Consider the following 63,235-nt stretch of genomic DNA (forward strand, 5'->3'; position numbering starts at 1 on the left):
CACAACGCTGTTTTCTTTATCAGGACCACCAGCCTATATCCTTGTTTGTTAATCCTCCAGAGAAGGTTACCCCCACACAGTTTGCATTTCTCCTCAGCGTGATCTTTTTAACATGTTAAGTTTATTTTGCCAGTTGCTTGATGCATTTTGTTTTAACCTCTTCAGGGCGAGCAAAACAACTATTCCTTTGTGTGTGGCCGCGGTAATTCAACTCGCTGAGGTAAAGCAATCCGGAAGTTTTGTTTTTAATATAATTAAATATGTTTTCGTGGCGTGCCTAATATTATGATTTATTTTGTATTTTAGGAGCGCGCGCACAGCCGCTGTTTCTTATATATGCTTTCTTTCTAGTATCTATTTTATAACTTCTCTTTCTACTGCTTAGATTCACTTGTATTTATTACAAGTGCTTTGTTTAGAACTACGCTCTGTGCTCATACCACGGGTATTGTAGATTGTGGCTTCTACCGTATTGTAGTATTACCAACAACGTCACATTGTTTTGTATGTGTATAACAAAAGCTAAGTCAATTCTCCCTGAACCTCTCCCAGCGGTGTAACATATTTCAGAGGGGTGAGTTTTGTCTTCTTTGTAGTGATTTATAGTTTGTGTTTCACGTTTATTTGAGAATTAATATTGGATTTGTGTGCACTGTTTATGTATATTTTACTATACAGATTTATTTTCTGTTAATGCATGTTTGATTTTCTTGATACATTAATAACTGTAATTGCCTGTCTTTTAGTTCACCCCTCCATTGTGAGTACATGCTGGGAGAGGTTCAGTGGTTTAGTCAAATCTAAGATGGTTCTGATTGCTGCTCTACTGTATTTTCTTGTTTTAAGATTTCTAGTATTATAATTACCATCTATCATATTAACAGAACCTTTAACATTCAGACGGTAGCCATCTTGTGGCGGTTTCCAGTATTGCATCTATTCATTCTCTTTTATACGTATATACACTGAGTGTACAAAACATTAGGACCACCTTCCTAATATTGAGTTGCACTCCCTTTTGCCCTCAGAACAGCCTCAATTCATCAGGGCATGGACTCTACAAGGTGTTGAAAGCGTTCCACAGGGATGCTGGCCTATGTTGACTCCAATGCTTCCCACAGTCGTGTCAAGTTGGCTGGTAGTGGATCTCTACTCTGAATAGCTCGTTCCATCTCATCCCACAGATGCTCAGTTGGATTGAGATCTGGTGACTGGGCAGGCCACTGCAGTAAGCTGAATTCACTGTCATGTTCGTGGAACCATTCCTGGTAATCCTAGCCTTGTGGCATGGGGTATTATCCTGCTGAAAAAATCCATTGGTTTTCTCCATACCCTAGTCCTCCCATCAGCGTGAAACAGCAGGAACTGGGATTCAACAGACCACGCAATGTTTTTCCAATCCTTCAGTGTTCCTTAGCTCACTGCAACCGCAGTTTCTGCTGTTTTGCTGAGTCTGGCATAGCAGGCCTCACCAGCTCTCTCTCTTCAGGGGGTACAATTCTATTGTACAAGACGTCGAGGAATGCAATTAGGTGTGATGTATTGTATGGTCCAACAGTGGCGATGGGGGAAAGAACACCTTCTCTTGAGATGGCTGCACACATGGTAATATTCCCACCTCTTTGGCCTGGCACATTGACTGTGGCTCTGTGACCGATGATGTTCCTCCCATGTCTCCTCACTTTGGACAAATTGAATCCACGTATATGAAGACATGTGGCAACACATTTGACTCAAGCTCCATTATTCTCTGAGACAAACACAAAATGAACATGGGTAGCCATTCCAACTGTCTGCAATGAAATACAGTGCCTTACAAAAGTATTCAGACCCCTGACCAATTCTCCTATATTACTGAATTACAAATCGTACATTGAAATTTTGTTCTGTTTGATATTTTATTTTAAAACACTGAAACTCAAAATCAATTATTATAAGGTGACATTGGTTTTATGTTGGGAAATATTTTTAAGAAAAATAAAAAACTGAAATATCTTGCTTGCATAAGTATTCAACCCCCACACATTAATATTTGGTAGAGCCACCTTTCGCTGCAATAACAGCTTTAAATATTTTGGGGTAAGTATGTACCAGCTTTGCACACAGTGTCGGAGTGATTTTGGCCCATTCTTCTTGGCAGGTTTGCTCCAGGTTGTTCAGGTTGGTTGGATGACGCTTGTGGACAGCAATTTTCAAATAGTGCCACAGATTCTCAATGGGATTGAGATCAGGACTTTGACAGGGCCACTGTAGGACATTCACCTTTTTGTTCTTGAGCCACTCCAATGTTGCTTTGGTCTTGTGCTTGGGATCATTGTCCTGCTGAAAGGTGAATTTCCTCCCAAGCTTCAGTTTTTTAGCGGACTAAAGCAGGTTCTCTTGCAGTATTTCCCTGTATTTTGCTCCATCCATTCTTCCTTCAATTTTAACAAGATGCCCAGTCCCTGCTGATGAGAAGCATCCCCACAGCATGATGCTGCCACCACCATACTTCAATGTAGGGATGGTGTGTCTTGAGGCATGGGCAGTGTTAGGTTTGCGCCATACATAGCGCTTTGAGTTTTGGCCAAAAAGCTCTATCTTGGTCTCATCTGACCACAAAACCTTTTCCCACATCGCAGCTGGGTCACTTTTATGCTTTCTGGCAAACTCCAGACATGCTTTCAGATGGTACTTTTTGAGTAACGGCTTCTTTCTTGCCACCCTCCCATACAGGCCAGTGTTATGCAGAGCTCTTGATATGGTTGACTGGTGCACCATTACTCCACTCCCAGCCACTGAACTCTGTAGCTCCTTCAAAGTGATTGTTGGCCTCTCTGTGGCTCCTCTCACAAGTCTCCTTCTTGTTTGAGTTTTGAGGGACGGCCTTTTCTTGGCAGTGCCTGGGTGGTGTGATGCAGCTTCCACTTCCTGATTATTGATCCAACTGTGCTCACTGGGATATCCAAACACTTGGATACTATTTTGTACCCTTTCCCTAATCTATGCATTTGTATTACTTTATCTCTAACTTCTGTAGAATGTTCTTTGGTCTTCATTTTCCTTCAGATTCACAGCCTGACCGATGATCCTTCAACAGTGGGGTTTTTATCCAGAAAATGTGATAGCAACTTTAATGGTTCACAGGTGGAGGCCAATGGTAAGGTAATTGTGTCCTCGTTAGGGAAATTTCTTTCATCGGTGTAAACTGGGAGCTTCCATAGCACAGGGGTTGAATACTTATGCAAGCAAGATATTTCAGTTTTTTTTTTATTTTTCTTAAAAATATTTCCCAACATAAAACCAATGTCACCTTACAATAATTAAAATAAAATATAAAACAGAATGAAATTTCAATGTACCATTTGTAATTCAGTAATATAAGAGAATTGGTCAGGGGTCTGAATACTTTTGCAAGGCACTGTATTGTAAGGAAATACATTACTGTAATGAACCCTTACCTGTACATACTGGAACCTAATCTCCTTCACTCTTTCACTATTCCTTTCAAAAGGTACCCTGTATAGCTGTTTCATGTTGTTTCAAGACCCGGTCAATAGCTGCCAGACTGACACTATGTACATTCTGAGCAATGTTATGGTCTTGTATAATTGTAGTCTGGCTCTTACTCAAACGTATTGAGTTGTTTGCAACCACCATATATACAATGGCAGCCTCCTGTTCAGTGTTGAAGACTCTTCCTCTGCCACCAGAGCGGGGCTGTCTTTCAATTCTATAAATGTATATTATGACATTTTGATGATCAAGGAGGATGACGGAAAAACTCCTTACATGTATATTGTATAGTACTGTAATACAGTGAAGTAATATATGGTCATGTATCTATTCTCATTTTTGAATATTCTAATTATTGATGCCACAGTTGACCTGCTTACTGTAGATTGGGTTGCACCTTCTGCCTAGCCTCTCGCATTGAAAGGCCATGATTTATCACATGGTCAACGATAGTGGCACGTACTGTATGTCAATGGAAACATCTGTTCTGAGTCTTCCCTATGGGCTCCTGGTTGTGGTTCCCCTCTTTCTCTCCTTTGTCTTTGCCTTCTGACTTGCTACATTTCTCGCCAACACCAACTCACTGGTAACCTCTTTTATATGTGATTATGGACTGATTGTTGATTAAACAATTGAGCAATGAGGATGTGCACATGTGCAGTAGAGATTCATACTTTTGGGAGTAAGTGCTATCTGCTGTGAACAAATGATCTAATTTTGTTTGACAAGAATTACCCAATTGATTTTTGTGTCATATATAGAGAGTTGTGTTTACTGTTTTGCAAAAATGTGCTTGGCATTTGCATTTTGTGTGAAAAGCAACCATAAATTACTTACTGTTTTGCAGAAATGTATGCTGTTCTGCTAGTTTAGGTTATGGTGTTGGTCATATGCACCACAGTTTCATTCACATTGACTTAGCAATCGAGAAAAACTGTAAAAAACATCTCGAATTGGGCTGCACCTGCTGCCCAGCCTCCCTCATGCTCAACCCATGGTTGATGACATGATCTACCAGTGTTGTACGGATCTCATCAGAAATATTTGGTCATCTTGGTCTGACTCTTGCCCTTCCCCTTCATCTTCAACCCCGCTCCATGTGGGTCCATTGTCCTCCAACAATGAAGAGTTAACTTTTATTCATGGTAAAGCAAACATGACAAGTGACACTTCACCGATTAATATCTTTAACTGCAAGATTCACTTGTGACCTGGAAGTAGAAATACTGTGCATTTGAACTTTTGTTATTATTATTTATTATTATTTAAAATTAAAATAATTTACATGTCGCTAGCATGCTTTATTTATAAATACATCCATTACAAAAAATGCCATTTGTACCTGTACACATTTACATGTCGTGTTAAAATAAAATCTTAAAAAACAAAAATGAATGAATGTTTAAATAAGTAAATATGCAAATACATTAAAAAATAGCAACGTACAAACATAAAAAAATTCGGGTGTCTGTGCGGGCTGTGTCTGTCTTTAGGGTTGGGAGTGAATGAGCGGTGTGTGTGTGTGGGGGTGTGAGTGTCTGTGGGGGGTGTGTGTGTCTGTGGTGTGTGTGTGGGGGGGTGTATGTGTGTCTGTGGAGGGTGTCTGGGGTGTGTGTGTCTGTGGTGTGTGTGTGTCTGTGGTGTGTGTTTGTGTGTGTGTGGTGCCTGTGGGGTGTATGTGTCTGTGGGGTGTGTGTGTGTCTGTGGGGGGGTGTCTGGGGTGTGTGTGTCTGTGGGGTGTGTGTGGGAGTGTGTATGTGTGTCTGTGGGGTGTGTGTTTGTCTGTGGGGTGTGTGTTTGTGTCCGTGGGGTGTGTTTGTGTCTGTGGGGTGTGTGTGTGTGTGTTTGGGGTGTGTGTGTCTGTGGGGGGGTGGCGTGTCTGTGGGGGGGGGGTGTTTGTGGGGTCTGTGTGTCTGTGGGGGGGTGATGTGTCTGTGGGGGGTGTGGGGGTGTTTGTGGGGTGTGTGTGTACCATTCCACTTGAAACAGAAAATTCAAAGCTTTCTAACGTCGAATGTAAAAAAACATGAAATACCTCTTATGCACAAAAAGATATAAGTCGTCAAACTAAGGCAAAATTCGTCATCCTTCCTTCCGTCTTTGTAAACATTTGTAAAAACATAAACATCAACCTGACGTTTTAGGGTGTATAGCCACTTCTCAAATTGAAAAGCTAAATAACTGGACACCTACCAACCATGGCATTTCACATGTTCGTCAACATCGAAATATACCAGCGGATGCAAGTCCTTTACATCTGTGGCGTTTATATTAAGCGATTTATTTATTATTATTATTATTATTATTATTATTTATTTCTTAGCAGACGCCCTTATCCAGGGCGACTTACAATTGTTACAAGATATTACATTATACATTATTTGACATTATACAGAGATCACATTATTTTTACATACAATTACCCTTTTATACAGTTGGGCTTTTTTTTTACTAGAGCAATTTTAGGTAAAGTACCTTGCTCAAGGGTACAACAGCAGTGTCCCCCACTGGGGATTGAACCCACGACCCTCCGGTCAAGAGTCCAGAGCCGTAATGTGTTTATTTTTTAATCCTACATCCCTGTGTAGTTGCCCCTGAAACTGCTATTTCTGTAAGCTCCCAAATCCTGAAATGTTGTGGTTTCTGGTTTGAATATGAAAATAAATGACATCCGGTTATGTGTGGAAGACAACCTCGGAATCTGCAACCATAGAATGGAATTGTAAACAACAATGGCCATTTCCTTGTCTCAATGTCGGATGAATTAATAAAAAGAGAGAAAAAAAAAGTCATGTTACAATTTAAATAATGTACAGTTCGCTAGCTTGCTTTAGTTATAAATGTATCCATTACAAAAAATGCTGTTTGTACATGTCGTGTTAAAACAAAAAATGAAGTGAATGTTTAAATAAATAAATGTGCAAATACTTTAAATAGGAAAGTACACACACACGCTCGTCGATTTCTAAAGTTGCAATGAAACATACAACACCAACAAGCTACTTCGTTTGTGGTCATATAACTCCACAAGCTCTCGCCCTGATTCATTGTGGAAACTACGCAAGCTAAAGCAGCATTTGAATTTGGATGGGGGACTGTCCCTTGATTTTTCCATTTAACATTAATTTTGTTGAAGCTGGTCTAAATACACAAATTAATACACGTTTAAATAAATGTGCAAATACATTAATAAAAACATAAAAAATCGCGCCTCATTATCATATAAAAAAGAATGTTTTGTGTAGAAAAAACAGTATGTCTGTTTATTAGTTACAATGACACACACTAAACCACGGGATTCCCTCGCTCGCCGTCATTTAGCGTCACAAGCCCTCGTCCTGTTTCGTCGTGGAAACTGACCATGTTGATTAGTGTCTGTCCCTGGATGGGAGACCAACCGTCGCCTTGATGTTTTCATTTTAAACTGTTCTCGCTGAAGCTGTTTTAAATACACAAATTGTGCTCCTGCCAAGCCGTCATTTTTCGCACTGCAGATCCACAGCAATGCTACCAGACCTATAGTGTCGGAGGACAACACAGATCTGGCGGCTCCACTGCAGAACCACAGCCGCCCTATCGGCCACAGGGGTCGCTGATGCGCAGTGAGCCGTGGATTCCCCTACCGACCTAAGCCCTCCCTACCCAGGCAGCGCTCGGCCAATTGTGTGCCGCCCCCAGGAACTCCCGGTCACGGTCGGCTGTGACATAGCCTGGATTCGAATCTGCGATCTCCAGGCTATAGGGCACATCCTGCACTCCACGCGAAGCGCCTTTACTTGATGCGCCACTCGGGAAATCCATGCTGTAATATGCTACAGCTGTACAGTATTTACATAATTTAACGATAATAATACAATGTTAATAGCAGTTACAAAAGTGTCACTTACGGTTTTATGAAAGGTTAAAGTGCATTATATTTTGCATTACATTTAAACACCGTCAGTTAGTTAACCCTGTCTTCTTGTGGATTGATGTTCTGTGAAGACTTGATCATTCAAACAAACATTTCTTTCAGTGCCCATGGAATTAGTAACAACTGACAAATACATCTGAGCCTTTCTTGTTTAATTGGGAAATAATTATTCTGTTTTAATCTTCATTCAAAGACATGACATGTTCTCTTTTGCACATGGTAAGTGTCCATTTCTGATTTACAGTAAGCATCAAACCCTGGAATAGAATATAATGGGAGGGTCGAATATCATTTCTGCCATTAGATGTTGTTGAATAAAATGTGGTTTCTGATACAGTGATCTTGGTTGCAGACAGTTTTCAAAAACTTGTGATCGGTGTGGTTTTATTAATTCTGCAACTTTATTATTTGTTTAATTAATGGTCTCTAACTTTATGTCTTTGAAACCACTGTAACTGATAGAATTAAGACAATGGGGTGATTGTTAATGATTGCACAATCGGTTGCTGAATGACAAGGCTATATCAGCATTTGTGGCCGGAGGACTGAAATACAGGTTAAAAAAACAAGTTGTGTAAAACGCAAGGCCCACACAATATATAATACGAAAATATATGAGAAAGCATTATAACGTGCACAGGTAAGGCTGGAGACTGTAGGTGACGTAACACACAAGAGAAAAGCTGGGGAAACAACAAATAAGTCGCTGTGCTGTGGTGTTGGAGGTTGCAGGTTTGATCCCTGTGGGTATCTACGGGAAACGTAATGCTGTTATTGTCAAATTGAAGTTGTTTTTAACAATTAATTAATTAATAATACGACCAAGGGAAAATCTGTGGCCGAACTTGAAGAAATTATTTGATAAGCTGTGCGTATTCACACTGTAGTTTATGTTTGGCACTTTTTCACAATCCAGGTGATTTGTTTGCTTTGTTTCAGGCAATAACCCAAACCATGCCCATTTGTATCCCAACACTTAAAAAGGTATTCAAGTACTTGTTTGCTTCACATCAAACAGTGGCCATTTGAATCACCTGAAGCAGTGAATCACTGAATCACGTGAATAATCCACATATAGGAAATCATAATAAATGTATTAACATTTCGATAAAAAAAATGTATAGATTTATATAGAAACAAGTCCTCTGCATCTGAGTCGGAAGTGACATCACTTGGTACTAATCGCTGCTGGGAGTTTAACAACAGTTTGGTGAATTAACATAACTGATAATAATAATAGAAAGGTTGCTACTGCGGCATGCAAGGCTGTGGTTGACCTGTGCGAGCTGAAATCTTATTGGGACGAATGTTTAGTTATCTTTAACCGACTAATTAGGAGCTAACTTGTCGTTACATTATAATGTAGAATGCAGCTTGCCTGCAACTCTAAATATTCCATCCATCCATTATCATTAACCACTTAATCCTTTACAGGGTCACGATGAGCCAGAGCCTAACCCAGCATACACAGGGGGCAAGGCGAGACTACACCCTGGACGGGACGCCAGGTCCATCACAGGGCACGACAAACACTCACTCACACACACTCACTCGGCAATTTAGAGTGACCAATCAACCTGAACAGCATGTCTTTGGACTGTGGGAGGAAACCAGAGTACCTGGAGAAAACCCACAATGTGAATACATTGGGGAGAACATGCAAACTCCACACAGACAGACCCCCTAGGCCAGATTCAAACCTATTACCCTGGTGCTGTGAGGCAGCAGCGCTAACCACTACACCACCGTGCCACCCTAACTCTAAATATTTATACATATTAATATATTAATGGATACACTTTCAAACACAGTTTGCCCACTTTTCACAACTTTGTAATGTATTTGTTTGAAGAATAGAGGACAAATAACATCCACAATAAAAATAAAAACAAAATGCTGTCACATATCGAATTCTCGTGTTCGTCACCATCAGTCGGCTACTCTGGATAAGTTGGCAAGTGTGATAGGCCTATTGTTTATCAATATTTTTTATTAGCGCTACATATATTTACTAAAAATACACAACTCCATACCCATTTTTAAAAGATTTGCCGTCTCTTAATCTACAGTTACACACATTCACGCACACACACTCACACACACACACAGAGGGCAATTTAGAGTGACCAATCAACCTGAACAGCATGTCTTTGGACTGTGGGAGGAAACCGGAGTACCCGGAGTAAACCCACAATACGAACACAGGGAGAACATGCAAACTCCACACAGACAGATCCCTAGGCCGGATTCGAACCTAGGATCCTGGCGCTGTGAGGCTGGCGTCCCATCCATGGTGCAGTCTTGCCTTGCACCCTGTGCCTGCCGGTTTAGGCTCCGGCTCGCCTCCACCCTCTAAAGGAATAAGCGGGTTATGATAATGGATAGATGGGTGAAGCCATGAGCTTGGAAACAGTGTGAGAGACATACACCAATTGTCTATGAACACTAGCACTCAGACATCCCTCTCTGTGCTTCTTCATCACAATGCACACTGAGACTCACACAGACACACACACACACAGCGCTGTTGTAATAATAATTGTAATTGATTCCAGATTTACTTTCAAATCATTACTCTTGCATATTACTTTACATATTACTCTCTTCCATGGCTGTTCTGTCTGTTTATTACCATACGCATTCTCTAATCTCCTTACCTAACATTATTCATTATTTGATGAAGTAAAAAAAGAAGTGATATCTATATCAAAAACATTGACAATGTAAAAAAAGTAAGTTAGAAAAATGCAACAGCCATTTAAAGGGGTGATATCAAACACAAAAGCCCAAGTTAGGAGAAGCAATTAGGGCAATCTTGGAGCATCAAGCAAATTGGCACAATTGGAAAGGTGCTGGGGCCCAAGATTCACACAATTGTTGCTTTAAACTTGGCTCCTTATTTTGATCACTTTGCCTCAGTGTGTGTGTCCCAGTGTGTGTGTGTGTGTGTGTCCCAGTGTGTGTGTGTGTCTCAGTGTGTGTTTGTGTGCCTCTGTGTGTCCGTGTCTCAGTGTGTGTGTCTTTCTCAGTGTGTGTCTCAGTGTGTGTCTTTCTCAGTGTGTGTGTGTGTGTCAGTGTGTGTGTGTGTCTTTCTCAGTCTGTGTCTCAGTGTGCCTGCGCCTCAGTGTGTGTGTGTCAGTGTATGTGTGTCTCAGTGTGTGTGTGTCTCAGTGTATGTGTGTCTCAGTGTGTGTGCGTCTCAGTGTGTGTGTGTGTCTCAGTGTGTGTCTGCCTCTGTGTGTGTGTCTCTCTGTGTGTCTCTGAGTGTGTGTCTCTGTGTGTGTGTCTCTGTGTGTGTGCGTGTCTCAGTGTGTGTGAGTCTGAGTGTGTGTTTCTCAGGGTGTGTGTGCGCCTCAGTGACACACACACACACACACACACACACACACACACACACACACACACACACACACACACTGGAACACACACACTGAGGCAAAGTGATCAAAATAAGGAGCCAAGTTTAAAGCAACAATTGTGTGAATCTTGGGCCCCAGCACCTTTCCAATTGTGTGTATTTGCTTGATGCTCCAAGATTGCCTTAATTGCTTCTCCTAACTTGTGCTTTTGTGTTTGATATCAGCCCTTTAAACGGCTGTTGCGTTTTTCTAACTTGTTTTTTTACATTGTCAATGTTTTTGATATAGATATTAATTTACAGACAAGAGCCCTTCATCTGTTTAGTGTCAAAATTAGTCAATAGCCTGATAACTTTGGATGTGTCCTGACAAAAAACTACAGGATTTTAACACAAGGTCTGTGAGAGTATTTGCAACATAAATCTGCAAAAACAAAGTAATGCCCCTGATGTTGGAACAAAACTAATTTTCTAGGCACATATTTCAGTTCAGCATATGGCCTAATGGTTTCATATCAGAATAAATGCAAATGGAGGTGTAATTCCATAACAATGAGACAAACAGATTAAAAATCCATTATTTATTATTTATTTAAAAGGAGAAACAAACAGTAAAACAATATGAAAAATGAGATTTTGGCCAAGTGCACTTCATCATGTTTTATACAAACTCAAACCTTTATCTACATTGTTACTGATAACAGTTAATTAACAGATACAAAGTTATAAGTACAAAGTAAATACAGTTTTTTACACTGAAAGTTAGAAGGTTCTATATAAATAAATGCAATCAATATGAAGATAGCGAATGTTTAAGGAATATGATCAGTAGAAATGTGGTGATATTGTGCCTACATTCTTTCTGTTCAGATATGTCGATCCAAAGATTAATATTGCCAATAATTTATAGCAATACTGGCACACCAAATAATAGGTATGGATGCAATTGATATAAGAATGAAAGACAGACAATATCTTTAAAATTACGCTCTAACAGATAGAACATCTGCTAACATTCTGCAACTTTTCCTCACAACTTCTTGCATATCTTTCCATCAATGCTTTCTGTTCTCTTTCACGTTTCACTTCTTCTTTATACTCTTGTATTTTCTTCTCCTGTTCAATTCTTTCCTTCATCATCTGGAACAATTCACCAGAAAAGAAGTTCCCTTGACATTCCTTCACCATCTTGTCTATTTTCTCCAGTAGTTGTTTGGTCTGATCCTGATCCTTTATTTTTTTTCCACTGATCACAGAATATCTGCCTTCACATGACGTAATCAGCTGCTTGATGTCCTCACTGCATTTTTTAATAAAATCTTCAATTGTTTCATCTTCGTCCAGGTTATCCCCATGAGTGAAAAGTACCATCATGTACTTCGAAGCTCTCTCACCAAAAACCTCCTTGATTATCTGGACTGTTTCCTTCTCTTCCTTAGTGAATCGACCGAGCCTAATCGCCAGGAGGAAAGCATGGGGTCCAGGGTATGTCATCTCAACACATTTCACAATCTCTTTAGCAGTTTCTGTATTGGACAGACTTGTGTCAAACAAGCCTGGAGTGTCGACCACAGTAACCTTTCTCCCGAAGGTCTGAGCTGTTACCTCTTTACACTCCTTTGTTATTGAGGTGTCTGATAATTCAGATGTAAAACGTTTTTTACCCAGAATGACATTTCCTGCAGCACTCTTCCCAACTCCAGTCTTCCCAACCAACACAATCCGCAACTCGCTGGAATAGACTTCAGACACTGCATATAAAAAAAAAGAAAATGTATTCAACAAAAATCAATATTCCGCAGCAGAACGACAGATGAAGGCGCCTGGACCAAATCAAAACTTTGACCCACCCACTAATTGCAAATTATACCCCCAGTAGAAGGAATAAACTTCTGACAAACAACAAAGTTTTAATTTTGTCCAGGCCTATTTTCCACAATATCCCTCATCTCCAGTCCATATGTAATATATAAATCCATCCATCCATTATCATAACTGCTTAATCCTTTAGAGAGCCAGAGCCTAACCTGGCAGGCACAGGGCGCAAAGTGGGACTACATCCTGGACAGGATACCAGTCCATCGCAGGGCACCACACTCACACAGAGGGAAATTTAGAGTGAGCAACCCATGTCTTTGGATGTGAGAGGAAACTGGAGTACCCAGAGACAATCCACACGAACGTGGGGAGAACATGCAAACTCCACACAGACCCTTGAGGTCAGATTCGAACCCTGCAGCTGTGAGCCAGCAGCACTAACCGTGCCGCCCCAATATATAAATGCATGTGTAAATTGAAATATGAGTGAAATATTTAAACATGTTAAGTGTTCAAATAATTTAGAGGGGTACCTTTCTTATCAGAATTTGTAAAAAAAACAAATTATATATATATATATATATATATATATATATATATATATATATATATATATATATATATATATATTTAAGAAGATAGATCTTTACTTACTGGTTTGGGGTTCGTTATTCTCTGGCTCTTTACTTTCTTTTGGTTCAGTTTGCTAAAACAATAAGATAAAAATAAACAATCAACACTGCATAGAACCCCCACCCTCATATATTTATCCAAACAATGTTTTAATAATCAAAAATCGATGCATAAACATTTGAATAAATACTTTTAGCTGACAGAGGAGTCAAATATTGTAGGTAGTTTTTTATGCAGCTGTCCCATCCAGCAGAGGTAGGATATGAATATGAACACATGCATAGGCTATATCATTATTTAATGTGTTTATTTAAAATATAGCATTTAGATGTTTTGTAGGAGTTTATCTTTAGCAGTAAGTTTAAACACCAAAAATTATTTAGTATATTTTACATAAGTATATGCTATAAATAAAATAAGTAAAATAATTTATAAACAGGAGATTAAATAATTATATATTCATGTGTAAGATTTAAGTATGAATGCCATATTTAAACATGTTAAGTGTTCAAATTGTTAATATTTATGTCCCATCATGTTCAGTGTTAGTTAAGTAAAGATAATAAACTATTTTAGTCTTTAAATTATTTTTTGTTAAATGCAGACAAGAATATATTTTATTACCTGTGGTTATTTCTCAAATAATAATAATAATAATAATAATAATAATAATAATAATTGTAACCCAATAATAAAAAGTTGTTGATACTCACATTGCTGTAGCTGCACTCTCCCCAATTTTTCAGATATCTGTGAAGAAGTAGAGAGGCAGTTACAGCTGTCCAGTATTTATGTACATATCACAAGCCACACCCACAGAGGAAAACAAAGATAATACTTAACAGAAGCAGGAACTAGTATGCTGTTGCATAACTATAATATATTCTATTTACCTGCATTTTTAGTTTTTTAGGTAATTGGATCACATGTTAGTATCATTGCCCCTTGTGCACAAAACTGCCAATTTCTACATTTTTTTAATAAGGGACGTTTGCAAGTTTAACGAACATCTGCAATGCACAAAACAGTTCTTCCAACTCTTACACTGTTGAAGGAAAGAAATACCACAGTTTTTTTTTTTTTTTTTTTACCGTAAGACCTGGATGACTAAGTTTTTACTGAAACTAATGAAAACGACATTTCTATTTGCACTGTTTGTTATTCATTCTAATACTTGTATTCTACTTAAAATTCATATTATAGCAAGATATCAAAGCAATTTATTTGCATAGATTTCATAAAGTGCAGGTTTTTGAGGGTTCCTGAGGGTTCTATTGGTGATTATTTTTATTTATTTTTTTCTCAGTAAAGGTTTGGTTGAGAAACTCTGGTAATAAAATATTGCAAAGGGTTCATATTAGAAGCCTTCAGATCCAGTCATTTTGTAAAACTAGTTTATTTTGTTTTGACTACCGCAGTTATCGAAATATATTTAATGGTTTATATTCGACAAAACTGAAGTCTGCAATAGAAAGGTAAACGCCATAGTTATATTTTTGAATGTAGTAGGCTATCAAGAGGAAATCAATGGTGAGCATATTTTTTGGTTTGAATATTTATTTCGTATATTTTAGTAGGCTATATGCTATATATTAAATAAATAAAAAGGAGGTATTAAGACCAATGCAACTGTTTTTTTTTCTTCTGTTCAGATCTTTGCTTCAGATATTTTACATTTTGCAATTTGAGCAAAATATTTTAGGTAAACACTGAAATAACTTTTTATTTCTGTCTTTTAAATTGTTCAAATCGAGAAACGGTTATTTCTTACCCTCAGTGAATTTGAAGATTGTAAAGTACATATTGGAACGCTGATCAGCAGTTTCTTATTAAAGAAATACAATATTATTTTTCAAGGCATGTGTTTTATTATTAATTTGAAAAGTAACCATATTCAACAAGTAGGCTACTTATGTAAGAAACTGTAAGCTATGCTAAAATGTTTTCTGGGCAAATGTAAATGTAAAGATTATTCAGCTCCCTCGTGTGGTCACTACATGCATAACACGAGTGGCAGGGAATAGCCTAGTGGGCGGGACTTGTCCAGTCTACAAAAAGCAAAGGAGGAATTGGAAAGCTTCATTTCAGCGCAGACTTACTGAAGACAGCACCCATGGATGAGATGAGTGAAACAAGTGAGTACATTTTAATATTTCACATTAACAGAATTTTTTCACTGGATTTTCAAGTCTTGCTAAACCATATTAATTTAGATTTATGTTAGTGGCAGATGCTTGTATTAGATGTTGGCTTCATTGTGTCAGTAATTATGCATTTAAAATCAAATAGATGAGACCGTGTCAAAGTGTCGGTATTCTACTGCATGGGGAATTCCGAATCTGAGGGGAAACCATTTAAAGCCAAAACAGCAACATCACAGTAGCCAACTAAAGAACGGGCAAGACATCTTTTTTTTTTTAAACTACTCAATAGTGGAACGTTGAAAATGGTCAAGCAGAAAACAAATCTGCACTGAAAAAACAAATTGGAAAGTATACTGTAAACTCTAAGCAACAAAGGCTTTAGTTAAGAACATAAGAACATAAGAACATAAGAAAGTTTAGAAACGAGAGGAGGCCATTCAGCCCATCTTGCTCGTTTGGTTGTTAGTAGCTTATTGATCCCAGAATCTCATCAAGCAGCTTCTTGAATGTGTTTGTTTTTTTTTTTTTTGTTTTTTTTTACAGTGCCATACAGAATTAAGTCATTTAATTTAAAATATCATACAAACACAGCATACACGTTTCCAGTTAAATAAACTAGTAGTTACTGGATTTCTGTTGTAATTTTTTAACACTTCTAAGTATATAATACGAGTCGCGGCTCGTTTGTACAGCGGTATTTGCGCTGGGCTGCGGTGCTGGAGGTTGTAGGTTTGATCCTTGTGGGTTCGCTATGGGAAACGTAACACTATATTTGTTAAATGTAATTTGTTTTTAACAATGAAGTAAGTTTTAATATTTCACAAACCTTTCTCTTTTTCAATAATTAATAATACGACCAAATGAAAAATCAGTGGCCGAACTTGAAGAAATGAGTTTATAAGCTGTGCGTATCCCTGTGCTGCCGACTTTTAAAGTTACAATGAGACACACTAAAGCAACAAGCTACTTTGCTTTTATTAGTCATATAGCTACACAAGCCCTCACCCAGCTTCATCGTGGAAACTAAGCATGTTTAAGCAGGGTTCGGACTGGGATGGGTATCTTGGGTTCAAACCCAGGTGGGGACACACTGCTACCGTACCCTTGTGCAAGATACTTACTTTACCAAGATTACTTCAGTATAAACCAAACTGTATAAATGGGTAATTGTATGTAAAAATAATGTGATGTAATAGTAACAATTGTAAGTCGCCCTGGGTAAGGGCGTCTGTTAAGAAATGATTCATATGTAGGGCCGTGCGAGCTAGCTTTTAAAGCTGCTTCTCAGTCCTGCACCTGCTTAAAGCCTCCTCACCTAGTATTGAGCAATCATTAACAATCATTCCCTTGGGTTACTTTAATTATCTCAATTGGGCATTCTACTACAAAGTACGCGAAATGGCAGGTTGGTTAACAGAGCGCTTGATATGTAGCGTCCACATGTATTTAATCATGCATCGCTATAGTTAAATGTTTTGTTAATTATGTCAGATATGTAAATGCATTACTGAAATGTTAACTTTAAACACATTAAACACATACTAGTTAAAAAACAACAATATATTACTCCTTTCCAGCACGAATCCCTGAACACACACACACACACACACACACACACACATATATATATAGTATTTTTTTTATATTTAATATTTATATATATATATATATATATATAATATATATATATATATAAGTTTGAGAAAAAGGAAAACTGCTGAGTACCAAAATGATCAATAAGAAAAAAAGAAAAAAAAGAGAAGGATATTTCAGGTACTTAAAAAGGTAGAATAATTGATTACAAATCAATTATCAGGACGTTTCGGACTACAAGTCCTTCATCGGCTGAATACAAAAAAAAACAGTGCTTCAAATACTGAAATCGGAAAATCCATGCTGTAACATGCTACAGCTGTGCAGTATTCATGTAATGTAACGAATAATACAACGTTAATCACAGTTACGAGAGTGTCACTTACGGTTTTATGAAAGGTTCAAGTGCATTGTATTTCCGCATTACATTTAAACACCGTCAGTTAGTTAACCCTGTCTTCTTATGGACTGACGTTCTGTGAAGACTTGATCATTTAAACAAACATTTCTTTCAGCGCCCATGGAATTAGTAACAACTGACAAATATATCTGAGCCTTTCTTGTTTAATTCGAAAATAATTTTTCTGTTTTAATCTTCATTCAAAGACATGACACGTTCTCTTTTGCACATGGTAAGTGTCCATTTCTGATTTACAGTAAGCATCAAACCCTGGAATAGAATATAACAGGAGGGTCGAATATCATTTCTGCCATTAGAAAAATATGTGGCCGAACTTGAAGAAATTATTTGATAAGCTGTGCATATCCACACTGTAGTTTATGTTTGGCACTTTTTCACAATCCAGTTGATATGTTTGCTTCTTTTAAGGCAATAATCCAAACCATGCCCATTTGTATCCCAACACCTGAAAAAGGTATTCAAGTACTTGTTTGCCTCACATCAAAAAGTAGCCATTTGAATCACCTGAAGCATTGAATTACTAAATCACGTGAATACTCAACATATAGGGGGAATCATAATAAATCCATCCATCCATCATCATTAACCACTTAATCCTTTACAGCGTCGTGGTGAGCCGGCAAGGTGGGACGCCAGTCCATCGCAGGGCACCACACACAAAGAGGGCAATTTAGAGTGACCAATCAACCCGAACAGCATGTCTTTGGATGAAAATGCGAACACGGGGAGAACATAACAAACTCCACACAGACAGACAGACAGACAGACAGACACCCTAAGCCAGATTCGAACCTAGGACCCTGGCACTGTGAGGCAGCGCTAACCACTACGCCACCGTGCCACTTATCATAATAAATTGATTATTTTATTAACAAACATGTATACATTCATATAGAAACAAGTCCTGTGAGTCGGAAGTGACATAACTTGGTACTAATCGCTGCAGGGAGTTTAACAGTTTGGTGAATCAACAGAACTGATAATAGAAAGGTTGATGCTGTGGCATGCAAGGCTGTGGTTGACCTGTGCAAGCTGAAAGCTTATTGGGACAAATGTTTAATTTTCTTTAATCGACTAGTAGGAGCTAACTTGTTGTTACATTAAAATGTAGAACGCAGCTATCCTGCAACTCTAAATATTTATACATTTTAATATATTAATGGATACACTTTCAAGTACAGCCCAATTTTCACAACTTTGCAACATTTGTTTGAAGTATAAAAGGACAAATAACATACACAATAAAAAAAATATATATCTGTTGTCGCATATCTCATTCTTGTGCATGTCACCATCAGCCGGCTGCTCTGGATAAGTTGGCAAGTGTGATATTGTTTATTAATATTTATTAGCACAACATATATTTATTAAATACAAAACTCCATACCCATTTTTAAAAGATGTGCCTTCTCTGAATCTACAATTATGTCACGGGACACTCGGGGGTTTAAATTCAAGCAGTAGCCAACTACGCCACCTAGTGACTAAATATATGGGGCACTAGGACCCTAGCAATACTAAAAGCAACACAGGTTTGTAAATATGACCAGTTGGAACTCAGAACAGACCGACCATGACAAGAAAGGCAAACAGTCGTACAATTTCACAATAAACAATGTTTATTTATCCTTATAAAATCATTAAAATATGATAATACAATTTCTATAGTACCAAGGGTTACCAAGAGTAATAAAAAAAAAACAAGGCACACACTACTTTACTAGTGCACAAAGTATCAAAAGAAAATAATAAAAGCACCCACTACTTTGCTAGGGTGCAAAAGTATACAAAAGAAATAAATTTCAGGCCACCGAGTCACAATAGCCACCACTGGATCCTCATCAACCACTCCAGGAACAGGTGCAGCTAGTGTCCCCCCCACACAGTGGTGCCAAGCTCCTCCCTGGATGTGGCAGGCACCCCCCCTAGAGACAGAAAAAAGCAACAGCACTGAGTGACTCCCAATTATGCAGTATACAGAACACCCCAACAGAAATTAAAATATACTTCTTTATAGTTAACTCTACCAATCCATATATTTAAGAGCACAACCTATAGCCACAGGTAATTTAAAATGCAGCACCTGAAAATACCACTCACTCTATCATGGATATTTATATCAATAGAACAGGTGCAAAAACCATAAATTACAAGTTGCAGACAAATACCAAATATTGGGTTTATCTCCTTTTAAAAACACAGGTATCACTCTAGCAGAGAAAATATAAAGGTGTACTAGGGTCCCTAAACAGCAAGTGGGTCAAAAACCCTATTAGGCAATGTACTAATCATTAAAAGTGATCCGGCTACTTCCCTTTTAAAACTGCACTCTTTTGGTCCTGAGTCCACTCTCCAGTACAGCCTGCTTGTTCTACTAATGCATTTAGTATTGATGGTTCCTCCTGGATCCCGATCTCTGTTCTCCACGTCTCTGCTCCCTCGGTGGCTCCTGTAGCTCTCTTATGGCGCACTCCCTGTGGCTCCTGCAGTTCTCCTCTGCCATCTCTCTGGCTCTCTGGCTCTCCTCTGTGGCACACTCCCTGTCTCTTGCAGTTCTCCTCTGCCGTCTCTCTGGCTCTCCTCTGTGACACACTCCCTGTCTCTTGCAGTTCTCCTCTGCCGTCTCTCTGGCTCTCTGGCTCTCCTCTGTGGCACACTCCCTGTCTCTTGTAGTTCTCTTCTGCCATCTCTCTGGCTCTCTGGCTCTCCTCTGTGGCACACTTCCTGTCTCTTGCAGTTCTCCTCTGCCGTCTCTCTGGCTCTCTGGCTCTCCTCTGTGGCACACTCCCTGTCTCTTGCAGTTCTCCTCTGCCATCTCTCTGGCTCTCCTCTGTGGCACACTTCCTGTCTCTTGCAGTTCTCCTCTGCCGTCTCTCTGGCTCTCTGGCTCTCCTCTGTGGCACAGTCCCTGTCTCTTGCAGTTCTCCTCTGCCATCTCTCTGGCTCTCCTCTGTGGCACACTTCCTGTCTCTTGCAGTTCTCCTCTGCCGTCTCTCTGGCTCTCTGGCTCTCCTCTGTGGCACACTCCCTGTCTCTTGCAGTTCTCCTCTGCCATCTCTCTGGCTCTCCTCTGTGGCACACTCCCTGTCTCTTGCAGTTCTCCTCTGCCATCTCTCTGGCTCTCCTCTGTGGCACACTCCCTGTCTCTTGCAGTTCTCCTCTGCCATCTCTCTGGCTCTCCTCTGTGGCACACTCCCTGTCTCTTGCAGTTCTCCTCTGCCGTCTCTCTGGCTCTCCTCTGTGGCACACTCCCTGTCTCTTGCAGTTCTCCTCTGCCATCTCTCTGGCTCTCTGGCACACTCCCTGTCTCTTGCAGTTCTCCTCTGCCATCTCTCTGGCTCTCTGGCACACTCCCTGTCTCTTGCAGTTCTCCTCTGCCATCTCTCTGGTTCTCTGGCTCTCCTCTGTGGCACACTCCCTGTCTCTTGCAGTTTTCCTCTGCCATCTCTCTGGCTCTCTGGCTCTCCTCTGTGGCACACTCCCTGTCTCTTGCAGTTCTCCTCTGCCATCTCTCTGGCTCTCCTCTGTGGCACACTCCCTGTCTCTTGCAGTTCTCCTCTGCCGTCTCTCTGGCTCTCCTCTGTGGCACACTCCCTGTCTCTTGCAGTTCTCCTCTGCCATCTCTCTGGCTCTCTGGCTCCCCTCTGTGGCACACTCCCTGTCTCTTGCAGTTCTCCTCTGCCATCTCTCTGGCTCTCTGGCTCTCCTCTGTGGCACACTCCCTGTCTCTGTGGTTGAAGTCAACCAAAACAAAGATGGCGCGTCCAAAAGCAGAAAACTTTTTTGGCAGGTGGTTTAAGAAATTGATCCTGATTCAATCTCGTCAGCCTCAAACATCGATTTGGATGAGGCACAGATATTATACGCTGCAATTAATCATGAAGTAAAAAAAAATCACAGCGCCATGGTTCTAGGTTCGATTCCGGCTTCGGGGTCTGTCTGTGTGGAGATGGCATGTTCTCCCCGTGTTTGCGTGGGTTTTCTCTGGGTACTCCGGTTTCCTCCCACAGTCCAAAGACGTGCTGTTTAGGTTGATTGGTCACTCTAAATTGCCCTCTGAGTGTGTGTGTGTGTGTGTGCGTGTGTGTGTGGTGCTCTGTGATGGACTGGCATCTCGTCCAGTGTGTAGTCCTGCCTTGCACCCTGTGTCTGCTGGGTTGGGCTCCGGCTCACCTTGACCCTGTAAAGGAATAAGCAGGTTATGATAATGGATGGATGGATGGAATTACCTAAAGCAATAACAATACAATAAAATAATCAGTGATAGAACCTGTACATTTTGTTTTTCCGTTGCTCTAAACTAGTGCTGTCAGAAAATATTGAAGTTATTTAAATAAACATTGCAATGGGTGGCTCAGTATGGGTGTGCTTTTGCATTTAAAGGCAATGGAGGTGATTATCTCTATATTTGTAGTAGGCCTATTTACGATAGCTGTTAAAAGTGTTTCTTTGCCATCATCAGCCCGGGTGGCTGTGGGCAGTTGACAAACTGCCCTGGCAGATGCCAAAATAAAATGCTATGCTAGTTTGGCATCTGCCCACTGCAGCTGAGCACTTGCCAACCGTCCAGGCATTTCGGCATCGGTCCATAACACATACAAAACATAAATCGTATTAGGGTTACATTACTGTATCATGCTGTATCATGCTCATAGACTACTTTCCAGATTAAAAAAAAAAACTGGACTAAACATCAAAGAAAAACTAAGACTTGTTTTTTACAACAGTAAAACAGTAGGAAGTATTATTCTTTTGGGTCTAAGGACAGGAGCAAATGTAAGATTTTAATCAGCTGTCCTGTTCTGACCAGCGTTTGAATTTAACCAAAATGTACCTTTTATAGTAAGCTCATTCTATGAGTTGTATTTTTAGATCTAATAATTAATTTATCTCTATGTAAATGTTCCAACATATTTAATTTCAAATTGTGTCTCAATCCTAAGAATAAATTCACAGACCAGTCTGGTTACACGTCTCCTGGTTTCCATTACAATGTAAATGTCTCCTTTACACTTCTACTGGTTCCCATTACTATGTAGTGGGAATTGGACAATTTTCCATTAGATGGAATGGTGTAATAGTCTCCTTTACACTTTTACTGGTTCCCATTAGGATGTAATGGTGTAATGGTCTCCTTTACACTTTTACTGGTTCCCATTAGGATGTAATGGTGTAATGGTCTCCTTTATACTTTTACTGGTTCCCATTAGGATGTAATGGTGTAATGGTTCCCAACAGGTGTGATGTTCTCCTTTATATTTCTACTAGTTCCCATTAGGATGCAGAAGTGGGGCATGTGCAAACACCAGTGAACAGTTTTACTTCAACACTTTGGGCGTGTAAATGTTTGCACTGGACATGTACAAGTTGGGCAGCAATGTGGAGTAGTGGTTAGGGCACTGGACTCTTGACCGGAGGGTCGTGGGTTCAATCCCAGGTGGGGGGGGACACTGCTGCTGTACCCTTGAGCAAAGTACTTTACCTAGATTGCTCCAGTAAAACCCCCAACTGTATAAATGGGTAAATGTATGTAAAAAAAATTGTGATATAATTGTATGTTGCCCTGGATAAGGGCTTCTGCTAAGAAATTAATTAATATTAATAAGAAGAAGAATTCATTAATAAAGGAGACCTTTACACATGTGGGAAACCATTACATCATTACATCCTAATGGAAAATTGCCCAATTCCCACTACATAGTAGAAACCACTACGTAAAGGTCTGATGTTTTTTTTCCAGCAGGGAAGATATGAAAAATGTGTTGTTTGCAAAACAATAGGCTATTATAAACCCCCTTGTGCCTGCAATGAAAACACAAGGATGAACTGGATGAACTGGATGAACTGGATGAGCACAACACCTATGGCAAGAAGGGACAAAGAGGGCAACGCTATGAATAGAAAGAAGGGGAGGGGAGGGGAGGTGGGGGGAAAGGGGAGGGGGAAAGGGAAAGAAGGGGGAGAAGGGAAGGAAGGGGGGAGAAGGGGAGGGGAGGTGGGGGAAGGGAAAGAAGGGGGAGAAGAGGCTGGATGGCAGAGATGTAGGACATGATAGAGGAGGGTGTGAGATTGAGATTGTTTCTGAGGTGCGATGTGAAGGCGAGGGGGTAGTGCTCGTTGAAGGCATGGAGGGAGAGGTGATGCTGAATGCAGAAGAGGGTGAGAGCAGACCAGGTAGGGAGTAGGAGGCCCTGGTGGATGACGCCAGAGCCACTTGTGTGAAGTACAGGGCGTACAGAGAAGGGTGAGTTGGATTAGGATTTGCAGGGCGAGGTAGCTGGAGGGAGGGACCGGAAGAGGAGAGGGATCTGCAGTTGGGATGATCCTTTATGGAGGATGCCAGGACGAGGAGATGAGAGATGAAGCACCTCTGATGATAATTCGTATGGCGTAGCGGTAGAGGATCCTGAGTGACTTGACTGAACAGAAAAGGAGAAATGGTGTAGAGCTAGGTGGCGGGAGCTAGGCGTGTACCTATTAAGAGCAGACTAGACTGACAGACCGTGATAGATTGGTGAGAGTGAGACTTGCGAGAGGGTCACCAGATGCGGGCTGATTAGCATTGAGCTCGGCTGTAAGCGGACATTGTAATATATATATATATATATATATATATATATATATATATATATATATATATATATAATTTTTTTTATTTTATTTCTTTTTGCATAGTATTTTTTTATTTTTAAGTAATCTGCAAAGGTAGTAAGATGGGGTCTGCTCAGAGAATAAGGAAGGGAGGCACAAAGACGTGTTGACGCTGGGCACTGGTTACCACGTAACCGCGTTTGAGCACGTGACGTCACAGAAACACAAGCCCGGTAGACGGGAGACAGACTTCGGGAGTGTGCGTGGCTTCGCAGTGAAGAATGGTGTTTCAGGAGCGAAGGAGGCAAGGCGAGCTAAAGTAAGGGAATGGTGCAAAACGTTAAAGACTGAAAGATGTGGGAAGTAGGCTGATGGAAAGAACCTGGCAAGAGCTTCGTGGCTGCTCGTGAGAGCAGCAGACTGCGCGGCTGGTGCCTGCGCAAGGGCTGGAGAAAGGTGCGGCGGGGTTTCAAGCTTGAATTCAGTCGGAGAGAAAGACAATGGAAGATTAAACCCAAATTCTGATGAGATTGCAGGAAGCAGAAATGAAAACTTTCAGTCGAATCGGTTAGAACTGAACGTCCTTGACGAAGAGTTTTTTTTTTTTGTTTTTTTTTTAAGTCTGCTCATGGAAGTATAGCGATACGCAGAATATTTCTTAATTGTTTACAAACTAAAAACCAGTAATTTATGCAGACATAGTTACTTTATTTATTCAGCTTCAGTCGAGGTTAAGCTGTTTATTGATTCTTGTGGATTCTGTTCATTGACACTAGCATTGTTTCCAAACTGATGATTTAACAACTGTTAATTTAAGTTGATCAAAATTCACTCATACAATCCTGTTAGTAGACTCTAAATTAATGTTATATTTTATTGAATATATATCATAATCTTTTTAAAGACGTAAAAGATTTACTATAGAACGCTAGATTTTGAATATATTTATTATAGACCATGATGGTACTGCCATATAGAATTAAACTTTCTTTATATTTTAAATGAATTCTTCATGAATTAAGATGTAATCTGGTGGTCTTTGCGCTTTCATTTTTTAAATTTCAGGAACAGTCACCTAAATACTATTATTCTCAAATAAATAAAATTATAAATAAGCTAAGAATAAACATTGAATGAAATGTCATTTAGAATATAACTTAAATGGTAAGGACAGCAAAAGTCCTGATTTTCTGAAATCACTGATATACCGTATTTTTTAAAGAAACCTCTTTTCATAATTTTTTTTGACAGCCCGAGGCAGCTCCTCTGAGTTGAGGATTGTGTTGGTGGGGAAGTTCGGAGTTGGGAAAAGTGCCTCAGGAAACACGATCCTGGGCCAGAAGGTGTTTAAATCAGAAAACAGTGACTCCCCGGTTACAAAGGAGTGTGAGAGGGGAGACGATGGGAGGGGTGTTGTTGTGGTCGACACTCCAGCCTTCAGCACAGAGGCTTTGAAGTGCATTGCTAAGTGTGACCCGGGACCCCACGCTATTCTCCTGGTGATTGAGGTGGGTCGATTCACAGAAGAAGACAAGAGAACAGTGGAGACAATCCTGGAGAGGTTTGGAGAGGAAGCTGGGAGATACATGATAGTCCTTTTCACCAACAGGGATAAACTGGAAGATGACAATATTAAGAAGTTTGTTCAGGGAGCTGGCAAAGACCTCCAGCAGCTTGTACAGAAGTGTGGGAACAGGTATCACTCCTTCAACAACAGGGACAAGAAGGATCGTACCCAGGTCACTGAGCTACTGCACAAAATAGGCATGATGGTAAACGAGAACACTGGAAGATACTACACCACAGAGATGATCAGAGAAGCTGGGGGAAAAAAGAAGAAAACTGAACAGAAAAATCTGTCCGAGGCAGGCAGTGAGACAATGCATTCAGGTAAGTGTAAACTGTCTGTTCTTCCTCCCCTTCCTCCTGATTACTGCTGAGACATATTGCTGTGGTTTAGTCCAACACAAGCACACTCGAACACGGTTTAGAGACTGCTGATTGATTGAATTCAGAACTGGTCCAGGTCAATCAACGTTTCAACAATTCTTTTTTTAATTTATACTATTCAATTTACTGTCAGTATTTGACCAATGGATACTTATTTAAAAAGATGGATATCTAAGTCACCAAAATACCAAAAAGATTAAGTTAAATACAGCCATATGCTAGTATTTAAGCAAATGTACGTACATACAAAGATATTTAATGACGATACAGAAAGACCAATGCAAGTCTTTATCAGTACTTTAGAATTTATACAATCCTTTTCCCTGTTCATAGTTCCCTACTTTAACGCCGATGAAACATAAATCATATCGGCAGCCCTTATACAGAACACACAGCACTGAGAGAAGTTACATTACTTCCCCTCTACACAATGGCTTCATACTATACCACTTGTGCAACACACAGTATAATAAAACTAAATTATAATAATGTTTATTTTTAATACAGCACCTTTCACAAAACAAATTGCAGCATATTCCTGAAAATGTTTTCAAGCAGATAACATTCAGCATTGTTGTTTTTAAACCGTTTATCTTTTCTCTTGTTTATTTCCAGGTTTCACCCAGCAGCAAGACTACCGCTCCAGCGCTAGACCAACCCTAGGTGAGTGCTCTTGTGTTTACTGCTTTCTCTAATAACAGGGTTTACATTTACATTGTATTCTCACATTCCATCACCCTAGGGTCTATCCTGAACAGCTTGCCCCTGCTTCTCTGGAGCATAAATGGAGCTGACAGCTACAAAAAAATTCCACTGATGAAATGGTTTTCTGAAGGCGTGGTGCAAGACATGTCTTAAGAAAACCATTTCATCTCATATTTTGGGGTGTGGTATCATTCTCCGATGCGATTTGGATGACTGTGCAATGGGGGTGTGTAAAGACAAATGAGTTAACATCTTCTGAAAGCAGCTGTGCTTAGTGCTGTGAACATTACCAATTCAACACAATATAAAAAGTAAAGCAGTCCTAAGTTGCAACTGCATGCATTTGGACTGACACAGAAACAGGGAATCAAATACAGATAAATGAACGGGTCTCTTGTGGTCATTCCAGTAAAAGCCCTCATCTGACTGCAGGATCTGCCCTATAGCCCAAAGATCACTGGTTTGAACCTGAGTTATTCCACTGCCGGCTGTACTGGGAGTTGCACAATTGGCTGAGCGATTTAGTCGGTTGGTTAATCCTCGTCTCACCGCCGGGACCGAGAGCAGCCGTCAGGGTTATTTATTTGTTTCACAAAAAATAACAAAAGAAACCGCCTGAATACCAGCGACGGTAAACAAAGCTTAAAATAAACAATACAGTACACAATGCAACACAACGTCCGGATACAACTGTGTCCCGGGTCAGTTGCGTCTCGTATCCGTGGGTATCCTCCCGTCAGCTCCCTCACAAGGATGTAAACAAAGGGCAAGGCAGCGGCTGGCTTCAAAGGGTTCCGGGGTAGACAGCAAGTTACTCCACTCCGCTGTCCGCTGCTGGTACACAAAACGGTAAACACGGTATTCCCAACAAGTCAGCAAAATGAATCACACAGCACCTCTCATACAAGCCAAACCAGGGAGAGCGAATACTGAACACAGCGCTGTTTAAATGCTGCAATCAGCCAGCGCCCCCTCCTCTACCAATCGGTGAGGGCTGCACAGCTGATGGCAGTTGCCCGACTCGCCGGCTCCGCACTTCCTCATTCCGCCTCATGACGGATATTCCGCCATTCCCGAAACCACCCGGCTAATCCGTGCACGGCCGCGGCTCCACAGCGCTGTCAGTGGTAGGGAGGGCGAACTCCCACAGAGATCCCCTCTTACGCCTGTCACAGTAGTCTTTTATTTTTTGTTATTAAGTTACTAAAGACACATTTTTTTATTAGAAAATATATAGTGTTTAGCGGACACGTACAAAATCCGTTTGCAAACTGAGAAAATACTTTTATGTATGTGAAGTTGGATTCCCATGCCCCCTTCTATTATATGATAAAAGCAGCAGTTAATGAAAAAGCCTAACTTATTGCTTCCCTTACAGAGCGAGGCAGATCAGATCACGGCGCCCCCCAGGCACAAACCAGGGATCACCAAGGTATGTTTACTTTTTTCATTTATTTGTTAATTCATTTGTATCCCTCATCAATTCTATACCACAATGGAATAGATGACAGGCTTCATCTATAAAGGACCCAATCTGTTCAAACCTCTAATGCAAGGGCAAACATGTATTTATTTTGTGTTGGATTTGCATGCCCCCTTCTATTCGTGTAATATTATTATATGATAAAAGCTGTAGTTAATGACCACGCTGAAGTTGGTTACTTATTCCCAGTTCCTTATTCACAATGTGAAGGGTGCATCATTTCTTTTAATGTTTTGACCGTTATAAGCGTTGTTACATGGTAATATAGGTGCCATTGGAAAGACAATCGCTTTGTCTTTCATATGGTGTTGGATATTTAATGAGTAAAGCACACCTCACCATGGGGGGGAGCATGTTTTCATCGCTCAATTTCCCCCACTAGAACGCTTTGCTCACTAAATATATTGGTATATCCTGGTAGATAATCACTTGCTCTATGTTTTAGAGGTGAAATGTTTAAGGAGCAAGGCGTATCACAGGTACAGTTATTTTTATTTTTATTAATTTTATTTTAAATGTTAACCCCACCCCCAGGAAGGGGACAAGGAAGGAACACATCTATACAATTAAAACAAATGAAAGAAACACAAAAAGAAAACAATAATAATACAGTCAATAACAATAAAAATAGAGAAAATGTACACAAAACACAACAAATAAAAATTAAAAGGTGAAAAGCTAATACAAAACTAAAAGTAAAATAGCTGTGCCACCTGTTCCACAAAGTAGTCCCATGCTGCCATCGTGCCAGCAGAGGCTGAGTGCAGCCGAGCCATGGATCGTTCTAAAATAATAATCTTGTAAAAGTAATCTAACCAGACAGAAGAGAAAGAAATAGACTGCTCCACCCATCCCTTCAGAATAGTTTTCTTGGCTGCCGTCATCCCTGCCAGGAAAAGTCACCTGGAGTGTGATGTCAACACCATCCGGGAATCATCAGCCAGAAGGAGTACCTCAGGAGATAGGGGCACAGCCACACCCAGTAGATAGTACCACCTCAGGAGATAGGGGCACAGCCACACCCAGTAGATAGTACCACCTCAGGAGACAGGGGCACAGCCACACCCAGTAGAGAACACATAGTTCTCTACTGGGTGTAGGAGGCTGTGTGGTCCAGTGGTTAAAGAAAATGGCTTATAACCAGGAGATCCCCGGTTCAAATCCCACCTCAGCCACTGACCTGTTGTGTGATCCTGAGCAAGTCACTTAACCTCCTTGTGCTCCGTCTTTCTGGTGAGACGTGTTTGTAAGTGACTCTGCAGCTGATGCATAGTTGACACACCCTAGTCTCTATAAGTCGCCTTGGATAAAGGCGTCTGCTAAATAAACTAATAACAAACTGCCAAAAGGTAACAATTTTTGGGCAATCCCAGAACATATGTAAGGAAGTGCCCGTCACTCCTGAGATACAATGTTTAGCTTATTATACATGCATGATACAAGTTCTGAACTAGGAGAGCTACAGAAAATATCTTCCAAAGGATGAGGACGCAAAGGAGCATCTCAGGGAAGCCAATCAGCATGGAGGGATGAGCAAAGGAACTAATACAATATGGGGATCTAATGGGCAAAAAAAAGAAAAAACGTGATGAAGTAAATAAACGTACAAATAATTAAAAAAAACAACTATTACTAATAAAGTGCAGCCTTGCATCACCACTGGCAATGCTTTGATGATGTTGGACAGACCAGTCAGGGTTATACTGCTATTGCACATCATGGTGGCCGGTGGTACAGCCTGAATTGAAACCAAATGCCCCCCGGCCTCCATTTCCCATTTCCCATTTTCTCTAGAATAACAACACTGATGATAGTTTGTTGTCCTCACAAATCTAGCAGAACCACCAGAGCATCCTCCATGTGTTTAAGCAGTACAGCTTGATTTAAACACCTTCCAGTTCTGCATCACGGCTGTTTCAGCCTTCAAGCTCAAGTATTTATTTTTTTCTCACTGGGGATGGGGATTTGGCACTGCAGGTTTTATTCTAAATAGTTCTGTGTGTGTTTTAGGGGCTTGCACGTTTCTTTATTGTCTTTTTTTAGCAGAGTTAGAAAACAATACCTTAACACTAGAAGTGCTGAAATTTTGAACTACATACAAGCGCCGCATTTTGACCGGTAGCGTTTTAAACAGCTGTGATACGATAATGAAAGAAAAGATTGTATAAAACTCCAAAGTTGTATTTATGATCAAATCAAACATTTAAATAGCAGAAACAGCGTATTTAAATGGGAACGGGAACATCACATTGTTTTTTTGTGTATACAGACGTGCTCAAATTTGTTGGTACCCTTACAGCTCATTGAAATAATGCTTCATTCCTCCTGAAAAGTGATGAAATTAAAAGCTATTTTATCATGTATACTTGCATGCCTTTGGTATGTCATAGAATAAAGCAAAGAAGCTGTGAAAAGAGATGAATTATTGCTTATTCTACAAAGATATTCTAAAATGGCCTGGACACATTTGTTGGTACCCCTTAGAAAAGATAATAAAGAATTGGATTATAGTGATATTTCAAACTAATTAGTTTCTTTAATTATCATCACACATGTCTCCAATCTTGTAATCAGTCATTCAGCCTATTTAAATAGAGAAAAGTAGTCACTGTGCTGTTTGGTATCATTTTGTGCACCACACTGAACATGGACCAGAGAAAGCAAAGGAGAGAGTTGTCTGAGGAGATCAGAAAGAAAATAATAGACAAGCATGGTAAAGGTAAAGGCTACAAGACCATCTCCAAGCAGCTTGATGTTCCTGTGACAACAGTTGCAAATATTATTAAGAAGTTTAAGGTCCATGGAACTGTAGCCAACCTCCCTGGGCGCGGCCGCAAGAGGAAAATCGACCCCAGATTGAACAGAAGGATAGTGCGAATGGTAGAAAAAGAACCAAGGATAACTGCCAAAGAGATACAAGCTGAACTCCAAGGTGAAGGTATGTCAGTTTCTGATCGCACCATCCGTCGCTTTTTGAGCGAAAGTGGGCTCCATGGAAGAAGACCCAGGAGGACTCCACTTGACAGAAAAACATAAAAAAGCCAGACTGGAATTTGCTAAAATGCATATTGACAAGCCACAATCCTTCTGGGAGAATGTCCTTTGGACAGATGAGTCAAAACTGGAGCTTTTTGGCAAGTCACATCAGCTCTATGTTCACAGACGAAAAAATGAAGCTTTCAAAGAAAAGAACACCATACCTACAGTGAAACATGGAGGAGGCTCGGTTATGTTTTGGGGCTGTTTTGCTGTGCCTGGCACAGGGTGCCTTGAATCTGTGCAGGGCACAATGAAATCTCAAGACTATCAAGGCATTCTGGAGCGAAACGTACTGCCCAGTGTCAGAAAGCTCTGTCTCAGTCGCAGGTCATGGGTCCTCCAACAGGATAATGACCCAAAACACGCAGCTAAAAGCACCCAAGAATGGATAAGAACAAAACATTGGACTATTCTGAAGTGGCCTTCTATGAGTCCTGATCTGAATCCTATCGAACATCTATGGAAAGAGCTGAAACTTGCAGTCTGGAGAAGGCACCCATCAAACCTGAGACAGCTGGAGCAGTTTGCTCAGGAAGAGTGGGACAAACTACCTGTTAACAGGTGCAGAAGTCTCATTGAGAGCTACAGAAAACGTTTGATTGCAGTGATTGCCTCTAAAGGTTGTGCAACAAAATATTAGGTTAGCGGTCCCATCATTTTTGTCCATGCCATTTTCATTTGTTTTATTATTTACAATATAATGTTGAATAAAAAATCAAAAGCAAAGTCTGATTTCTATTAAATATGGAATAAACAATGGTGGATGCCAATTACTTTTGTCAGTTTCAAGTTATTTCAGAGAAAATTGTGCATTCTTCGTTTTTTGTGGGGGGGTACCAACAAATTTGAGCACGTCTGTATTTACATATAATGCACAAACGCAATACTTCTTTGTTTCAGATAACAGATAACATTCAGCATTGTTGTTTTTAAACTGTTTATCTTTTCTCTTGTTTATTTCCAGGTTTCACCCAGCAGCAAGACTACCGCTCCAGCGCTAGACCAACCCTAGGTGAGTGCTCTTGTGTTTACTGCTTTCTCTAATAACAGGTTTTACATTTACATTGTATTCTCACATTCCATCACCCTAGGGTCTATCCTGAACAGCTTGCCCCTGCTTCTCTGGAGCATAAATGGAGCTGACAGCTACAAAAAAATTCCACTGATGAAATGGTTTTCTGAAGGCATGGTGCAAGACATGTCTTAAGAAAACCATTTCATCTCATATTTTGGGGTGTGGTATCATTCTCCGATGCGATTTGGATGACTGTGCAATGGGGGTGTGTAAAGACAAATGAGTTAACATCTTCTGAAAGCAGCTGTGCTTAGTGCTGTGAACATTACCAATTCAACACAATATAAAAAGTAAAGCAGTCCTAAGTTGCAACTGCATGCATTTGGACTGACACAGAAACAGGGAATCAAATACAGATAAATGAACGGGTCTCTTGTGGTCATTCCAGTAAAAGCCCTCATCTGACTGCAGGAGCTGCCCTATAGCCCAAAGATCACTGGTTTGAACCTGAGTTATTCCACTGCCGGCTGTACTGGGAGTTGCACAATTGGCTGAGCGATTTAGGTCGGTTGGTTAATCCTGGTCTCACCGCCGGGACCGAGAGCAGCCGTCAGGGTTATTTATTTGTTTCACAAAAAATAACAAAAGAAACCGCCTGAATACCAGCGACGGTAAACAAAGCTTAAAATAAACAATACAGTACACAATGCAACACAACGTCCGGATACAACTGCGTCCCGGGTCAGTTGCGTCTCGTATCCGCGGGTATCCTCCCGTCAGCTCCCTCACAAGGATGTAAACAAAGGGCAAGGCAGCGGCTGGCTTCAAAGGGTTCCGGGGTAGACAGCAAGTTACTCCACTCCGCTGTCCGCTGCTGGTACACAAAACGGTAAACACGGTATTCCCAACAAGTCAGCAAAATGAATCACACAGCACCTCTCATACAAGCCAAACCAGGGAGAGCGAATACTGAACACAGCGCTGTTTAAATGCTGCAATCAGCCAGCGCCCCCTCCTCTACCAATCGGTGAGGGCTGCACAGCTGATGGCAGTTGCCCGACTCGCCGGCCCCGCACTTCCGCATTCCGCCTCATGACGGATATTCCGCCATTCCCGAAACCACCCGGCTAATCTGTGCACGGCCGCGGCTCCACAGCGCTGTCAGTGGTAGGGAGGGCGAACTCCCACAGAGATCCCCTCTTACGCCTGTCACAGTAGTCTTTTATTTTTTGTTATTAAAGTTACTAAAGACACATTTTTTTATTAGAAAATATATAGTGTATAGCGGACACGTACAAAATCCGTTTGCAAACTGAGAAAATACTTTTATGTATGTGAAGTTGGATTCCCATGCCCCCTTCTATTATATGATAAAAGCAGCAGTTAATGAAAAAGCCTAACTTGTTGCTTCCCTTACAGAGCGAGGCAGATCAGATCACGGCGCCCCCCAGGCACAAACCAGGGATCACCAAGGTATGTTTACTTTTTTCATTTATTTGTTAATTCATTTGTATCCCTCATCAATTCTATACCACAATGGAATAGATGACAGGCTTCATCTATAAAGGACCCAATCTGTTCAAACCTCTAATGCAAGGGCAAACGTGTATTTATTTTGTGTTGGATTTGCATGCCCCCTTCTATTTGTGTAATATTATTATATGATAAAAGCTGTAGTTAATGACCACGCTGAAGTTGGTTACTTATTCCCAGTTCCTTATTCACAATGTGAAGGGTGCATCATTTTTTTTTAATGTTTTGACCGTTATAAGCGTTGTTACATGGTAATATAGGTGCCATTGGAAAGACAATCGCTTTGTCTTTCATATGGTGTTGGATATTTAATGAGTAAAGCACACCTCACCATGGGGGGGGGGAGCATGTTTTCATCGCTCAATTTCACCCACTAGAACGCTTTGCTCACTAAATATATTGGTATATCCTGGTAGATGATCACTTGCTCTATGTTTTAGAGGTGAAATGTTTAAGGAGCAAGGCGTATCACAGTTATTTTTATTTTTATTAATTTTATTTTAAATGTTAACCCCACCCCCAGGAAGGGGACAAGGAAGGAACACATCTATACAATTAAAACAAATGAAACAAACACAAAAAGAAAACAATAATAATACAGTCAATAACAATAAAAAGAGAAAATGTACACAAAACACAACAAATAAAAATTAAAAGGTGAAAAGCTAATACAAAACTAAAAGTAAAATAGCTGTGTCACCTGTTCCACAAAGTAGTCCCATGCTGCCATCGTGCCAGCAGAGGCTGAGTGCAGCCGAGCCATGGATCGTTCTAAAATAATAATCTTGTAAAAGTAATCTAACCAGACAGAAGAGAAAGAAATAGACTGCTCCACCCATCCCTTCAGAATAGTTTTCTTGGCTGCCGTCATCCCTGCCAGGAAAAGTTTACTGGAGTGTGATGTCAACACCATCCGGGAATCATCAGCCAGAAGGAGTACCTCAGGAGATAGGGGCACAGCCACACCCAGTAGATAGTACCACCTCAGGAGATAGGGACACAGCCACACCCAGTAGATAGTACCACCTCAGGAGACAGGGGCACAGCCACACCCAGTAGAGAACACATAGTTCTCTACTGGGTGTAGGAGGCTGTGTGGTCCAGTGGTTAAAGAAAATGGCTTATAACCAGGAGATCCCCGGTTCAAATCCCACCTCAGCCACTGACCTGTTGTGTGATCCTGAGCAAGTCACTTAACCTCCTTGTGCTCCGTCTTTCTGGTGAGACGTGTTTGTAAGTGACTCTGCAGCTGATGCATAGTTGACACACCCTAGTCTCTATAAGTCGCCTTGGATAAAGGCGTCTGCTAAATAAACTAATAACAAACTGCCAAAAGGTAACAATTTTTGGGCAATCCCAGAACATATGTAAGGAAGTGCCCGTCACTCCTGAGATACAATGTTTAGCTTATTATACATGCATGATACAAGTTCTGAACTAGGAGAGCTACAGAAAATATCTTCCAAAGGATGAGGACGCAAAGGAGCATCTCAGGGAAGCCAATCAGCACGGAGGGATGAGCAAAGGAACTAATACAATATGGGGATCTAATGGGCAAAAAAAAGAAAAAACGTGATGAAGTAAATAAACGTACAAATAATTAAAAAAAACAACTATATAAAGTGCAGCCTTACATCACCACTGGCAATGCTTTGATGATGTTGGACAGACCAGTCAAGGTTATACTGCTATTGCACATCGTGGTGGCCAGTGGTACAGCCTGAATTGAAACCAAATGCCCCCCGGCCTCCATTTCCCATTTCCCATTTCCTCTAGAATAACAACACTGATGATAGTTTGTTGTCCTCACAAATCTAGCAGAACCGCCAGAGCATCCTCCATGTGTTTAAGATTAAGCAGTACAGCTTGATTTAAACACCTTCCAGTTCTGCATCACGGCTGTTTCAGCCTTCAAGCTCAAGTATTTATTTTTTTTCTCACTGGGGATGGGGATTTGGCACTGCAGGTTTTATTCTAAATAGTTCTGTGTGTGTTTTAGGGGCTTGCACGTTTCTTTATTGTCTTTTTTTAGCAGAGTTAGAAAACAATACCTTAACACTAGAAGTGCTGAAATTTTGAACTACATACAAGCGCCGCATTTTGACCGGTAGCGTTTTAAACAGCTGTGATACGATAATGAAAGAAAAGATTGTATAAAACTCCAAAGTTGTATTTATGATCAAATCAAACATTTAAATAGCAGAAACAGCGTATTTAAATGGGAACGGGAACATCACATTGTTTTTTTGTGTATACAGACATGCTCAAATTTGTTGGTACCCTTACAGCTCATTGAAATAATGCTTCATTCCTCCTGAAAAGTGATGAAATTAAAAGCTATTTTATCATGTATACTTGCATGCCTTTGGTATGTCATAGAATAAAGCAAAGAAGCTGTGAAAAGAGACGAATTATTGCTTATTCTACAAAGATATTCTAAAATGGCCTGGACACATTTGTTGGTACCCCTTAGAAAAGATAAAGAATTGGATTATAGTGATATTTCAAACTAATTAGTTTCTTTAATTAGTATCACACATGTCTCCAATCTTGTAATCAGTCATTCAGCCTATTTAAATGGAGAAAAGTAGTCACTGTGCTGTTTGGTATCATTTTGTGCACCACACTGAACATGGACCAGAGAAAGCAAAGGAGAGAGTTGTCTGAGGAGATCAGAAAGAAAATAATAGACAAGCATGGTAAAGGTAAAGGCTACAAGACCATCTCCAAGCAGCTTGATGTTCCTGTGACAACAGTTGCAAATATTATTAAGAAGTTTAAGGTCCATGGAACTGTAGCCAACCTCCCTGGGCGCGGCCGCAAGAGGAAAATCGACCCCAGATTGAACAGAAGGATAGTGCGAATGGTAGAAAAAGAACCAAGGATAACTGCCAAAGAGATACAAGCTGAACTCCAAGGTGAAGGTATGTCAGTTTCTGATCGCACCATCCGTCGCTTTTTGAGCGAAAGTGGGCTCCATGGAAGAAGACCCAGGAGGACTCCACTTGACAGAAAAACATAAAAAAGCCAGACTGGAATTTGCTAAAATGCATATTGACAAGCCACAATCCTTCTGGGAGAATGTCCTTTGGACAGATGAGTCAAAACTGGAGCTTTTTGGCAAGTCACATCAGCTCTATGTTCACAGACGAAAAAATGAAGCTTTCAAAGAAAAGAACACCATACCTACAGTGAAACATGGAGGAGGCTCGGTTATGTTTTGGGGCTGTTTTGCTGTGCCTGGCACAGGGTGCCTTGAATCTGTGCAGGGCACAATGAAATCTCAAGACTATCAAGGCATTCTGGAGCGAAACGTACTGCCCAGTGTCAGAAAGCTCTGTCTCAGTCGCAGGTCATGGGTCCTCCAACAGGCTAATGACCCAAAACACACAGCTAAAAGCACCCAAGAATGGATAAGAACAAAACATTGGACTATTCTGAAGTGGCCTTCTACGAGTCCTGATCTGAATCCTATCGAACATCTATGGAAAGAGCTGAAACTTGCAGTCTGGAGAAGGCACCCATCAAACCTGAGACAGCTGGAGCAGTTTGCTCAGGAAGAGTGGGACAAACTACCTGTTAACAGGTGCAGAAGTCTCATTGAGAGCTACAGAAAACGTTTGATTGCAGTGATTGCCTCTAAAGGTTGTGCAACAAAATATTAGGTTAGCGGTCCCATCATTTTTGTCCATGCCATTTTCATTTGTTTTATTATTTACAATATAATGTTGAATAAAAAATCAAAAGCAAAGTCTGATTTCTATTAAATATGGAATAAACAATGGTGGATGCCAATTACTTTTGTCAGTTTCAAGTTATTTCAGAGAAAATTGTGCATTCTTCGTTTTTTGTGGGGGGGTACCAACAAATTTGAGCACGTCTGTATTTACATATAATGCACAAACGCAATACTTCTTTGTTTCAGATAACAGATAACATTCAGCATTGTTGTTTTTAAACTGTTTATCTTTTCTCTTGTTTATTTCCAGGTTTCACCCAGCAGCAAGACTACCGCTCCAGCGCTAGACCAACCCTAGGTGAGTGCTCTTGTGTTTACTGCTTTCTCTAATAACAGGGTTTACATTTACATTGTATTCTCACATTCCATCACCCTAGGGTCTATCCTGAACAGCTTGCCCCTGCTTCTCTGGAGCATAAATGGAGCTGACAGCTACAAAAAAATTCCACTGATGAAATGGTTTTCTGAAGGCATGGTGCAAGACATGTCTTAAGAAAACCATTTCATCTCATATTTTGGGGTGTGGTATCATTCTCCGATGCGATTTGGATGACTGTGCAATGGGGGTGTGTAAAGACAAATGAGTTAACATCTTCTGAAAGCAGCTGTGCTTAGTGCTGTGAACATTACCAATTCAACACAATATAAAAAGTAAAGCAGTCCTAAGTTGCAACTGCATGCATTTGGACTGACACAGAAACAGGGAATCAAATACAGATAAATGAACGGGTCTCTTGTGGTCATTCCAGTAAAAGCCCTCCTCTGACTGCAGGATCTGCCCTATAGCCCAAAGATCACTGGTTTGAACCTGAGTTATTCCACTGCCGGCTGTACTGGGAGTTGCACAATTGGCTGAGCGATTTAGGTCGGTTGGTTAATCCTCGTCTCACCGCCGGGACCGAGAGCAGCCGTCAGGGTTATTTATTTGTTTCACAAAAAATAACAAAAGAAACCGCCTGAATACCAGCGACGGTAAACAAAGCTTAAAATAAACAATACAGTACACAATGCAACACAACGTCCGGATACAACTGTGTCCCGGGTCAGTTGCGTCTCGTATCCGCGGGTATCCTCCCGTCAGCTCCCTCACAAGGATGTAAACAAAGGGCAAGGCAGCGGCTGGCTTCAAAGGGTTCCGGGGTAGACAGCAAGTTACTCCACTCCGCTGTACGCTGCTGGTACACAAAACGGTAAACACGGTATTCCCAACAAGTCAGCAAAATGAATCACACAGCACCTCTCATACAAGCCAAACCAGGGAGAGCGAATACTGAACACAGCGCTGTTTAAATGCTGCAATCAGCCAGCGCCCCCTCCTCTACCAATCGGTGAGGGCTGCACAGCTGATGGCAGTTGCCCGACTCGCCGGCCCCGCACTTCCTCATTCCGCCTCATGACGGATATTCCGCCATTCCCGAAACCACCCGGCTAATCTGTGCACGGCCGCGGCTCCACAGCGCTGTCAGTGGTAGGGAGGGCGAACTCCCACAGAGATCCCCTCTTACGCCTGTCACAGTAGTCTTTTATTTTTTGTTATTAAAGTTACTAAAGACACATTTTTTTATTAGAAAATATATAGTGTATAGCGGACACGTACAAAATCCGTTTGCAAACTGAGAAAATACTTTTATGTATGTGAAGTTGGATTCCCATGCCCCCTTCTATTATATGATAAAAGCAGCAGTTAATGAAAAAGCCTAACTTGTTGCTTCCCTTACAGAGCGAGGCAGATCAGATCACGGCGCCCCCCAGGCACAAACCAGGGATCACCAAGGTATGTTTACTTTTTTCATTTATTTGTTAATTCATTTGTATCCCTCATCAATTCTATACCACAATGGAATAGATGACAGGCTTCATCTATAAAGGACCCAATCTGTTCAAACCTCTAATGCAAGGGCAAACGTGTATTTATTTTGTGTTGGATTTGCATGCCCCCTTCTATTCGTGTAATATTATTATATGATAAAAGCAGTAGTTAATGACCACGCTGAAGTTGGTTACTTATTCCCAGTTCCTTATTCACAATGTGAAGGGTGCATCATTTTTTTTTAATGTTTTGACCGTTATAAGCGTTGTTACATGGTAATATAGGTGCCATTGGAAAGACAATCTCTTTGTCTTTCATATGGTGTTGGATATTTAATGAGTAAAGCACACCTCACCATGGGGGGGGGAGCATGTTTTCATCGCTCAATTTCACCCACTAGAACGCTTTGCTCACTAAATATATTGGTATATCCTGGTAGATGATCACTTGCTCTATGTTTTAGAGGTGAAATGTTTAAGGAGCAAGGCGTATCACAGTTATTTTTATTTTTATTAATTTTATTTTAAATGTTAACCCCACCCCCAGGAAGGGGACAAGGAAGGAACACATCTATACAATTAAAACAAATGAAACAAACACAAAAAGAAAACAATAATAATACAGTCAATAACAATAAAAAGAGAAAATGTACACAAAACACAACAAATAAAAATTAAAAGGTGAAAAGCTAATACAAAACTAAAAGTAAAATAGCTGTGCCACCTGTTCCACAAAGTAGTCCCATGCTGCCATCGTGCCAGCAGAGGCTGAGTGCAGCCGAGCCATGGATCGTTCTAAAATAATAATCTTGTAAAAGTAATCTAACCAGACAGAAGAGAAAGAAATAGACTGCTCCACCCATCCCTTCAGAATAGTTTTCTTGGCTGCCGTCATCCCTGCCAGGAAAAGTCACCTGGAGTGTGATGTCAACACCATCCGGGAATCATCAGCCAGCAGGAGTACCTCAGGAGATAGGGGCACAGCCACACCCAGTAGAGAACACATAGTTCTCTACTGGGTGTAGGAGGCTGTGTGGTCCAGTGGTTAAAGAAAAGGGCTTATAACCAGGAGATCCCCGGTTCAAATCCCACCTCAGCCACTGACTTCTTGTGTGACCCTGAGCAAGTCACTTAACCTCCTTGTGCTCCGTCTTTCGGGTGAGACGTGTTTGTAAGTGAGTCTGCAGCTGATGCATAGTTGACACACCCTAGTCTCTGTAAGTCGCCTTGGATAAAGGCGTCTGCTAAATAAACTAATAACAAACTGCCAAAAGGTAACAATTTTTGGGCAATCCCAGAACATATGTAAGGAAGTGCCCGTCACTCCCGAGATACAATTTTTAGCTTATTATACATGCATGATACAAGTTCTGAACTAGGAGAGCTACAGAAAATATCTTCCAAAGGATGAGGACGCAAAGGAGCATCTCAGGGAAGCCAATCAGCACGGAGGGATGAGCAAAGGAACTAATACAATATGGGGATCTAATGGGCAAAAAAAAGAAAAAACGTGATGAAGTAAATAAACGTACAAATAATTAAAAAAAACAACTATTACTAATAAAGTGCAGCCTTACATCACCACTGGCAATGCTTTGATGATGTTGGACAGACCAGTCAAGGTTATACTGCTATTGCACATCGTGGTGGCCAGTGGTACAGCCTGAATTGAAACCAAATGCCCCCCGGCCTCCATTTCCCATTTCCCATTTCCTCTAGAATAACAACACTGATGATAGTTTGTTGTCCTCACAAATCTAGCAGAACCGCCAGAGCATCCTCCATGTGTTTAAGATTAAGCAGTACAGCTTGATTTAAACACCTTCCAGTTCTGCATCACGGCTGTTTCAGCCTTCAAGCTCAAGTATTTATTTTTTTCTCACTGGGGATGGGGATTTGGCACTGCAGGTTTTATTCTAAATAGTTCTGTGTGTGTTTTAGGGGCTTGCACGTTTCTTTATTGTCTTTTTTTAGCAGAGTTAGAAAACAATACCTTAACACTAGAAGTGCTGAAATTTTGAACTACATACAAGCGCCGCATTTTGACCGGTAGCGTTTTAAACAGCTGTGATACGATAATGAAAGAAAAGATTGTATAAAACTCCAAAGTTGTATTTATGATCAAATCAAACATTTAAATAGCAGAAACAGCGTATTTAAATGGGAACGGGAACATCACATTGTTTTTTTGTGTATACAGACGTGCTCAAATTTGTTGGTACCCTTACAGCTCATTGAAATAATGCTTCATTCCTCCTGAAAAGTGATGAAATTAAAAGCTATTTTATCATGTATACTTGCATGCCTTTGGTATGTCATAGAATAAAGCAAAGAAGCTGTGAAAAGAGATGAATTATTGCTTATTCTACAAAGATATTCTAAAATGGCCTGGACACATTTGTTGGTACCCCTTAGAAAAGATAATAAAGAATTGGATTATAGTGATATTTCAAACTAATTAGTTTCTTTAATTAGCATCACACATGTCTCCAATCTTGTAATCAGTCATTCAGCCTATTTAAATAGAGAAAAGTAGTCACTGTGCTGTTTGGTATCATTTTGTGCACCACACTGAACATGGACCAGAGAAAGCAAAGGAGAGAGTTGTCTGAGGAGATCAGAAAGAAAATAATAGACAAGCATGGTAAAGGTAAAGGCTACAAGACCATCTCCAAGCAGCTTGATGTTCCTGTGACAACAGTTGCAAATATTATTAAGAAGTTTAAGGTCCATGGAACTGTAGCCAACCTCCCTGGGCGCGGCCGCAAGAGGAAAATCGACCCCAGATTGAACAGAAGGATAGTGCAAATGGTAGAAAAAGAACCAAGGATAACTGCCAAAGAGATACAAGCTGAACTCCAAGGTGAAGGTATGTCAGTTTCTGATCGCACCATCCGTCGCTTTTTGAGCGAAAGTGGGCTCCATGGAAGAAGACCCAGGAGGACTCCACTTGACAGAAAAACATAAAAAAGCCAGACTGGAATTTGCTAAAATGCATATTGACAAGCCACAATCCTTCTGGGAGAATGTCCTTTGGACAGATGAGTCAAAACTGGAGCTTTTTGGCAAGTCACATCAGCTCTATGTTCACAGACGAAAAAATGAAGCTTTCAAAGAAAAGAACACCATACCTACAGTGAAACATGGAGGAGGCTCGGTTATGTTTTGGGGCTGCTTTGCTGCGCCTGGCACAGGGTGCCTTGAATCTGTGCAGGGCACAATGAAATCTCAAGACTATCAAGGCATTCTGGAGCGAAACGTACTGCCCAGTGTCAGAAAGCTCTGTCTCAGTCGCAGGTCATGGGTCCTCCAACAGGCTAATGACCCAAAACACACAGCTAAAAGCACCCAAGAATGGATAAGAACAAAACATTGGACTATTCTGAAGTGGCCTTCTATGAGTCCTGATCTGAATCCTATCGAACATCTATGGAAAGAGCTGAAACTTGCAGTCTGGAGAAGGCACCCATCAAACCTGAGACAGCTGGAGCAGTTTGCTCAGGAAGAGTGGGACAAACTACCTGTTAACAGGTGCAGAAGTCTCATTGAGAGCTACAGAAAACGTTTGATTGCAGTGATTGCCTCTAAAGGTTGTGCAACAAAATATTAGGTTAGCGGTCCCATCATTTTTGTCCATGCCATTTTCATTTGTTTTATTATTTACAATATTATGTTGAATAAAAAATCAAAAGCAAAGTCTGATTTCTATTAAATATGGAATAAACAATGGTGGATGCCAATTACTTTTGTCAGTTTCAAGTTATTTCAGAGAAAATTGTGCATTCTTCGTTTTTTGTGGAGGGGTACCAACAAATTTGAGCACGTCTGTATTTACATATAATGCACAAACGCAATACTTCTTTGTTTCAGATAACATTCAGCATTGTTGTTTTTAAACAGTTTATCTTTTCTCTTGTTTATTTCCAGGTTTCACCCAGCAGCAAGACTACAGCTCCAGCGCTAGACCAACCCTAGGTGAGTGCTCTTGTGTTTACTGCTTTCTCTAATAACAGGGTTTACATTTACATTGTATTCTCACATTCCATCACCCTAGGGTCTATCCTAAACAGCTTGCTCCTGCTTCTCTGGAGCATAAATGGAGCTGACAGCTACAAAAAAATTCCACTGATGAAATGGTTTTCTGAAGGCGTGGTGCAAGACATGTCTTAAGAAAACCATTTCATCTCATATTTTGGGGTGTGGTATCATTCTCCGATGCGATTTGGATGACTGTGCAATGGGGGTGTGTAAAGACAAATGAGTTAACATCTTCTGAAAGCAGCTCTGCTTAGTGCTGCGAACATTACCAATTCAACACAATATAAAAAGTAAAGCAGTCCTAAGTTGCAACTGCATGCATTTGGACTGACACAGAAACAGGAAATCAAATACAGATAAATGAACGGGTCTCTTGTGGTCATTCCAGTAAAAGCCCTCCTCTGACTGCAGGATCTGCCCTATAGCCCAAAGATCACTGGTTTGAACCTGAGTTATTCCACTGCCGGCTGTACTGGGAGTTGCACAATTGGCTGAGCGATTTAGGTCGGTTGGTTAATCCTCGTCTCACCGCCGGGACCGAGAGCAGCCGTCAGGGTTATTTATTTGTTTCACAAAAAATAACAAAAGAAACCGCCTGAATACCAGCGACGGTAAACAAAGCTTAAAATAAACAATACAGTACACAATGCAACACAACGTCCGGATACAACTGTGTCCCGGGTCAGTTGCGTCTCGTATCCGCGGGTATCCTCCCGTCAGCTCCCTCACAAGGATGTAAACAAAGGGCAAGGCAGCGGCTGGCTTCAAAGGGTTCCGGGGTAGACAGCAAGTTACTCCACTCCGCTGTACGCTGCTGGTACACAAAACGGTAAACACGGTATTCCCAACAAGTCAGCAAAATGAATCACACAGCACCTCTCATACAAGCCAAACCAGGGAGAGCGAATACTGAACACAGCGCTGTTTAAATGCTGCAATCAGCCAGCGCCCCCTCCTCTACCAATCGGTGAGGGCTGCACAGCTGATGGCAGTTGCCCGACTCGCCGGCCCCGCACTTCCTCATTCCGCCTCATGACGGATATTCCGCCATTCCCGAAACCACCCGGCTAATCTGTGCACGGCCGCGGCTCCACAGCGCTGTCAGTGGTAGGGAGGGCGAACTCCCACAGAGATCCCCTCTTACGCCTGTCACAGTAGTCTTTTATTTTTTGTTATTAAAGTTACTAAAGACACATTTTTTTATTAGAAAATATATAGTGTATAGCGGACACGTACAAAATCCGTTTGCAAACTGAGAAAATACTTTTATGTATGTGAAGTTGGATTCCCATGCCCCCTTCTATTATATGATAAAAGCAGCAGTTAATGAAAAAGCCTAACTTATTGCTTCCCTTGCAGAGCGAGGCAGATCAGATCACGGCGCCCCCCAGGCACAAACCAGGGATCACCAGGGTATGTTTACTTTTTTCATTTATTTGTTAATTCATTTGTATCCCTCATCAATTCTATACCACAATGGAATAGATGACAGGCTTCATCTATAAAGGACCCAATCTGTTCAAACCTCTAATGCAAGGGCAAACGTGTATTTATTTTGATAAGATTTGGGGTTTCTATGTTTCTCAAAAAATGAAAAAGTATAATAAAATTAGATATTTTCAAAACAAACAAATGCGTAAACAGGTGTTTTTTTCACCAACATATGAAGTTTGTATTCCAATACGCTATTTACATAACATGCAATACCTGCCAGCTGTCTACTGTGCAGCGGTTGCAGCAGGTCCAGAAGGGTGAGGGGCATTTGCACTTTTCTGGTGCATATATGATTGCCGAAGCTCCATGGCTAACTGCAAGATGAAGTCCCTCCTGTTGTAGTTGTCCCCTCTGCATTACTTACATAAAACATACGGTTTGATGGCTGCCAGGTCAAAGATGTAAAACACAGCCAAAGAAACAGACGAGTTCCAACTTTGACTGAATACTGCCGTTCCATCTGGTCCAGCACATCCACACCGAACTTTGTAACATTGTAGTATTCCACTGTATCAGGTTTTTGTTTGGAATCGGTCCCGATTGCAACTTCTTTGTGCAACGAGCTGAGAATAACTACAGTTTTGTTCTTTTTGCACTTGTATACACTGATGGTGGTACAGTCGCTGTGCCTGAACAGTGTAGTCGAGTGTAAAGGTGCGCGCAAGCCTTGATCTGAAGTAGGCTACCTGAAAAAATGTAGACTTATAGACGCTACTTGATCGCCACTTGGTCGTGGGACTGATTCTGTTGTAAAGGACAGGTAGGATTATATGCTATATTTGATTTATATATGTATTAATAACCGGTCAAAATTGCAGTTTTTAGCGATTCTAGGTAAACGTGTTTATAACTTTCTTTTTTTGTGAATATACGGTTCAAAACGGTGTCAGCCTATGCAATACATATATTTAGGAAAAGTCACAAACGGGCAAGCGCAGTGTATTCAGGAATACAGAGTAATTCAATTTTAACAACCAAAACTGACAAATTGACCGGCTTGGCGCTTCTAGTGTTAACCTTTCTTTGATATCTGAACACAGCATTCATTCTAGGCCACCATTAAATCAAAGTAATATTATTTACAGACAAATAATTCCCACTACTCATTAAAATAAGTATATAATTAACTTTGAATACCCAGGGAGTGGTCTTATTTGACAACAGCACACAACTATGGGTGAAGTGAGTAATGAGAAAATATTTTTTCTAACACTCTCCTGAAGTTTTTAGTTGTTTAGTTTGCATTTAGGAAAGCGAAGTTATTCCTGAATAGAAGTCATTTCTATGATTTGTTTCTTGTCCCTGCAGAGTTGAGGATTGTGCTGCTTGGGAAGACTGGCGTTGGGAAGAGTGCAGCAGGGAACACCATCCTGGGAAGAAGGGAGTTTGAGTCGAAAATCAGCCCCACTTCCATAACTAATAAGTGTGAGAAAAAGACAGGAGTAGTTGCAGGGAGACATGTAGCTGTGATTGACACTCCCAGCCTGTTTGGCACAGAGCTCAGTCAAGATAAAATTGAACAGGAGATTGAGAGTTGCATGACTCTGTCAGCCCCGGGACCCCATGTTTTTCTGTTGGTGATAGAAATAGGTCGATACACCCAGATTGAGAGGGAAGCAGTGAAGATGATTTTCGGTGACAGTGTTGCCCAGTACATGATGGTGCTTTTCACCCATGGAGACAGTTTGGAAGATGGCATGACAATTGAGGAGTACATTGAGGGAGCTGAAGGAGGGAATCTGCAGGAGCTTATTTGGGAATGTGGAAGAAGGTATCGCGTCTTTAACAATAAAGACAAGAGCAGTTGCACTCAGGCAACTGACCTGATAAAGGAAATAGACAAAATGGTAAAAAATAACAATAGGGGGTACTACACCAAGAACATGTTCAGTGAGGCAGCCTGCAGTCTAAAACAGCAAAATGTGAAGATGATGTCCAATAAGGCAGCCTTGAATAAAAGTGGAATAAAAAAAATAATTAAGACAAGTCGAACCAGCCGTACAACATCAGAACCACAGAATGAGGAAAATAATCAAACAGAAATAACCAGATACGTCTTTTGTAGTATTTTATAATCTGTTTGATATTCAAGGGTATGTCCTGTGCATATTATTTCCTGAACCAATATCTTCTTGATTTTAAACATGATTATTTTAATGTGTTTTCTTTTTACATTGCTTTCTCCTTTTAAAAATATTTTCTCCTACTTTCTTCATTTCATAGTCACTTGTACACAGTTTTCTTTTTTAGCAATCAATGAGGCAAAACATATTTAGAACTATAAATCATAATACATTTCCTTTGCATGTTAGTACATCTTGTATCACCACGAATAAGAGTTTAAAAGCATCTTTGAAAAAGAAATAAAAATTGTCAAGAACACAAATGTATGTCTCTTCATTGTATTAAATTGAACACATTTTCCAGAGATTCCTTGATAACTATTTCCATGTCCTGCTCCTGAGAGTGTGTTGAATTATACTGCAATACCACTGTAGCAGTGATAAAGAATAGTTAGGACAGGTCTATGCACTCTATAGTGTGGACGTCTCGAGTTCTAGTCCAAGCTATTCCACAGCCAACCGAGGACGGGAGCTCCCAGGGGGCGGCACACAATTGGCCGAGCGTCGCCAGGGGGGAGGGAGGGTTAGGTCGGCCAGGGTGTCCTCAGCTCACCGCGCACCAGCGACCCCTGTAGTCTGGCCGGGTGCCTGCCTGTAAGCTGCCCGAGAGCTGTGTTGTCCTCCGATGCTGTAGCTCTTGGGTGGCTGCATGGTGAGTTCGCAGTGTGACAAAAAGCGGTCGGCTTGACGGCACACGCTTCGGATGACAGCATGTGTTCATCTTCGCCCTCCCGAGTCAGGAATATGGAACTCTATAAAACCTGAATTCTTTACCTGGATGAACAGAAGACACTTGGTTATGGGACTGCTGCGATAAACACTTCTCCCAATACAGACTATTCATGTACCATATGGACTCTGTGTTCTATTTTAGCCTGCATTGCTATATATATATATATATATATATATATATATATATATATATTATATATATATATATATATATATATATATATATATATACACACACACACACACACACACACAGTGCCTTGCGAAAGTATTCGGCCCCCTTGAACTTTGCGACCTTTTGCCACATTTCAGGCTTCAAACATAAAGATATGAAACTGTAATTTTTTGTGAAGAATCAACAACAAGTGGGACACAATCATGAAGTGGAACGAAATTTATTGGATATTTCAAACTTTAACAAATAAAAAACTGAAAAATTGGGCGTGCAAAATTATTCAGCCCCTTTACTTTCAGTGCAGCAAACTCTCTCCAGAAGTTCAGTGAGGATCTCTGAATGATCCAATGTTGACCTAAATGACTAATGATGATAAATAGAATCCACCTGTGTGTAATCAAGTCTCCGTATAAATGCACCTGCACTGTGATCGTCTCAGAGGTCCGTTTAAAGCGCAGAGAGCATCATGAAGAACAAGGAACACACCAGGCAGGTCCGAGATACTGTTGTGGAGAAGTTTAAAGCCGGATTTGGATACAAAAAGATTTCCCAAGCTTTAAACATCCCAAGGAGCACTGTGCAAGCGATAATATTGAAATGGAAGGAGTATCAGACCACTGCAAATCTACCAAGACCTGGCCGTCCCTCTAAACTTTCAGCTCATACAAGGAGAAGACTGATCAGAGATGCAGCCAAGAGGCCCATGATCACTCTGGATGAACTGCAGAGATCTACAGCTGAGGTGGGAGACTCTGTCCATAGGACAACAATCAGTCGTATACTGCACAAATCTGGCCTTTATGGAAGAGTGGCAAGAAGAAAGCCATTTCTTAAAGATATCCATAAAAAGTGTCGTTTACAGTTTGCCACAAGCCACCTGGGAGACACACCAAACATGTGGAAGAAGGTGCTCTGGTCAGATGAAACCAAAATCGAACTTTTTGGCAACAATGCAAAACGTTATGTTTGGCGTAAAAGCAACACAGCTCATCACCCTGAACACACCATCCCCACTGTCAAACATGGTGGTGGCAGCATCATGGTTTGGGCCTGCTTTTCTTCAGCAGGGACAGGGAAGATGGTTAAAATTGATGGGAAGATGGATGGAGCCAAATACAGGACCATTCTGGAAGAAAACCTGATGGAGTCTGCAAAAGACCTGAGACTGGGACGGAGATTTCTCTTCCAACAAGACAATGATCCAAAACATAAAGCAAAATCTACAATGGAATGGTTCACAAATAAACATATCCAGGTGTTAGAATGGCCAAGTCAAAGTCCAGACCTGAATCCAATCGAGAATCTGTGGAAAGAACTGAAAACTGCTGTTCACAAATGCTCTCCATCCAACCTCACTGAGCTCGAGCTGTTTTGCAAGGAGGAATGGGCAAAAATTTCAGTCTCTCGATGTGCAAAACTGATAGAGACATACCCCAAGCGACTTACAGCTGTAATCGCAGCAAAAGGTGGCGCTACAAAGTATTAACTTAAGGGGGCTGAATAATTTTGCACGGCCAATTTTTCAGTTTATTTGTTAAAAAAGTTTGAAATATCCAATAAATTTCGTTCCACTTCATGATTGTGTCCCACTTGTTGTTGATTCTTCACAAAAAATTACAGTTTCATATCTTTATGTTTGAAGCCTGAAATGTGGCAAAAGGTCACAAAGTTCAAGGGGGCCGAATACTTTCGCAAGGCACTGTATATATATATATATATATATATATATATATATAATCTTTATTGGGTTTAAATTTCAGCATCTAATATTGGGGAGTAATTTATGTTGCCCGTTATCCATACCTCTGTGCTTTCTGTTCTGAGCCGAGGCTTCATATATCGGGCGACCCGCTTTCTGGTCTGAAAAGATTGGAGGCAGGGAATCCTGTGTGACCTTTTAAAACTCAAAACAAGAAAAAAAAAATACATGTACAGAGGAAATGAGAGGAAAAAACTTTGTTTTACTGATACATATAGTCTGCATTTCAAACCTTTTAAAAGAAAAAAGGTTGTAACTGAGTCAGGCTACTAATTAAAAAAATAGAGGTTTTTATAAATCATAGCTAATCACAACTTTTTGGGAGAAAAGGATATTTGATATGTAAAAGTATTAATTCTTTAGCTTATATTTGTATCTGCAAAGTAGTATTTATTTTAAAAAAAATGTTTGTGAAAAAAGGTGTTTTCCCTTGTTTTCAGACGAATAGAAATCTGCCTACTGCGATAGGTGCTTTCTGAGATTGTGCAAGGGTAAACGCTGATCTTTTGAGAAAGAGAGAGAGAGAGAGAGAGAGAGAATTCTAAAACTTCTATACTAAGCCTGGACGTCAGTGATTGACAATATACAAGAACTGCTTTTATTCCTTTGTATTCAGTCCGATCCTTGACCAGGAGAGGGTAAGATAAAAACTCTAAATACTTATCAAGTTTTCAATGTCTATGGTTAATCTAAAGCCCACAGCTCATACACATATACTTACTCAGATTGAAAAGATGTTCTTATAAAACACATGTTTACTTTCGTGTCCGTCCGAGCGAATGCGACAAAACCACCCGATCCTCGCGGTTGTACATGCATTGAAGTGGTAAAGTAGCGGAATTTTGTATGCAATTGTTGCGAGTTGGGGGCTGCCCCTCTTCTGCTAGAAGCCAAGGTGTATGCATTTATCCTTCTAACGGTAGCACCCCATTTTAGTGTCTGGAGACCCGATACGCATGCCAGCGTCAGTGACACACTGTCACTGGAGGTGAAAAGCGCTCAGTGCCTACTGGCGCTGGTGTAGAACACCTGTAACGTTAAACCAGCGCTCAGTGCCGCACCGCCGCGGACCAGCAGCCCATTGCAAACTAGCAAGCCAATATAGAAAGTGTCACATGACAAGTGTTCGTGTGGAGATTTAGCTTGCTGAAATCATCTTCTTTAGAAACTTTATTTTTGATGGCGCACTTTGTAAGTGATATTCTGGAAGACGAGACTCCCTTTTCAAAGCGCATAGAAACAACCAATCAGCAGCGACAGTGCTTCCCGGCAGCTTTTTTCGAAATTCTCTTTTTATATTTATTTTCTGTTAATATTAGTTTATGGATAATCTTGTTTGCTTTTAAACCAATTAAATTAAAACTATTCTATAGTGCATTCATTTTAATTCCGTACATAGTCTTCTTGTACTAGTGTTAAAATATACACTCCCTTTTTTCTTTATGTATTTCCCCGAAACCTCGCTTAAGCCTTTCCAGCCGACGCGCTCTAATTTCATTGAAAAATTCATGATGACAAAAAGGTCATTTCTCAGCCGTCCAATCAGCTATCTTGTTTTGTGTGTGTTTGGGTCATGACCACAGGCCGTGTCATTATTCCATTGGTTTAAGGCTAGGATGGGTGTGGCAGCGGACTCGAAGTTATTCATCTACAATTCTAGGACCGATAACACTATGTAACACAATTTTTGTTCCTGGGTAGTAAGTGTTATTTCCCAATTGCTTATGCCTCAAAAGTATAGAAAATGGCTATTCCCCACAAACTTTGCTTTTGTGACCAGGACAGTGATATTTTGAAATTTACCTATTTCCAATGAGAAAACGGGCGAATGTGTCTTTTCGTAAACAGTCAGAAATATATGAATCCAAATTAACATGTATTTATACTAAAGTAATACAAAAATGACTACAAAAGATTTAGAAGCGAGTAGTTTTTCGAGATTTACGATTATACTGTAAATCAGTTTCACGAATCAGCCCCCAAATGTAGTCTCCCATCATGTTCTCGTTATACTGTCCTTGGTAGCGGCGTTCAAAGTCCAGTATATCCTGGTGGAAGCGCTCGCCTTGCTCCTCTGAGTACGCTCCCATGTTCTCCTTGAATTTATCAAGATGAGCATCAAGGATATGGACTTTGAGGGACATCCTACAGCCCATTGTGCCGTAGTTCTTCACCAGAGTCTCAACCAGCTCCACATAGTTTTCGGCCTTGTGATTGCCCAGGAAGCCCCGAACCACTGCGACAAAGCTGTTCCAAGCCGCTTTCTCCTTACTAGTGAGCTTCTTGGGGAATTCATTGCACTCCAGGATCTTCTTTATCTGTGGTCCGACGAAGACACCGGCTTTGACCTTTGCCTCAGACAGCTTAGGGAAGAAGTCTTGAAGGTATTTGAAGGCTGCAGACTCCTTATCTAGAGCTCTGACAAATTGTTTCATAAGGCCCAATTTGATGTGCAGTGGTGGCATCAGCACCTTCCGGGGGTCCACCAGTGGCTCCCACTTGACGTTGTTCCTCCCCACAGAGAACTCGGTCCGCTGTGGCCAGTCCCGCCTGTGGTAGTGCGCCTTGGTGTCCCTGCTGTGCCAAAGGCAAAGATGCAGGGAAACTTGGTAAAACCACCTTGGAGACCCATCAGGAATGCCACCATTTTGAAGACCTTGATGCCATCTCAGAAAAATGCAGATATGTATCCACTTAGGCAGCTGCAACTAAACTGAACTGGTGGGCTTAAGGCCCCTGTATTTATACTACTATTTATATTACTGGAAGTTCTAGAAGTTACTTCAAGTTTACTCAGCACTGAATCTATCTGGAATGTTCTGGAAAATAGGTAAATTTCAAAATATCACTGTCCTATGTCACAAAAGCAAAGTTTGTGGGGAATAATAGCCATTTTCTATACTTTTGAGGCATAAGCAATTAGGAAATAACACTTACTACCCAGGAACCAAAAAAAAAAAAAATTGTTACACGGTGTAATCAGCACATAACCTAAAAGGTAAACACTTAAAATAATTAGTCGTATTATTTTTTCCTTATTTTGTTTAAAACTTTATATTTTTTGGGTTAAAAAACAAAGTCGCTGCGTCATGTCTGTCTCTGTGTGTTTGCTTGCTTGCTAGCTAGGCTAACTTTGTAAGATCCAAACAAGAGTAACTACTGTACTAGCATATAACAGAAATAAAATACAAATATTTAAGTTGGTTTCACTTCTGTTCGTGTTCATTTTAGTTTCTTTTCCCCCTTTAAGTTGTTTCTCCTCAGGAGAAAATAGACATACTGCGTGCGATGCGAAACTACATCAGCAGTACATGTTGAATATTCTTTCGATATGTTTGTTGTTTGTATTTTTTTTTTAGGACGTATTATTCTTAGCTGTAACGTTAGTTAATATTATTTAGCCGTTAATTTATTTAAACTTTCGGTAATTATTTTGTATTTTATTAGTTTTTTTTTTTTAACTTTGTATATGTGTGTAAAGAGAGAGAGAGGCATGATTTAGCTGTAAGTTAGTTATTTAGCCATGTATTTTATCATGATTTATTTTATTTGTGTATTATTTAGCCATTCATATTTTATTTTGTTTGTGCAAAGAACAGCGAGTTTATTTAGTTGTAGTTATTAATCAGCCGTGTATTTATTATTAGTTTACTTTATTTTATTGTCAGTTAAATTTTTCTGTGTGCGTAAAAAAAGATGGAGAATTGTTTATTATTATTATTATTATTATTAATAATAATAGGTATTTTAATGTTTTGTGTAGGTGTATGTAAGCCATAAGATGGATGGAGGAGGGCCTCACTGAGTCTTGATTTATTTATTGTAGTTTTGAAAATAAACATCTTAAATCTTAATTCAATTTAGTCTATTTTACCTTGTAATTTGCATCTTTTTTTTTTAATACTGTTTTTTTAATAGTGTGAAATACTGAAGGAAAATAACATGGCTATTTCTTCACGGTAACTTGCAAGAAGCTGAAATTTTTCATTTCAGTTCCCAAAATATTTAAGACAGAAAACTGTCTATAGACGGAACACTCCCAACCATTATATCTCCCATGTAAACCATTTCAAATGTTTTAAGTTGACAGAAAATAAATGTACTTACATATTGTAACGGAACCTGTCCTGGCTAGGTTGTGTTACAACTGGATTGAAACAGAGTAGCGTGTAGCTGCCACCACCTTTGTTTAACCGGGACGGTCGATAAATAACTCTAGAAGCAGATTGTTATATAGGTTATGGTAGCTAGGGAACAGAGTGAAGCACCAGGAAACAGCTATATTCAAAAAGGAGTATAAAAATGATCTGGGTATACAATTTAGTACTGGCAAAGTGGACAATGGTAGAAAAACAGTTACAACAATCAACAAAGATCCAGTCAGTTCTCATAGAACAAGTCAGATTACTATATGTTACAGTTAGGCCTTCAGTTAAATTACCATACAATAATAAACCAAACTTCAAATAAGCAATCAGTATTACATTTAAAACCAATATGTGCAACTAAACACATCAAATAAAACTATTAAGTGTTGGTACACAAACCAATATTCAAATCATAAGAGAAAAAACACACAAATCAAGAAACGACGACAACTTCAATGTAAAAAACACACACACAAATTTCAATTATAACACAAACAAGTTAGATTAATTTCATATGTAAATATCTGTTAGCGTCTGTATCCTATATGTTTGATATTGTAATTGCGTTATTATATTTCTGTGTTTTGCAAGACTTCAGTATTATCGATACTGAAATACGTGCATGATAACGATATGCAATTTTCATATCGTTGCCCAGCCCTAGAAATAAGCATCTGTTTGAACTATTTTCCAGTCTGACACCGGATTGATCTCACAGTAAAGGGGGCGCTGTGACGTAATGAAATAGGCGTGTCTTCATTCGAGAGAGGAGGAAGCAGAAACAGCAACAGCGCGGTGTTTACTTGGTTAGGTAAGAAATCCGACTTTGTTTATTTCTATTATAATCGATGCAGTGGGGTACTAGAGAAACCAGTATGGATAATATTTCAGTGTATAAATAACGTGTTATTTGAACCGAGCGGAGTTGCGGTCATGCTGGTATTCGTATAGGCATGTATTGAGTACAGGTGTAACGCTCACTCCCTGTCTACAGGCGAGATCGTTCGGGTTCGGGTAGCGCAACCGCTGCCACCACCTTTGTTGTCCAGTGAGGTCTGGATATTAGCAATAAAAGAACAAAGGAACCGGGGAGCTCAAAGAATACCAATTTTACACAAGAAATAAAAACCAATGATATTTATTTGCTAGTCTAATTAATCATATTGAATTAAATATCTTTCAGTAATCACAAACAGTAGCAACAATATAAAGTGACGTTGTGCAATCAAAGCTTTAGTAGAATGGGGAGGTTAAATGCGCACAATAAATGTGAGCACACCTAGAAGGGTTTAACAAATAATCAAATAATAAAGGAACTCCAAACTAAAGTGCTTAATAATAATCAAACTGCAAGACATCAAATCAAACTCACACACTCAAAAGAACATCATAAAACTCAATGTGCAATAACAAACCAACAACAAACATAAACACTCTCAATAAATCCACACACTTGCAAAACCCTTGTAGGCTGCGCTAACAACCCAGTCAGCAATCAACACACACCCCTCTAGATATTCAATAACATACTACAAGCAGACTGCAATAATACTTTATAACGTTATCCTTCAGTTCTAATGTCCCACCCCATTAAACCAACATAATTATAATTAATATTTAAAATATAATTTACATGCAGTACTATTCGAGGGGAAAATATCACAACCGCTAAAGGAAGAAGGTTTTGCCTTACTTAGTTTGGTCGGTGAACCTGCACATCATCTGCAGTAAGTGGAAACAGCCAATTCAGATCAAGTTCGCTTTTGATGCTACATACGCCTTCAAAACCACAAACGCACACAGGTTTAACTTTCCAAAATCCGTGGCATAGTATACCACAAAAAAACTCTCGAACCCCTTTCTCTCTTTACTTATTTCTTTCTTTACTTCTCGAGCTGCGCTTAACTCAGCGCTCCCGTTTCGCGTCGCAACCTCCTCCTCCCATTTCTCCTATACCTTTATTTCCCCTCCTAACAAGCAACTAATTTACTTGATTAATTAAAATTATCAGGACAATACAAAACAGGTGACAGACAATACATATGTTCTAAACGACCAGTAACCCTCACGCTATGCAATAGGCTACAAGTGATAGAGCGAGTTACCTTGAATAAGCAGCCACCGAACACTGAGCGTCCGGGGATTCAATGCGTTCACACGCAGCCAATAGCCAGCAGTAAATAGAATCATTCAGGGTTCCACGCGTCACAATGCTTCTTAATTGGAAACCTCGATTATTTCAAACGTGAAGCAGCGCGTTACATTTAACAAAATTAGCTACCAAATGATTTTCTATGAAATTCCGAACACAAGCTGTATTTATTTATGTAATTTGACATATCGCATTTAGACTTGACTTGTGCAGTTAATACAATTCTAGGAAGTTTTCGTCACAATATTAGATAACGTTTAAACGCAGGTAGATGCCAATTAAAAATGCTCCAAATGACAAATGAAGACAAGGGCACCCCAGCGGGTGAAGAAAGTGACGGGCTGTATTTCCAAAGCGTTTCCCCCGTTTTAATTAACTCCTATTTTTAAAAGGAGAAAAATCAGGTAAATCAGGCTACAGAATGAGACACCAAAACACTTCGAGAGCGCTTCAGAGAACCGGAAATGCATCCCTTAGTTGTTCGGTTCTGGTTTTGTAAAATTAACAGGTGTTAATAATAATAATAATAATAATAATAATAATAATAATAATAATAATATTTTAAAAGCGCTTTTAAAAATAGGAGTGAATTAAAGACTGGAGTAAACGTTTTGGAAATATGTCCCGACGTGAGTTTAAACCGCTTCGGTCAAAACAAAGTTTTAACAAAGTGAAGACAGGTGCCTATAGATTTTATTTATTTTTTCCTAAATAAAACACCGCTGTCTTTTAGCGCATGTTAGAGCACGCTGGGAAATCACCCTGGATCGGGGGTCTCCGGTCAGTCCTGGAGGGCCATTCTCAGGTACAATGAGATCATGCACCACTGCAGGGTCTGGATGCAGCTCTAATTGGTTCAATAAACGATTGAGATCAGGATCGGGATATCCACGGACAGGTGCTTCATGGAATCCGGGATCCATTCCTGTTTGCGATTCCAATTCCTTTTGAAAATCAATTCCCACTTCCTTTGAAGCAATTTCAATTGATACTTTAGAGACGACATAATTGTTGATTGTTCAGTTGCTATCATTTGAAGACAATTTAATCGACTACCAAACGGTGACTTCAATGGAAGTGATGTGCGGCCGCCGTGAGAAGCGCATTTTAACAGAATGCTGCTCATCGTTGCATCGTTGGAATCGATTAAAAGTGAATGTGAATTGGGAATCGGGAATTGATTTTAAAAATGAATTGGAATTCAACCCAACCCTGGTAGAAATAATAACATAAATGTAATAAATGTAATGGCAAATGATTCCAGGCGTTTTAAGTTCCTTTATAGCTTATCTAAAGTCAAATTCCCAGCAACACTGGGCATTTGATAGTTATGGATGAGATTTAACACACACAAAATCGAAATAATCAATTTTCTTCTAAAACGTACTATCGCTGAGAAAGGAAAATGTTTTAAAATGACAAAGTTCGACAGCTGAACTGTTACAGAATTCTGAAGGCGCGTTTGCAGCAGCTTACGTTACAAGATACTGAAATGTTTTTAAAAAATGTACACTGAATTGTTTTATTTGTATTTGAAGCAGCCTACCTTGCCGCAGACGAACCAGCAAAGTTCGGTTTGCAGAATCATCAGAACAATCCCGGAGAGGGCAATGCCGAGCGCCCAGCCGCACAGCCTGCGCTTCTCCTCTGAAAGAATGGTCCTGTCTCTCAGTTTGAAGAGGTTCGGTGAGCCGGCAGAGCCGGGAGCCGGCATGGTGATTTCAGCAGACACCTCCTCGTTCCCATTCCCCGTGCTCGAGTTCACAAGAGAGGTGCGAGAACGTGTCATCATCAGTTCCATGCTGACAGTCGAGTCTTCTCCTTCTCGTTCTCGTTCTAAGTCTGCTTTTTCCCCGACAACCGAGCTGGTGCTGCGTCTGTGGGTACTAGAGGGCACAGCGAGCGATGAGAGCGACATCTGAGTATCGGTCTGTACAGTGTGATGATAGCGATGTGACAGTCTTGAACAGCAGCACAGGCACACAGAGACACACAGACACACACACCCCCCCCCCCCCACACACACACACACAAACAGAGACACACACAGACACACCCCCCCACACACAAACAGAGAGACACACACGCACACACACAAACATACTCTTGTATTTCAGATATAGTGGCTACGTCGTGCATTCCTAATACGAGCAGGCTATGAATGGAAAATACATTATTAAAAATACATATTATTAATAATAAATTAAAAAATAAATTAAATGTCTTTTTTTTTTTAAACAAAACAAAAAATGACCATGTACACCATTTACATTGATAAAGAATATTAAACTGCTGTCTACATAGTATTTGTTTATCGTTATAGCCTACCTAAAAGCCAGCTATTTTTTAAGTTCTACAGTTATTTACTGCTTCGAACACAAATTACATGAAATGGTAACAAATGTTTCAACATGTTTCAACAGTCTTCTATAGTGTTACAATATGACAAATGCAGAAACATTCGCTATCACACCCAGAGCCGGCTTCTCTGCGCTCATTCTTTGCTATAAACGTGTCCATAGTTTTGAAGCATTCACGGTGTTAGTTCTGTCTTTGTGTATGCTTATCAAAGCCACTGTTTTGGAAGCTGTCAGTGGTTTTGCTTCGTTGTGAACAGTGGCTCCTGCAGAAATAATGTAATATCTTGCCTTGTTTTATTTTATTCTTTGGCGGTGACGTTTATATTGTCGCTGCTTGATGCTGGTAGGTCACCTTCCACCTTGAAGGTGTATTTAGCAGCTATCTCTGCTTGCCATGCCCCCGTAGATTCAATGTCTCCGGTCGCGCATTTTTGGCTACCCATTTTCTTAAAGGCGCTCGGCGATTACATCCTCCCAGGAGGACTGTTCCCCCTGAATGGAGCCTTAATATTGTACTAGAGGCTCTCACGAAGGCCCTCTTTGAGCGCTTACACTCCATAGAGCTGAAGTACCTGTCTATGAAGACAGCCTTCCTCTTCCCTATCACCTCCGCTAAGCGGGTCAGTCAGCTGCAGGCGCTGTCATAGCTCCTGCATGTGTGTTTGGGAGGATGGCAGCAGGGTGTCTCTGCACATCAACCCTGCTTTCCTCCGCAAGGTGATCACAGCCTTCCACATTAATCACTCTGTGGAACTGGAGTCCTTCCACCCACCTCCGTTTGCTTCAACCGAGGATGAGAGATTGAATTTCCTCTGCCCAGTGCGGGCACTGAAATGCTATGTGCATAGGATAAGAGCTCTGCATCAATCTGACCAGCTCTTCATCTGTCACAGGATACGGACCCTAGGACAGCCCCTCTCTAAGCAGCGTCTGTCACACTGGATTGTGGATACAGTCTCGACTGCATATAATAGTGCTAGCTTGCCCCCACCTGGTAGGGTAGCCGCACACTCCACTAGAGGGTTGGCTATATCTTGGGCCCTCTTCACAGGTGCCTCGATGTCTGATATTTGTACTTCGGCTAGCTGGGCTACGCCGCATACTTTCTCCAAGTTCTACCTTATTAATGTGGTAGATCCTGCTGTGCCTTCTGTAGGCACAAGGGTCCTTGAGGGTGTAAGTTCACACCGCTAACCTTAGACGGTTAGACAGTGCTAGTGCGTCCCTCATATGCTGCTGTTCCTTCTCCCTCACAATAGCTCTGGTATACATTATCCCATACATAATGTCATTGGTGGTCGTCTTCGAATTGAAAGGGAACGTTAGGTTAATTAAGGTAACCCTGGTTCCCTGAAAGAGAAGATGACCATCAACTGCGAGGTCTGATCGGTCGCCCTCATGGGTTCGATGGAAAAGAGAAATGGCTTCCTTTGGATGACAGTTTTATCCCCTCGGTGGGCGGAACTGAGTGCATCATCCCAGGAAGAGGCCTATCGGCAGCTCTGGTATAGAGAGCTCAGCAATACCTTCCCAATGGGCAGGCATATCCCATACGTAATGTCATTGGTGGTAGTCTTCAAATTGAAAGGGAACCAGGGTTACAGTAAGTAACCTAACTTTCTGAGAAGTCCATGCGGGTACATGTGAAGCCATCTAGAGGCAGGGAATGCAATTTAAAAGTTTTAAAAAGTGGCCAAAATTTTTGAAAAAAAATATAAGAACCTTACGTAAACATTTGTAGCAACAAATGAGAACATGTAACACAATAAAATAAAAAGGTCCTTATGTACCCTTTAAATTCGAGTACAATATAGTGATGTGTGTATTAAAATCACCAGCAAAAGATGTGACTACCCGAGTACACAAACAGCAACATGACTGACTGCTGAGAAAAGATGAACAAAGGCGTCACTGCCCAAATACAGTTTTGTGCTGTACCTGTACCTCTCCTTCAAGAACCAATTATCAGAGAAAGCTGTGTGTCTGTAGGAAAGTGCCAGTGTAGAAAGCTGTGTGTCTGTAGGTAAGTGCCAGTGTAGAAAGCTGTGTGTCTGTAGGTAAGTGCCAGTGTAGAGGTTCCTGAGGGAAAGGGGGCGTCTTTTTAAAAGGGGCAGTGAGGCACTATTGAAAACTTCAAACACCAGGTTTTCAATACACAATCTAGAACTTTACATAAGCATAAGCCATATTGGCTAGCTTATCATAAGGGAACACATTGTGTTCTATCTAATAAATAGCCCCACATGCACCACAGTAGTGAGAATGTTATGTACGGTGACAGGGATTACCCTGTCTCTGGTTCTTAACTGGATGTGTGTCTTCATGGACGTTGCTGGGACGCGCAACAGGAGATGTGTTGCTAGGCAACTAATTGAGTATGTAGGCTCGGCCAGTGCTGTCCTGATTGGGGGGTCCTGGTTGGCTGGGGGCCGTGCCTGTGAAAGCAGCATGGAGCTCAAAAAGCATCTGCACCACAGCGCGGGGCTTAAACATTAAACATATCTTAATTTGGAGGAAAAAAAACTAATTGGCCACCATTCTTGAACATAATCCCTCCTATTTTTTAGCCTTAATTCTTGTCATAAAATATGTTCAATCAAAACAGTTGTTCATATGAAATAAATGACATGATTTCTACTTAAACCGGGGGTGTACTTGTTTTAAAGCATGTATTTTTGTATTTATTTTAAATCTGGTCTCTGCTGCACCAGCATTTTGCCCAGGACTACAATTCCACAATAGACTGCAAAGATGACACCTGTCTAAGGAAACAAGCAAAGTGGGAATCAAAAGGATTGTTAGAAAAATTACGTTCTAATGTTCATTCACACATGGGTTATTTAGATTTCCAGAAAACTTTTGACAAAGTCCTGCATAAAAGATTAATTCTCAGACTGAACACAGTAGGGATTCAAGGAAATGCATGCACATGGATTAGGGAGTGGTAAACATGTAGAAAACAGAAAGTACTGATCGGAGGAGAAACCTCAAAATGGGGCGAGGTAACCAGTGGTGTACCACAGGGATCAGTGTTAGGTCCTCTGCTATTCCTAATCTACATTAATGATTTAGATCCTGGTATAGTAAGCAAACTTGTTAAATTTGCAAACAACACAAAAATAGGAGGAGTGGCAAACACTGTTGCAGCAGCAAAGGTCATTCAAAATGATCTAGACAGCATTCAGAACTGGGCAGACACATGGCAAATGACATTTAATAGAGAAGTGTAAAGTATTGCATGCAGGCAATAAAAATGTGCATTATAAATATCATATGGGAGATACTGAAATTGATGAAGGGGACTATGAAAAAGACCTAGGAGTTTATGTTGACTCAGAAATGTCTTCATCTAGACAATGTGGGGAAGATATAAAAAAGGCCAACAAGAAGCTTGGATATATTGTGAGAAGTGTTGAATTTAAATCAAAGGAAGTAATGTTAAAACTTTACAATGCATTAGTAAGACCTCACATAGAATATTGTGTTCAGTTCTGGTCACCTCGTTACAAAAAGGATATTGCTGCTCTAGAAAAAGTGCAAAGAAGAGCAACCAGAATTATCCTGGGTTTAAAAGGCATGTCATATGCAGACAGGCTAAAAGAAATGAATCTAGTCAGTCTTGAATAAAGAAGACTATGCGGCGATCTGATTCAAACATTCAAAATCCTAAAAGGTATAGACAATGTCAACCCAGGGGACTTCTTTGACCTGAAAAAAGAAACAAGGACCAGGGGTCACAAATGGAGATTAGATAAAGGGGCATTCAGAACAGAAAAAAGGAGGCACTTTTTTACACAGAGAATTGTGAGGGTCTAGAACCAACTCCCCAGTAATGTTGTTGAAGCTGACACCCTGGGGTCCTTCAAGAAGCTGCTTGATGAGATTCTGGGATCAATGAGCTACTAACAACCAAATGAGCAAGATGGGCTGAATGGCCTCCTCTCGTTTGTAAACTTTCTTATGTTCTTATATATTTAACCTTCCTTCAGGCCTCAAGTAGGCATTAGAAAATACAATCTGTCGCATACAGTAAATCTGTATAATTTATTCATATATCAAACTTACTGTATAATATATATATATATATATATAAAATCAATAGTTTTAAATCTAAAGTAATTTAATGTTTGATTATGAGACCCCATATATACACAGTTCCATGAACACATACATTTCAATAATATAGCATGGCGATCCTGTGTGAGACAAAGTATAGGATTTCTATCTCTGTAAGAAGTGGCTCAGGTGTTTATTGTACAGCTCTGGTCTGTTGTCAGTCTTCCACTAGCTTCATTACTCAGTCCTCCATAGTTTCACATGCACTCTTTATAACCCTCCTTGTTGCAGAACTTTGGCTGTGGTTTCACTTTTGCTGTGCTTAACCCGACACGACCGCTTGTTCTGCTTTTACCTATCAGATGCTTGTGGTTTCTGTTCTCGTTTGTATGTAGAAACGTGCAAGATTGTCTGTTTGTCTCTTTCTCAGAAAACCATATTTTCATACTCCTCACATCTCACACTTTCCTTTGTGGTATTGTCAGCCACATTCAGTTATGTGAAAAGTTCAATAGAGAGTCTAGTTCATTTATTATTATTATTATTATTATTATTATTATTATTATTATTATTATTATTATTATTAATTAGTCTTTTAGCAGACGCTTTTATCCAAAGCGACTTCCCTAGCCTAGTGGCTGAACTATGCATCACGACTGCTGCTGCTGCAGAGTCACTTACAATAGGACCTCGGTTTACTTCTCATCTGAAGGATGCCACTAAACTTGCCAGTTCAATATTCCACTTACCTGGGATCATGTTCAGAGCCCTGAGGTATCCCTGTTCGTCTGGGCCTTCTTCTGTCAGACATAAGAGTTCCAGGGTATCTTCGGGTGAGCTCAAAGGTCCAGTATGGGTCTTGTATGAAGGATCGCAGTGTCTTCATGGCTGTGGTAGTTTATGTTGGTAATAGTTGTGGGTTAGGTAGTAAAATATGAAAAAGCATGTGAAAAAAATAA

General features: G+C 40.4%; 2 protein-coding genes across 3 annotated transcripts; one reads left to right on the plus strand and one right to left on the minus strand.

Moving 5' to 3' along the window:
• Positions 1–11,332: 11,332 nt before the first annotated feature.
• Positions 11,333–14,014, minus strand: LOC131723047 (GTPase IMAP family member 4-like). The gene is made up of 3 exons (XM_059016372.1): positions 13,931–14,014; positions 13,239–13,290; positions 11,333–12,517 (listed from the first exon to the last, which is right to left on the minus strand). Coding segments are annotated over exons 2-3 (762 nt in total). The 5' UTR covers positions 13,240–13,290; positions 13,931–14,014; the 3' UTR covers positions 11,333–11,756.
• Positions 14,015–15,232: 1,218 nt separating this feature from the next.
• LOC117965714 (GTPase IMAP family member 8-like) lies at positions 15,233–47,157 on the plus strand. Of its 2 annotated transcripts, XM_059016301.1 has the most exons (11): positions 15,234–15,352; positions 25,218–25,856; positions 26,532–26,579; positions 28,000–28,053; positions 32,108–32,155; positions 33,578–33,631; positions 37,681–37,728; positions 39,151–39,204; positions 43,167–43,214; positions 44,637–44,690; positions 46,080–47,157. In XM_059016301.1, exons 1-11 carry the CDS (start codon positions 15,331–15,333, stop codon positions 46,844–46,846), a joined length of 1,836 nt encoding a protein of 611 aa, XP_058872284.1. In that variant the 5' UTR covers positions 15,234–15,330; the 3' UTR covers positions 46,847–47,157. The 2 variants fall into 2 exon arrangements, with proteins under 2 accessions (XP_058872285.1, XP_058872284.1); XM_059016302.1 differs by lacking the exons at positions 43,167–43,214; positions 44,637–44,690 and having other exon boundaries at positions 15,233–15,352.
• The last annotated feature ends 16,078 nt before the right edge of the window (positions 47,158–63,235 follow it).

The sequence above is a fragment of the Acipenser ruthenus genome, chromosome 52 (assembly GCF_902713425.1).
Source record: "Acipenser ruthenus chromosome 52, fAciRut3.2 maternal haplotype, whole genome shotgun sequence".
NCBI lineage: Eukaryota > Metazoa > Chordata > Actinopteri > Acipenseriformes > Acipenseridae > Acipenser > Acipenser ruthenus.

Excerpts from the sequence above, each read along its gene's own strand:
- LOC117965714 (XM_059016301.1), top strand. The coding sequence starts at position 15,331 with ATGGATGAGATGAGTGAAACAA. Across the intron at positions 15,353-25,217 it reads GGATGAGATGAGTGAAACAA|CCCGAGGCAGCTCCTCTGAG; the intron begins GTGAGTACATTT and ends TTTTTTTGACAG. Across the intron at positions 43,215-44,636 it reads CAGCGCTAGACCAACCCTAG|AGCGAGGCAGATCAGATCAC; the intron begins GTGAGTGCTCTT and ends CTTCCCTTGCAG.